The 72,089-nt window shown below is 42.6% G+C and overlaps 2 protein-coding genes across 5 annotated transcripts in view; both read right to left on the reverse strand.

Annotated features, from left to right (window-relative positions):
• Positions 1-13,869: 13,869 nt before the first annotated feature.
• Positions 13,870-35,904, reverse strand: TFAP2B (transcription factor AP-2 beta). Its single transcript, XM_031604899.2, has 7 exons — positions 35,878-35,904; positions 34,051-34,509; positions 28,809-28,869; positions 21,085-21,304; positions 18,998-19,116; positions 16,431-16,572; positions 13,870-14,176 (listed from the first exon to the last, which is right to left on the reverse strand). Exons 1-7 carry the CDS (start codon positions 35,902-35,904, stop codon positions 13,876-13,878), a joined length of 1,329 nt encoding a protein of 442 aa, XP_031460759.2. The 3' UTR covers positions 13,870-13,875.
• A 24,390-nt stretch (positions 35,905-60,294) lies between these two features.
• The window catches only part of TFAP2D (transcription factor AP-2 delta), a 50,185-nt gene continuing 38,390 nt past the window's right edge, over positions 60,295-72,089 (reverse strand). For 2 of the 4 annotated variants that reach the window (XM_090136744.1, XM_090136745.1), the window contains one exon: positions 60,295-60,576. In XM_090136744.1, the coding sequence (XP_089992870.1) occupies positions 60,357-60,576 (220 nt within the window). In that variant the 3' untranslated portion in view covers positions 60,295-60,356. The remainder of the gene's footprint in view (positions 60,577-72,089) is intronic. The other 2 variants (XM_031604956.2, XM_090136746.1) reach the window with 2 other exon arrangements.

Genomic DNA, 72,089 nt, shown 5'->3' on the forward strand with positions numbered 1-72,089 from the left:
ACCAATGGTTCTCGCTAAACCATATCCCTCAACAGAAACACCCAATTCCAGCAACACTAACCATTCTCATAATATTCAAGAAAGGTCAGAGAGAGAAGAGGGTCATCCGTACCAATCCATGTGCAGATACAGGTGTGGGCACCTTATTATTTTGTCCCATTATTTAAAACCCACGGTCAGTTTGAACCAAACTGAAGAGAAAATTGGTAATCTGAAATGAATTCTAAAGATTTTCCTTTAGAAAGATACAGAAAACTTCTGACTACACCAAATTTCCAATCACTTATTCCCGATTTGGATTTTTTAAATCAAGATATGATAACCCAGTGAAATTCCAGAACAACTGAAATAATAATAACAACAACAATAATAATAATAATAATAATAAAAAGAAAGAGGAAAAAAAGGAAAGAGCCCACCCTGCAGGATGAGATGGACTCTATGGCTAAGTGCCTGCTGCCACAATAAGATACACATGGCCTGTTCAAAGATGCTTTTGCAGGGAGCCAGGCCACAAATAAATAAAAAAACACATGTGATGTAGGGTTGAACTGACCACTTTTTATTAAAGAAACAATTGATCCAAATCAAGTAACCCTAAATCATTTAGGAGGCCTTTGTTGATCCTGACCAGAACTAATATGTGCAGATAATCTACATTTGGTCTTACGATTATCATTCCCTGAATGGCTTACCACACATCAGAAATTCCACTTCTGTGAGAAAAGATGAGGGGGAAGATAGGAAGGGACAGAAACAGGAGGGATGATCTATTTTCTCCAGCCACGCATCTTCTGTAGCACTAAGTAGACTCATGACAAAAGGGGGAGAATAGCCTGAACATTATGGGGCTGCTCCCCCAGGCTGTGACTACCACCAGGTGTTGCACTGAGGCTGCTCCTACCATAACAGTTTATAAAGTTGACAGAAGGGGAACAGAAAAGTCAGAAAGACAGAACTGATCCCACCATTTACTTAAGAAAGGTCAAAGACAGATCTTTCATAGGATCATGGAATCGTCAAGGTTGGTAAAGACCTTGAAGGTCATTCTGCAACCTGATGACATTTAATATGTTATTTCCAGTGGAAATGATAATGCAATGTGAGGAAATCACAACAGTATTTGTCAGGATCTACAGGACAGGGGGCTGGATCACCTCCTCTATGAAGACAGGCTGAGGGAGTTGGGCTTGGAGAAAAGAAGGCTGCAGGTGACCTCATTGCAGCCTTTCAGTACGTAAAGGGAGCCTACAAACAGGAGGGCAGTCAACTCTTTGAAAGGGTAGATAACTGCAGGACAAGGGGAAATGGTTTGAAGTTGAGAGAGGGAAGATTTAGGTTGGATGTCAGGGGGAAGTTCTTTACTGTGAGAGTGGTGAGGTGCTGGAACAGCTGCCCAGAGAGGCTGTGGATGCCCCGTCCATCCCTGCAGGTGTTCAAGGCCAGGTTGGATGGGGCCCTGGGCATCCTGGGCTGCTATGAAATGTGGAGGTTGGTGGTCCTGCCTTTGGTAAGGGAGCTGGAGCTTGATGATTCCTGCAACTTCTGCAGTTCTTGAACACGTCCAGGGATGGTGACCCCACCACCTCCCTGGGCAGCTGTGCCAGGTGAAGGTGATGTTAAAACATGGATAATGCTTTCAAAGGAATAGTTTCTTGGAGATGTGATCCTTAAGGATCTGATTTAGCCTGAAGGATCCTGCAGGATCTCAGCAGCATTCCCACGTCAACACTGGCATCCCAGTGCACCATTAAACTGCTTTCGTGAGAGTTATTGTGGGTTTATGCCGCAAACGATCCAGACACGATGCTCGTAGTGGTTTTATTCCTGTGGAGAAAAGGAAGTGAGATGTGGTGACGCACAAGAACAGGTTGCCCAAGGAGGCTGTGGATGCCCCATCCCTGCAGGCATTCAAGGCCAGGCTGGATGTGGCTCTGGGCAGCCTGGTCTGCTGGCTGGTGACCTGCACACAGCAGGGGGTTGGAACTGGATGAGCATTGCAGTCCTTTGCAACCCAGGCCATTCTATGATTCTATGATAATTCATATTTTAAAATCAACACGACAGCTGGGACAGAACAGAGAGAAACTTGGTGGTAAAAAAAGTTCACAGTTAAAAGTTTGGGTTTGCACCTCTCGAAGGGCTTGTGGGAAAACTAGTAATAACAGCAACGATAAACACGGGAGGGACAAAAAAATATGGGATCCCAGTGCCCGTGCCCACAGTGAGAATAAAAAATGCAAAGCCTGGGCCACCTCGCCTTTAATTTCCTAACTGCTGTTTTGTAAGGCTGTGTCATGCTTCTCAGTTCAAACACGCTTTGGCTCTTTATTATTCATGGGCCTTTTTCTCAGTCAGTGGTGTTGAATAATAAAACAGCCCAGGATCAAATGGGCCAATTCTCCACGCCTGACACCAACTGCTACTGTTCGCTGGGCTCTGCCAAGCGTTGCCTCTGATAATGAGTGGGATTTGGTTAAACAGTAAATTAATGAATAATGAAATATCCAGGTTGATCAGTTAGAGAGCACGCTTGCTTTGCCCCTGGCCAAACGCTCGGGGCAAAAATTACTCTCAAACGGCACTTGCCTGTGTGCTGGGCTGGATAACTATTTTACAGCCTATTGCTTGACAGGATGTTGGGATGGGGGTGTGGGGAAGGAGGGGGGAAAGGGGAGTGGGCAGTGGCTGCTCGTTATCAGCCCGCTCCGAGGGGACGGGGCAGGGAGAGGGATGCGCTCCTATCCAGATCTTCCCCTCCTAACTTTAGCAGGGAGTTTATATATATCCGTATGCGTATATATGTATATGTGTGTGTATATGCATATCCGTCTATAGATATAGAGAAGGGATTTCTATAGATATACCGCGGCTTTACTTTCCCTTTCAGCTCCCTGTCCCACCGTGGCCACCCCCCCTGGCAGCAGTCGCAGCTCAGATTGCAGAAGGAGCCCTTCAGCTGTTGGGGGTAAATAAAACGGGACGGCGAAAGCCTGCATGCGTGGGATGAGGCTGTTGAGTGTGAGCGGGCAGAGGAGAAAGAGGCAGAAAGGAGGAAACGACCCCGTCCTGTCGCCTTCGTTCTCTACGCGGGGAGAGATAAGTAGCTGTAAAATATTTCCCGCAGGTCAGTAACTCAAGTACATGTATGTACACACACACATACACGCAGAGTATCTACAGCCAGAGGGAAAAAAGAAAAGCCCTTCCTAACTTTCACACCCATCCTCCAGAATTGCACAACGCCCGACGGAGGGTGTGTATTTTGGGGCTCCTTTGGGGTGAGCAAACCTCTAATTATCACCTTTTATGCAGAGAGAAGGAACTCTGTGCAACTAACAGCCTTCTTTTTGTTTGTTGTTTGTTGGGGCTGGGAAGGGTGGGAGAAGAACTGCTTTCCAGGCTTTCCAAATAAGCCCCAGCTTCCCAAGGCGAGGTAGGGAAGGGGCAAGGAAAAAAAAAAAAAAAAAAAAAAAAAAAAAAAGATGATAATAATAAAAAGAAGAATGACAAAAGAGAAAATTAAACAAAAGCAGGAAATAAGAAGAAAGGGGAGGCGGGGGGGGGGATATTTCCAAAATGCGAGTTTACAGGTCAGGGCTGAGTTACTTTCCCTCGTCTCGTGTCGCTCCGAAGTTAAAGTTTAAAGAGCCCTTTCAAGCATAAGGAAGGAGGTCCCTGCTGCTCAACTTCCCCCCCCGCCCCCCCCCCCCAAGGCAGCTGCTCCGGGCTTTGCTGCAATGGCGATGTCCCAGAAAAGCAAAACGGGAGGGGTTCAAACGCTCTCTTCTGCCCTTTCCCAGCCCTCCTCCTCTTTCCGCGCAGGGTTTTGGGGGTTTAGGGGTGCGGGGAGTCAGCGGCTGAGTCTCTGGGACAGCTTAAAGACGGGCTTTGCTTTTCTCACCGAGCAAAACCCCCTCCTTCACTCAAATATTCCTCTCAAAATCCAAAACTTTTCGTTTCCGAACGTTTCGCTCCGTCCCACCCTTCAAACACCTTTTAAAATCCAGCTGATTTCCGCCGAAAGCGTTGATCCCAATATGCTCTCCGTCCTCAACTTACGGACCCCCAAACTCCCCCTCACCCCCCCCCCCCCCCTGTTATTATCGGTTATTGTGGTGTGATTTTCTGCACAGAGCTGGAAAATAGCCTTCTATTTTTATTCTTCCCCCCCTCTCCCCCCATCCTCCTCCCTCCCAGCCGAAATAGGATCTACTTTAGATTAAATAAAGCAGTGTCGGTTTGTGTGGAGGACTTGGGGGGTGCTGCTGTCCCGATCGCCGCTCTCAGTATTGGGGGAGAGCAGAGCCGAGGTGCACAGCGGCAGCTTCGGATGAGCTCCTTTCGAGTTCTGGAGGAACGAGAGCCGTCTGTGCACCCACAGCAAGATAAACATGTCCCAGAGATGCTTTCGTGAGCTAAAAGATACTTTTTTTTTTTTTCTTTGTATTTGAATGGGTTTTTACAATGGGAAAATAATGTCCCCCCACGCTTATTCACCCGGGTCACACTCTGAATGTCATTGCGTTTGTGCCATTTCGATGCCAACTCACCACCATGGAAGGATCAAAGGTTTTTTTTCTGTTTCTTTTTTTCTTTATTTTGTCTTTTTTTTTTTTCCTTTACTTTTTTTATTTTTATTTTATTATATTTTTCCTGTACCATGGGGGATTTTTCATTTTCCCCCCATCCGGCACAGATCCGGAGCGAAGGACGATAAGAATGATCGCCTTTGAATATTCGGGTGAAAAAAAAATGCACACACGCACTTTTCCATCCTATTGTCGCTGTATTTTTGAGCTGAACTCCAAAGTAATTCGCGGTGCGACTTTGGTTCTTCCACTTTAATGATAAGGACGGGACAGAGATGCTCTTAATTCGCAGCTTCCCAGAGATTTTCTTCCCTCGGAGGTATCGCAGAGGTTTCCCTTTGCTCCCGGGGATGCGAATCGGGAACGGGGACAGTGGGGATGCCTCGGGGTCCCAATGCCCCGCGTCCGTCCTTTTGCACTGCTTCGAATCTATATCGAAGGCGAAACCAAGGAGCATTTTTGCCCCCAGTAACTCATAGAAGTCGGTAGTGATGGGAGAGTGGAACTGTGAGGTTTTGTGCCGTGTAACACGGTGTCCCGGTACAGCTGTGCACACGCATATACACGTCCAACACATGGAAAAGAAAGAAAAAAAAAGAAAAAAAAAAAAAAACAAAACCAACCACAGATGCCTGTTTATGGGAGAGACAGAGAAAACAAAAGAATTCGGGAAATATGTTGACATTGGGGATTGTTGAAGACGTTTGACTAGTTCCATCGTAGGGATGCCAGATGTTATTTATGAGTACTCGTATAAATATGGGCAGTACTATTCAGGTGGGGAGGGGAAAAGGAGAAAAGCGAAAGGAAGAAAGAAGAGTTTGCCCCAAAGGGATGGAAGACAAAAAATGATGTTTATGACTACATAAATCAAGGTGAAGTTTTGTAATGGAAACTAGAAGTACTTCGAGTTGCAGAAAAAAAGAGACTGGGGCAAAGCAGGAGACAGAGATAAAGCCCCGCTGGTCATGGCTGGAAAAGCAGATTTTAACACCAGACCTGTGGGGAGGGGATGTTGTCATGAGATATAGGTGCTGCTGTTCGTTTGTTTGTTACTTTAGCTGAGGGAGAAGCTCAAAGAGGTGAAAGACCAGGAAATGGATGGGTGGACGGGTGGATGAAGGGAGGGTGGGAGAAAGGGATGGATGTGTGGACGGATGAGTGGATGGGTGGATGAAGGGAGGGTAGGAGAGAGGGATGGATGGATGGGTGGATGGATGGATGGATGGATGGATGAAAGGAAGGAGGGAAGAAGGAAGGGAGGGAGGGAGAGATGGATGGATGAATGGATGGATGGATGGATAGGTATATGCATAGGTAAGAAGTAAGTAGGTAGGTAGGTTGGTTGTAGGTAGGCAGGTAGGTAGGTAGGTGATAGAACAGATTCTTGAATTGCTGAAGATCTATGGGAAATACAGTAAAGCAGATATCAGCAGGCATATTTCTCCCTTCTTGACACCAGGTTCCAGACTTCAAGCAGTGCAGATGCTCTCAGAGCAGCCACCTGTATTTATTACAGACATGGACATGCATTGGATTTGCAATCTCAGAATCAGGGATTAAGAAACTGAGGGTGAAGCTTTCTTCTTTCCACAGGGTCTGCTTTTAAAAGGAGACTCCGATTTCTCCAAGCTGATGTTTTTGCTGAGTTATAAAACAATTTCCCTCGCTTTTTTATTTATATATTCATTTCAATCCCCTCCTCCTTCTCTTCTCTTCTCTTCTCTTCTCTTCTCTTCTCTTCTCTTCTCTTCTCTTCTCTTCTCTTCTCTTCTCTTCTCTTCTCTTCTCTTCTCTTCTCTTCTCTTCTCTTCTCTTCTCTTCTCTTCTCTTCTCTTCTCTTCTCTTCTCTTCTCTTCTCTTCTCTTCTCTTCTCTTCTCTTCTCTTCTCTTCTCTTCTCTTCTCTTCTCTTCTCTTCTCTTCTCTTCTCTTCTCTTCTCTTCTCTTCTCTTCTCTTCTCTTCTCTTCTCTTCTCTTCTCTTCTCTTTTTAATTTATTTTTTACATAACTGTTGCACAGCCCTTGGACAGCACAGAAACTTCCTGAAGCCCCCTCAACCCCCCCGCCTTGCTCTCCAAATGGCCCTTCAGACTTTACTGGGAGCTCCGCAGACTGTTGCGAAAGCTTTCATGCAAAACATATGCTGTCCTCAAAATAATATCGTCGGGACGATAAGCACAAAAGAAAACAAAACGAGCCGGAAAATAAAATAAAATAAATAATAATTAAAAAAAAAAAAAAAAAAAAAAAAGGAAAAGAAAAAAAAGAAAAAAAAGAAAAGCTCGCAGCTTTTGGAAACCGGCTCCGGTGTCGCTGCTCTTCACAGCGTTCCGTGCCCCCGGGGAACCTTCACCGCACACCTGCTAGCAGCTGGGGCGGCTCTGGGGGTGCTGGGAGGGGGTTTGATCCTCTCCCTGCCAAACCCAGGTAGGAAGAAGGAAAAGAGAGTGAGGGATTCTGATAACTTAATTTTTTTTTTTTCCTTCATTACCCTCCCCCCCCCCCCCTTCCCCCGCCTCGCTTTTCCCCCTGCTCCGACCCCTAGCACTGCTGTCTCGATGCTTCCCCCTCCAGTTCGACCCCCGGGCGCTTTCGCCATCGCACCATGGAGGGAATGTAGGTCACAGCCGGGTTCGAGCCGGGCTGCGGCTGGGATGGGAGAACCTCGAAAGCTTCCCCACCAAACAGACTTTGGGGTCGTGGTTTGCAATGCTTTTTCTTTTTATTATGATTAGCATAATTATTAGGATGATGATGATGATTTATTTTGGACACCTTGGGCGATCAGCTGAGCCGGCTCCTGTTGTCCAAGCTGGAAGGAGAGGGAGAAGGGAGGTAGTTTGGAATACGGAGGTGGGGATGGATTTATTTTCTGCTGTCCCCTCACCCCACACCCCTCCTCCGTGAGGAATATTAAGTTGCAAAACCCGATCCGCTGCACTTCTCCATCAGCCCTCCTAGCTACCTCTGCCCCTAGAAACCAACAGGCAATCCCGAACCCAGCCAGCAACTCAGCTACAACATTTCATTGCAGTGAGGGCGATGCTTTCAGCCCCGGGACCCCCGAGCACACGAGGAGGTTTGATTCTCATCTTGAGATTATATTGACAGTCCATTCCAGCACCGATTGCCGGGGGGAAGGGAGGGGTTGGAGAGGAATATTGCTTAATATTGCTTTCTATGACAGCACGGAAAAAAATAATAATAATAACTTAAAAAAAAAAAAAAAATCCAGAGGCGTTTGCCCCCCACTCTCCCCTTTGCTCAGCCTCGGGGTATCACGGAGTCACTTCGGAGTGGCTCCGGATTGGCCCCGGAGCTCTGCCCACAGCTGTTCTTTGTCAGTGCCGCTTACAAACCCAAATAAAGGCGATTTGGGAACACAGGGGGTCGGGGGGGGGGGGGGGGTGTTTTTTAATATTTCCTTTTAGTAGTGATTGGTGTTGCGACTGTAGACCTAGAAGTAGAAAATAATGCCGCCAACATCACTCCCGTTCTGTATAGAAGAGTATATATCTACATATATACACACACTCACATCCACATAGACATCAGTGAAACGTACAGTAACTGTAATACAGCAATGGGGGACCGCGGGAAAAAAAAAATAGTAATAATTAAAAAAACAAAGTTTCTTGATATCGAATGCTTGTAATGATACTTAACACTTTGATTCAATGGTTAACGCTCTGCAAATGAAAACATTTACTGTCAGCTCAGCCAGTAAAGGCAAATTGAAATAAAAGATCACATTAATATGACGTGAGGTTTATTATAGGTCTGCTTAGAATGAAGAGGTAAGAGTGGTAAAAATATGGACACTTCCGAGTCAGACAGAAATAAAATACCAACGTTTCTGAGAAGCAATATTTATTATCTTTTCTTTTTCTATTTTTTTCTGTTATTTGTTTTTTTTTTTTTTTTCTATTTTTTAATGTAGAGACACGTCCTGTATTTTCCCAAAGCCTCGACTGGGAAAATAAAGACTTCATGGCATTAGAAGTGAATCCGTCTGCAGAATCAAAGCAGCACCAACGTTCGAAAATAATAATAATAAAATCAAATTAAATTAAATTAAAAAGTTGTAAAATAAAATAAAAAAAAAAAACTGAAGAGGAAAATACAACAAAACACAACAATCTCTTTGTTTTTATTCTTATTATTTATGTAAATCAGGTCATCACGGGACAAGAAACCAATTTCTACCCATTACCATAACAGCTTGTCTATAAAGAACAGAAGAGATTCCGATAGGATACTATCTAGTCAAGCGTTTTTTTCTGCGTTTTCTTTTTTTCTCTTTTTTTTTCCTTTTTTTTTTTTCCTTTTAAATTCCCCCACCCATTCACAGAGGTATAGATTCACAGATAAATAACCCAAAAACTACTTGCTCGCCATATTTACACATTCCCGTTAAATTAAGCATAAATAAATATATACAAACTCAACACCGAATGCCTCTCCGCATTTCTTCTCAGGAAGAGTCGATAAACTGATATTTCTCACTTCGTGGTCAGATTTTTTTCAAGAAGAGGAGGTGAAAGGAATCATTGGGGGGCACAGAAAGGAGAGCGTATTTCTATCCTCTTTCATCTTTCTATTTCCTCCACCGTTTGCATTGGTTTGGTTTTCATTCCCTTTATTTCTCGCTGGCACACAACGTTTTGTCACTCTCGAAATGTTCCGGCGTTTGCCAGTGCGCTCAGGGATATTTCCTCTTATTTATTTATTACTTTTCATCTTTGTATAAGAAAATAGACTATTTGTAAAAAGCCTACGGTCTTTCACACAGGGAAGCCAGAGGGGAAGGGGCTTTTGCCCAGATCCATCTGGCAACGTTTAGGGCTGCCAAACCCAGCACCAAAATCTCCGTATTCAACCCGAACCAAATGGATCTGCGTTACACCAATAGGAAAAGTACGAGAGGGGGAACTGACTGAGCCCTGGGAGGCAGCGAAATGTCTTAACATCATCCTTCTCCCGTCCCACCCAGCCCACATGGAAACTTGGGGCTATGGGGAGAGGTTGGGACCAGGATGCGAAGGGACTCGGAGCAGCTTCTCACAGAGAATTTCCATTGGGTGGGACAAGATGCAACCACTTGGTTTTAGAGAAACCGCCGCATTGTGAAAGGTTCCCCGTAACATTGGCTTCGTGTTTCCTTCACACCTCGTGTGAATAGCAACCAGGAAAAGGAAGGAAAAGAAAAAAAAGAAAAAAAAAAAAAAGAAGTCGAGGAGAGGACGAAAACTGAGCTCTTTCTAACAGCGAACAGAATTGTAATTAAAGAAGAAAAGGAAAAGTGAGGCTAAGTATGAAATAAAACTTACAGCGACCCACCTGTTTGGTTTGAAAACAAACTTTTCACAGACTCTCCTCAAACTTATCCCTCGAGTTACAGAGCAAAGCTGCCAAGTTAATCCTTCTGTTTATTGATTTACCATCCCGAGAAAAAAGGAATCTTTTAATAACTCAATTATCAGATAAACGTCCGCGCCACCCCGCCAACAACCATGAGTGGTTGGGCTGGGAAAGAGTAGGGCAACAGGGAAAGAGTTTCTAGTGGGAAGCTGAAATCAACTCTGTGGGTAACCTCCATCCTCAGCACCCATAGCCATCAAGCATGGATGTGTCCTCTGGGGAGGAGATAGATGTGTCCTCTCATCAGAGATGGATGGGTACACTCCTACATCCTAATTTCTCCCTGCTTGCTTTTGAATCAGGAACCTCGTTGTTTGTTTCTTTGTTTTTCCTCTGGACTTTAGGAAGCACGAGAAAAAAAGAGAACAGGAGAACGGGGCAGTCCCTCTGAAAGCAGTGGGGATTTTATGTTGGCTTGAGCAAAGCACAGCCTGGCCTCTGAAGTCTGTCTCTTCCAGGTAGGAGGCACAAAGAGCAGATCCAAAGTTGCCACGAGTCGACTGAAACTCTCCCTTTGACTTTCCCAGGCTTTAGGTCCTGCTCCAGGAGACCAAACCTTCACCTAGGGAAGATGTCAGCAGCAGCAGGATCAGGCCCTCACACGTGTGTAGATCTTTCCCTGAGAAGATGCAAGCAGTTCCCTTTCCCCATTAAGCCACAGTGGTGGTGTGATGCCCTTTCACATTTAAAAGGAAGGAGCATCCCCAGCATCCCCTCCAACACTAAGGAGCACCCCAGTGTCCCCCCAGACCTTCAGCTGGAAGCTCCTGGGTGATGAGGAGTGGGTTTCCATGTCTCCCTGCCCCTGCTGCTGGAGAAATAGAGGGCTCAGCTCTAACCTGCATTCTCCCTGGTGTGTAGCATCCCCCCCCAGGTTGGGGATGTTAGAGAGTTTGGATCCATGTGTTCCTCACAAAGACAAAAATGGTGTTCAACACTGAGCTGGGTTTCAGAAAATAGTCTCAATGGGCAGATTTGCTTTCAGGTTGTGTCATTCATTCTTCTCCTTAGACATCCACGCACATCCCTTCTCCTCCTCATGCATTCTGCTGCATATCATGTGCTGGAACCCACTTTGTTGCTCTCCAGGGGGATGGAGGGCAGTGATGGGCAAGGAAAAGGCTTTGGAGAGCTAGGGCTGCTCTTCAGTCCAGGGGTCCCAAGCATCACAGTAGGGATTTTGTGGGATCTATATTGCCCAAGATTCTACATCTCCTCTGGAACATCTACAGGGATCTGCCAACTGCCAAACCCATTGCTTGCTGCGATAGCTGAAGGCTAATCCCAGCTCATCCTAGCAACCCACCTGCCTCTGTTTCCCAATCTCCTCACATGAGAATGCCCACAGCACTCTGCCCCACAGGGACCAAGGATGATGAGCATTTCACGAGGGCTGAGTGCTCCCTGGGCTTCTGTTGCCACATGTCCAACTCATGGGGGATGAAAGTTGATACTTTTGCTGTATTATCTAAGGTAGTTGGGGCATTATGGGTACAAATCAAGAGTTTCATCTGCTTTGCTTTAAGAACATTTTGTTGGAGGCCAAGGAGAAGTGTATTGCTAAATTATTTCTCTTCACTGTCTACTCTGGAAGATATTTAGGACTTAAACCAAGATTACGGCTTCTCTTGCCCACTCTTTGGGAATAAGTTGTGCCTACTCAGCTTGGTGGCACTGGGCACTGCAAACCTAAGAGAGATGCTAGAGGAGGCCATGGTCCCACTGAATCTTTGCCATCAACTCCAGGAGAGCCAGGCTTTACCCCATGCATACCCAGAAACTGTTCTGACATAGGCAAAAAGATGCATTAGCTCATGAATCCTGCCCCACTGAGAAATACATGCAATTACAATAGGGCAGAATCCAAACAGCAGTTCACATCCTTACACTTCAGTATTTTTTTTTTTTTTTTTTTTTTACCTTATAAGAAAAAGATATGCTAAAAAAAAAAAGAAGAAATCAGACTTCCCCCACCCCTCCCAAATCAGACGCATAAGACATCCTGTCACACACCAAACCACTGGGAAAAACACTGGAGTTCAGCAGATTTCCCCCTACTTCATCGACTCATACCAAAGCAAGAGTCACAAGACAGTTCTGAAAAGCTTTCTAAGAGAAGCAGATTTCATCAGACTGAGATGAGAAACCAGGATATTCCCTGACAAACCCTCCCCGCTCCCATCACGAGGAGCCAACTCACATGGCAGCCCTTTCCTCCCTGGTACAAAGCCCCGGTGCAAAGCAAGCGCGGTAACATTCAACACAGCTCTTATTTTCTTTGCAGTATCACACCTCGATTTCAACTCATAGTTTTATCTCCTTCCAATTATTCCCTTTGAGCTTCTTTAAAGAAGTGCACCTACGGAATTCGGAAACAACTGGCTTTGATTTGAAAAAAGAAAAAAAAAGTATCAGAATATCAGAATTGTGGATTTTTTTTCTCTGTACCTGATATATTGTGTAGGGATCTCTAGTCCTCTTTGAAGAAGCTCATAAGCCAAGCGGGCAAAGCTTTAGGAAACAGAAGAAAATAAAATAGTGCATACTCCTGAGAAAGAATTACATACTCATATCACTCATTTTTTTTGTTGTTGTTGCTGTTAACAATTCTTTAAAAATGGGGAAAGATATCTCTCACACACACTCTACTCGAGGAAATTAAGGACTGAAACATTGGCATAGTTAGGAATATAAAACTCCCTAGAGAAAGAGGAGACCTCAGAAATTAAGAAATCAGATAGCACTGACTTTATACCAGACCTTACTTCCAAATTTTGCAACCCATTATAGACAAGGCATTGTACTAAATCACAAAGGTATGTTTGCATGCATGAATATGTGTGGTCGATGCACACATATTAGATATATATATGTATATGTCCAGCTATATACATATATATGTACAAACATACATAGCACACACGCAAACCCCCACAGGGTTATGTGCCTGCATACGCATATGCACACACATACTCACACACGCACACACATACACACCTGTAAACGTTGGCAGTTTAAACAGAGAGTCTGTCTAGACCAGGAAAAAATACAATAATGGGATTCTTAAAAACTAGAGTGAGCTAATTGGGTTGAGCTACCATGAGTCAAAGTGTCCCATCTGATGCCATTAAGCGAAGACACAGCCATGAGTGGTTGATGGTGATGTCTTCAAGAGAGGTCTGGGTAGCCTGGGCATTGTTTGCCCTCCTTTCCTAGTCTAGACAGAGCTAAGGGGGTGAGATGAGATGGGAAGAGTGGGGGGATGAGGTGATGGGTTGCTCAGAACACTCTGGAAGATTGTTTTATCTAAGGTGGAGACAGGACGTCGTTAAAAAAAATAATAATAATAATCAAATCAGAGTAAGACAGACCGTGCAGCTCAAGAAATCAAAGCACTGACACCAAAAATGTTTCTCCGATTTCTTCCAATAAGTTATTCATTTCTTTCTTTTATTATTATTATTAATTATTATTAGATTCCTCCCCTTCCCCAAATCATTATTTTAAAAAAATGTGAAAGAACAGAAGTGGGAAAAAAAAAAAAAAAATCCTGGTGGTTGTCTTCACATGTTCCTGGCAAGAGACTCTGAACCACTGGTCTTGCGCCATTGTGCTCCTCTGATCTTAAATTATCGTCTTTCTTTTATTATTATTATTTTTATTATTATTATTATTTTGTTCTACCTAATAGAATTCTTCCAAAGCCCAATCCGATATTTTTAAAGCTAAAATTAAGACGGTTTTGTTTTAAAAGATTATCTCTTTCTCTCTCTTTTCTCCTTTTATTTAACTTTTTTTTTTTTTCCTCTTTTCCTTTCCTTTTCTTTTTTTTTTTTTTCTTTTTTTTTTTTTTTCCTCCTCTCATTTTCTGTGTTTCTCTTCCTTGTCTCCAGTTTTACTACCTGGTCCTTCGCCAGATGTGTGCCTGTTAGCAGTGTTGTTGTTCAAGAACATCTTGTCCATGCCTTTGAGAGCTTCAGTCAGGTAGTTTTGGAGGGCCGTGAGGGCGGCGCAGATAGCGGGAGCCCCAAAGCCGTGAGTGATGAGGCTGAAGTGAGTCAAGCAGCTCTGAATGCCTGGTTCCAAAATAGGGGTGGGTCGGCTGTTTCCAATGGGTGTCCTGTCCTGGGCCAAGAGATCTGTAAATTCTTTACAAAGTTGCCTGAATAGAAGAGAGAAAGGCAAAGAAAGAGGGGGAAAAAAAAAAAGGAGAGAAAGGGGGAGAAAAGCAGTTGTTAGACTCATCTCACACTTAACACAGTTCTCTGAGACAGCCAAGGTGGAAGGAAGGAGCATGTTCAACCGAAAGCTGATCCCAGACCATAGGATGGAATATTTTTGCCCTTTAGGATTTCCATAGAACCCGTGATTCTGTAATTGGGGTGGTGAGGCACTGGCACCAGGTTGTCCAGACTAGTGGTAGATGCCCCGTCCCTGCAGACAGCCAAGGTCAGGCTGGATGGGTTCCGAGCACTGATGGAGCTGTGGGTGTCCCTTCTCACTGCAGGGAAATGGGACAGATAGCCTTTAAGGGTCCCTTCCAAGTCAAACCATTCTATGATTCTCCCACCAGTGCTTGAGGATCATCCTAGGATGATCATAGAATCATAGAATTGCTCAGATTGGAATAAACCTTCAAGATCATCAAGTCCAACTGATGCTTAGGATCCACAACTAGAGTGATGCTCTTCAGGAAACAGGTTTCCGCAATTGCAGGACTTCAAGGAGGTCCAGAGATACAAATCTATCCTGCAATCACAGGGTCATCCCCAAAGCACTGTAAAAACCCAGCTCTGCTTTGTGCACCCAAAAATGACCAAGCTGAGTGGGAGATACACTCTGCCAACCATCCGTCTGGATCATGGCCTAAAGCAACTCTCAACAGTGTCGTTTCTGGAAAAAAAATAAATCACATCCATGTGCTGCACAGGGATGGGCGAAAGGACTAAATGGAATCTTTCTTGAGACAGTTTGGGCTACGCAACCTTGTTGAGAAAGTTCTGGATTCTAGAGCTCCATTCTGGCTTATCAAAACCAGCACTTCCTATTTTGTTCTGGGGAGAGAAAGACCAATCGAAGCATTAGAGGAAATGTGTGGCCCTTGTTTATTTTTTTTCCACACTTTTGAAAATCAGATTTGATTATTATTATTATTTATACGATTTCCCCTTTCTTTCTTCCTTTTTCATTGTTCTAGTCCAGAAGGCCTTCATGTCAACAGGTGCCAAGGCTATGTAGGAACATGGGAGCTGGGGGGGGGGTTCCCAATGGGATAATTTCTTTGAGCAGATGCCTACCCAGGGACTGAGGGGGAAAAAAAATGTATGGGGGAAAAAAAAGACATAAAAGGAAAAAAAAATGAAAAAGAAACACTTAAAAAAGGCGTTCAGCTCTCATCGCCTGAAATTCCCAGTGGGTTGAAGGTTTCAGAGGGTGGAGAAAGATAAAGGTCTACTTCTATGTGTATTATCCATTAAGAAAGTGCAAGAGAGGAAACTTTGAATTTGGAGAACAAACAGTAATGAGTGCAACATTTTACATCTTCAAAGAGTAAAGCAGGGTCTGTGAGCAATTAAAGTTCTGGGACATTAATATCTTCTGACCCTGCGGAAAAGGGCAATCAAATTCCAATCACGTCTAAAAAACATCTGGACAAATTTGAGCAAATGATTTTTCAACCCTCCATATATTTCTTTAAATTACGCTGTCATCGGAGGCAAGCCATGTCCCAGAGCATGAAATCAATGAGAGCTCCTTTGGCTGCTCTCTTACCTTATTTTGCCTATTCTTCACCCCAACAAAAGAGACAGAAACACAGCACAACCACTGAGGACCCGAGCACTCAGTTAGGAGATGCAGCTGGGTGCAAGTCATCCCATACAACAAAGCCACCAACAGAGTCCCCATAGAGAAAAATGGGTTGAGGGAACAAAGTGAGGGTGATTATCAGTTCACAATGTTTTTGTTGGATTTTCTAACCTCGCTTTCTTCTTTTTTTCCCTTTTTTTTTTTCTTAATTAAACCATCTGGATTAGACACTGCAATTTAGTAGCTGGCAGACAGGTGTGCATGAGCAGCAGGAGAAACAGACCGACCATGGTATAGAAGCAACCCACTGTTTGGTTGTTGCCTTCTCATGGTGGTTTCTGGATTGAGGATGGCTCAGAAAAGACACACGGTAGCCAAGGATCAGGCCCATGCATCTTCCATAGGGCCAACACTATCCCACTGCAGGGTGACACACGGACAGTAAGAGCTACTCTACCTACAGGATGATGTGGGCACCCCTTCCTCCACCCCGAGGCTACCATAATTTTGGGACTGGAGAATCTGTCTGCCTTTAAATTGACTTCAGACATAGGGTTTAAGGTAATGGAAGATTTTTCCAGGGGAGGGATGGATAAGTTGGCACTCACTTTGTAGCAAGCAGCATGTTTTTCCTGGAGTGGAGGTCGCTGGGGTCTGTGTGCTGTCTGTTCAGGTATTCAGAAACAGCCTTGGCTGGGAACTCCGTTTCGCAGATGTACCCAAAATCCCGGGCTAAATGAACGGCCTCACCTGGATGGAAGGAGAGGGGCATGAACACATCTGGGCTGGGGCCGAGCTGCCAAGCTTTCATGTAATGCTTTGCTGCTGCACACTGCTTCTCTGGGAGAGAGCAGCTCTTAGAGTCACATTTAGAAACCCAACTGCACCTTAAGGCCAAGCTGCAGACATCAGTTTTCTCTCTATAAATCTTACGTCAGGGGAAATAGGAAGTTTTGGGTACAGGTTTACAGCTGTCTTTGCAGCAATGCACTGATGATGGCTTATAGACACACATACAACTGATCCCATGGAATTGTGGCAAAGAACACATACACACACACACACACACACACACACACACCAATTTAAGTGAACTGGGCCAAAAAAGGGGGAAACTAAGCAAGTCCCAAAAGACAGAAAGGCTCAACCCTCCCTTAGAGCACTAAAAATATTCCTATTTCAATACAGCAGAAGAACATTCTCCAACATTTTATGGATGTGGACACAATGCTAATTTTGATGTCAGTTTTGTATAGGACTACACGGCACTTATATCATTACCACAGTTGTTGCCACATCAGTAAAATGATGGAAATAAGTCTATTATGTTTGATGGAATTCATTACTCTGCTCTCTTAACTGATCACCAGCAATGGTGATCAGTTGACCTATGGAAGGATACAAACTGATGGCAATTTTTTCTGTGAACAGCACTAATTCTTCTAATTATAACTGTCATTTCCACTGCCTGCTTTCTAATTCCTTGCCTACAGAGAGGTTCATGTCATCAGACCCTTTCTGATGCACTCTGTGCTACGAGAAGAAGACAGGAGTTGAAGAAAAGTGGAAAAGAAGAGGGGGAAAAGTAATTAAAAAGAAATAGCACCCTCAGACTCTAAGGGGATTCCACCAGATTACAGCTCAACTCCTCCAGAATAAAGCATTAAACCCTTTAAAGCACTGCCTGAGGGAGCAGAGGGGAAGATTTCCAACACGCAAAACAGATAGGTCTAATAACTCCAGGACCACGTTATTTTTAACGACCATGATTTGCCTTCCAACGTCATCTCTGCTTCCCAGAGCTTCTCCCTAATCAACAAAGCTCTTAATTGAACGTGAGGGCAGCCGACGTGTCCCCACAATGGCCACTCCATCCCCCTGGCAACACTCAATTGATGCCACCTGGAGCACAGTGATGGCATCACCATAGCCTGGCTGCTCTCACCAAGCAAACTTCACCCTATATGAGGTGCAGCTTATTCCAAAAGGAGGAAGCTCTCACGAGGGAAACTGCTGTTGATTTGTAAGGAAACCAGGAGAGGGATGCATGCACCTTCCTACTCTCTTAACATGGGGTTTAACATCGCTGCGTATCCTAGTGGGCTTCAAGCCAGCTTTGCTTTTGCTGTGAGTACAGTTTCTTGCACACAGCTGCATTCACACCTATGGTTCAGCACCCTGAGTGCAACCATAATGCTGCACATCCCCTATAGCGGGCAGCCCTGTGCCTATATCTGAGTCCTGCACTACCACGAGGAGCTGCTATCAGCCCCAGCTCTGCATGCGGTGAGGGCTTATCGCTGCCACAACTCCACCAAGAAGAGCTGGAAAGTTGATATCTAGCACAAATGTTTATGCATGCTCCTATGTGGAGGAGATAAGTGGATTATTCCTACGCCTCTTGGTGTGTATGTGTAACGTAGATACATATAATTCATAATTGCATCTGTACTATTCTGGTTATGGGTTTTTTTTTTTTTTTTTGGAGAAGGTCCAACTTCCCTTAGCATAAACTTACACATATCCTAAACATACTAGGGGCCTTAAGAATGGCTCTTTCATGCAGTAACAATAAATCAAAGAAAACACACCAAACACCAAAACGACATTGGCTGAATGAAGACTTGGATTCTATGATCCTTATAGTCCCTTCCAACTCGGGGTATCCTATGACTTGAGATGAAACTTCAGCCCTCCCTTCCTTCTTTGCTTCCTTGGGAATAGCTTGAGATCCTCATTCTGTTTCACCCACCATTGGGCAAACTATGCTCCCAAAGTCTTCGATTGATTATTTCTTTCACCAAATATACTTTTTGCCCTCATTGAGGGTCAACAAATAATGAGCATCAACCACAAATAAACTCGGGATGAGCGAATTAACAGGAGGATGGAGCAGACGTGGAATCAGGGAGCACAGCCCGGTAATTGATAGCAATAAGGAACAGGACTGCCCAGCTCAAGCACACACACACATACAAACACAAACACACCCCATTCTTGCCACCAAACCCAACCAATTCCCCCTCCAGGAATCCTTGACAAGTGTTCCTCCAACCCGCCCTGCGTTTCACCTCCTCGAGGCTCTCCCACCTGATCCCCCAAAGCCTTTTGTGGTTCGCAAAATATCAGCCCCGAGGTAGGAGGGGGTGTGAAGGGAGCTGCGAGCCTCGCTTACCTTCCACCAGGGAGGTGAGTAAAGTGACATTTGCAGCCTTACGCCTGCCGGCTGGTAAATTCAAACCGATTTTTTCTAGCCTTTCTCGCAAAGATCTCCCCCCGTTTTTCGATTTGGCTCTAGAATTGCAAAGAAATCGAGATCGTCGTTAAGCCCCGCGGTGCTCCTGGAAGAAACGTTCAGTCTGTGCAGTCAGTGGAGCCCTGAAAAGGTTTTCAGCCGCTGTTCGGCACTCTGGGTGTGCTGATCTGTGCCCGAATTTGCTGCTATTTGCTTAATTTCTCCCAGGGGTGGGAGTGGGGATGAGCCCACTTTTCTCCCGTTTTTACCCAGGGAAATCAAATAATGCCAGTTAGCAATAATTACCGCAGAGGATTCCGAGCTAGAGAACAAATGAGTTCCTACTGTATGGCATTCTGTTAGGATGGAGCGTGGGGATGGACAGAAAGATAGAAGAGAAATAAATAATCGTTTAGTCCGGATATAATAAGAAGAAAAGGTGAGGAAAAAAAAAAAATGGTCGAAGGGAGAACTGCGGGCAGAAAGAATGGGAGGAAAGCACTTAGGAAACTTCAGGATCGGTTTCGTGCCCGTGTGAACGCGTGCGGAGAGGCAACGCTCACCCGGAGGCACCGCGTTCTACACGGGGATTTGGGTGCCTGAAGGAAGACGTGAATATTTGTCGGAGGTTACTGATAAGGACACTGAAAGGATAAACGAGCCGTAGGTGGGAAATACGGAGCTATTGTTCACGCACCCCTAGGTATGTACAGCTCGAGGGGTGGAATCCTTCCACCTGTGATATCAGTGAGAATTTTGGCACTGAGGTCACGGACCATCCCAAGCACTTCTTGGTTCTTATTTAACAGACGTTTAAGACTTGGCTTACAAAAGGGAAGCCGGTAATGATAGAGAAAGCAGGCTGACTTCTCAATATTTGCTCTCAGAGTAAATAGGGGTACACGGCAGAACAGCTTCCTATATTTCATCTGCCCTGAACCAAAGCTTGTCTAAAATTCAGATTCAAGATAGGAACTGAAGTCAGCAGTAGCCAATGATTACGGCTTGGGCCATCTCCGGTAATCCACTGAAGCTCTATAATGAGGTTTCTTTACCTTGATAATTACATTTTCTACACTGTATCTCTCCGATGTCCTCCTGCTCCATTTGCAGGAGGGTTGCCGTCTCTAAGCAAACCTCTGCTCCTCTCCCTGGCACAGAACGCAGCTGAGCATTGATTACAGACATTCATGTGGAACAGCAGCTATTTTAGGAGCTCCTCATTCCCACGTGTGTTATAGGGTGACTGCACGGAGCGGAGCATCATAACTTTCTCCAAACACAGAGCACCTGACCTCAACACAATTAATAATAATATAATAATGATATAAATAATAATAATTGTGTTGTAATAATTGCAAGGAAACAAACAAACACGGTGTGTTTGCCTACTAGTTGGCAACATCCTTCCTACTCTAAGACTTGAAGCTTCCATGCGTAAATTGAACTTTGTTCTGGGCCAATACATCAGTGAACTGCCTGAAGTCGCTCTTTATTTCCCAGTCTGCCATATTTGGGAGAACCTCCATCGTAACGTCTTTTCTGTTCTCATCGATGTATGTTCTTAGCTCAGCTTTCCTACGGGAAAATCACGCTGACAATTAAGTCTTTCATAAGATAAAGCCCCTTCTCCGCGTTCATCCAATTGATGACTTCGGAGCTTGAATTCTTGTTAGTGAATGAGCAATCTCTCACTCTCCGGATTGGTACCCAGGCCTGGAGGTCGCTCCCTACTTCTCACTTAACAAGGACCAATAATGTTAACTACTTAGAGGTATTCAGCAGCACTGACCGGGCCATCAGGAGGTGATTTGCACCAATAGCGAAGGATTCCGATAGCAACCCTCTCCAGATGGAAATCCAAATTACTGCTTTTCCGAACTACTGGCTGTCTGTATTTCGAGAAACTCTGATTAAAGCTTCATCGGGCTTGATTTGGCTGCACTCCCCATACATTCATCTCAGAGCCCGAATACAGAATATTTCCATCTTACCCTCACTGTAACACAGCCTCCCCAACCCCTTACCTTCTCAGCACTCCTCCTAGCAGGGATGCGTTCAGACACTCGGGGGGAGAAAGGCGCCTTTGAACTTCTCCCACTGTTACTTTGTACTTGGAAGTTGAACTAAGCAATGACAAACGGCCGGGGACAGAGCAGAACACCTCTCCGGTGTTGACCGAAATTCCACCCAGGAAGCCATCTTTATTCATCATCAAAGAAGTAACGGATTTTGGAGGGACAGGAACTGGAGAAAGAAAAAGGAAGGGAGGGGAAGAAACCGTCATGGCACGAATAGCATAGCGTAAACACACTCTAACCATGCACAGCAGAGCAAAATGAAAGGGAACTTCTCAGCTCTACAGCAAACTAAAAGGGGCCGTGTCCTCCCCCCCCGAGTGAGGATGACAAGGAATGTGATAATAACAAGGATGGTGATGCAGCACAGCCTCTGTGAAGGCTTGAGAAATACAACACGTCTGAAGTATTTGGCAACTTTGGGTTCTTCGTCCCTCGCTCCCCCTCCCGTTCCCCCTTCCCCTTGTTTTTGTACAGCTGACAGCACCTGACGTTTCGCAGGGAAAGAAAAAGAATTACTTCTTTCGCTCATGTTTCCCATTACTTCTAAGCTGAGCCAGGAATAAATTCACTACACTGAGGGAGTTGCTGCCTTAAATAAGCGTGGAGGCTGGAGGATACAGCAACTAGAAGACAGCTCTGTTATTGCTTTGTGTTTTTATTAAGTCTGGTTTATGAAACAAAGTGAGCCTTTTCCTTCTGATAAAAAAAAAAAAAAAATAGGAAAAGATGAACAGCAGAAAAATAAAATCTCGGTTTTAATCATGACGTGCACCAACTGAACCGTGTTGTGCTGTCCTCAAAGCAGTGGGAACTCATCTGTTGATGCAAAAAGGAAGCCTGGATACGCTGTTATGTATAATCATAGAATAGGTTGGGAAAGGGACCTCAAGGATCATCAAATTCCAGCCGCCCCTAAAGGGAGGGCTGCAAGTTATGGAAAGAAAGTTACGAAAGATTAAAATAATAATAACAATAAAGAAAAAAGGCGAACTGAAACAAAATAGAAACTTTTTATCCTACCCACAACCAACGTACCCCATCGCTCTGGGAAACGAGGGCTGCATTAAGAGTAAAGGAGGAGATCAGATCGAGCAAAATCCCGTAATAGCATCCAGAGCCACTCAGAAACAAACAACAACAAGAAATGAGCCGCGGGTTTTTGTTTGCCAATGAACTTCAACCGCTCGCTCGTAATTGCGCGCAACCGCTCTGATTTACGGCAGGTGCGCTGATCAATCAACCAATCGCTTTAATTTATTGGGAGCCTCGCCTTGACTTTTCCCAGTTGTTTCATTTCGGCGGGTAATTGATAACAAACCGTACTTAAGGTATGTTTTATGCAGGAGTTAATAAGAGCTGACAGCTGCTACCGCTGCTTCCTCGCGGATCGCCGCAACGCGATGTGCGGAGAGAACTCCGCGACCGCGGAGGAGAACGCTTAATTGATTACAGACCCTCACGCAGCGCTGATACCGCTTCGCCCTCTTGCCGTTTTCCCACTCAAATCAATTGCAAAACCCATCCGGCAAATCAGAGGGCTCTGATTTGTGCGCATATGCCGGCTATTAGCCATAAAAACCCTGTTTATTTGCGACATATCTGGAGAATCAAACCATTAGGGTTGAGGGGATATTTAAGTCGTCTGGAGTTGCTAAACAATAAGATCGGGTATCCTAATATATTACCAAGTGCTAACTACTGGGCAATTGCCAATTTTATAACCTCAGCGTATGGAATAGACACAACCGTATTGCACTGTTTTTATTACAGATCATTTCCTACCGCCAGACCAGACCCCCACAATAAAAACCCTATAACAGCTAAAAACCAAAAGGCATGTCGATTTCAGATATACGCATTGCTTCTATATAGTCCCCAGTATAAACAAATTATTCGGAGTGGCTTTACTTCTGGGAATCGGAAGGTGAAACGGATTCCTATTTATTATTTTTAGTTGGGCACATTATGCAGCTCGTAAAGGCGTTTGCAAAGAGTCGGAGATCGGCACAGTAACAGTTACAAAAGACTTAGAGGCCTTTCCTTGCTCTTAATGGGATTTTTGCCGTTGATTCTATAGGAAGAGACTCTTCGAGGTAGTAAAAATAAGAGAGACTCTGCCTTGCCCCCCCCGTTATACGTAGATATATCGTATGTGCCGCATACAGTGCTGCGCAGCATCATGCGAGCGCACATTCAAGACAAAGTGAAAAAAGAGTTGGATTCACGCATTGCCACACCAAATGGATTTTCATCACTGGTTTTGGTTGGTTGGTTGTCGGTTTGTTTTGTTTTGTTGGGTTTTTTTTCTCTCCTCCTCCGGACAAACGCACGGACTCAGTGGTTCGGGCGAACCTCTCTCTACCGTGGCTATATTTAGTGACCGCTTTATCAGGTCACTGTCCAGTGAACTGAGAAATTAAACAAGAGGTAACAATTCCGCGGCCATCTGATCTTAGTCTAAACTCACTAAAGAGAGATTTACCCCTGCGACGCTTTCAGGAGACCCCACACCGCCCGTCGTGCCTCTTCTCACATTTGTTAACCTCTGAAATATGGGTTTTCACGTGCTCGGGGGGTTGGTTTTCCCCTGCGAATTGCTGTCGTTGAGCAGACAGGCTCCTTCCCTGCTCTGCTGAGCCCCTTTGCTCCCAGCGGTGCCACCCCCTCCCCTAAAAGTACTGCACGAACACAGTTGGGAGCCTTAATAACACCCATCCCATTCTACAGGCTTTTCCAGGCGGTTTAAGCATATCTATCGCGATTTCATAGCTTCAGAGAGATGTGTTCTATCTACGCTCTGTATCTTCTGTAAATTACCTAATGCTCCCTCCAAAAAAAAAAAAAAAAGCCAAAAAAAAAAAGCCCGTGTTTGCCATGGAGTGAATTATCGCTATCTACATCGTATCTGTATGTTTATGGTGGGCTGTCGCTTTCCGGCTATAGGCAGAGAGAACAGAACGGCCACACGCGTCCGCGTGTGCACTGCGCGTGTCACAGCCCCGCGGGCGTGCAAACCGATGCGCACCGTAACGGGAGGTGATTTTCAGCCTCCCCGTAGCTTAGGGATTGCTTTGGCTGCTGACAGAACAACACACAACTCCTGCACAGCGTCCCCACCACCTCCGCTTCAACTTTTTTTTTTTTTCTTTTTTCCCCCACCGATTTACTTCTTCTTGTCCCTGCGCTTCAAAACTCTGTTTAATTACGGGCGTGACAGCTCTCATATCATTCCTCCTTCTCAAATCATCTCTTTTTCTCCCCATTCCCCCATTTCTTCCCTCCCTCTTCCACTCCCCGTGATGACTTCCACCCTCTTTGTCATCCCTTCCCCTTCCATTTCTCTTCAGCTTATCAATAAAGCGGGAGAGCAACAGTAGCCGCTTGATTTGTTAGTAATTATAAGCATACTGTTCCTGCAAACGGGATCTCTAGATGAGCGAGATCGCTTTAAAACGACAGCAGGAAATGGTGGGGAAATGGAGCATGGCGAAACTCAGCGTGAAGCTTTCAGTTCTTTACATGTTTACAATTTTCTGTGCATACATTAAGTCTTAGGGGTTGGTTCTTTTTTTTTTCCCCTTTTCTTTTTAATTATTATTTTTCTTTTTTTTTTCTTGTTTTCTTTTTTTTTTTTTTTTTTCTGTGGTGGTGGTGATTCCCTGTGGGGTTGCGCTCCGCACACGCGCGAAATTGCGCACGCAGGAAAGCAAATGGCACTAAAAGGGCATTTTAACACCACTCAAACTGAAGGGATGAATAGAATCGTGGCCTGAAAATAGCTGAAAAAAGAAAGAAGCAGCAGCAGGAGCTCTGAGCTGCGGACATCGCCGCAGTAACGCTGCAAAATAATATGATCGCCGATGCATCAATCAATCAATTAATGGAACAATCCGTGGCGATTAGTATGTCTTATTAGCTAACAGCGCGGGCGAACTAATTACTGAAGAGGTGTCAAACAGCCCTCAGCCCCTTTAATCTGCCTACTGGGTGTGAAGTGAGCAAGAAGTCCATCAGAGCAGCAAGGCTGTGTTGTTCCTGGTGATTGGATCCGCCTTTGTCGCCAAATAGAGGGACAATGACTGCCCGCTGCCACTAAAGACCCAATCATTACTTAAGACTTAATGAGCAAATACAGAAAGTGTAAATGTCCCCTTCCCTCTAATTCCTATCTTCTCTTCATCTCTCCCCTTCCCCCTGGAAGCCAGAGTACGTTTCAAAGTGAAACATATTCCCTCCGAAATTGCTGTGCGTTAAATTAAAAAGGAATCTCAAGGCTCAATGGGCAGCCCGAGAAAAGGCGCACATTCCCAGATCTATCATCTGGAAGGCTGTGTCCGGAGTGGTTTTCAGTTAATCATTTATTGCTGGATACTTCAAGAGGGGGGTGGGGAAGAGCTCTACTCGACTCAGAGTTATTTGGGAAAAAAACAAAGTTAAGAGAGCTCCTTTCATATGTTTCCTTAAAACAATGTCATTAAGAGAGCGTGTCTGCAAAGAGACATCGAAAGAAGTGTTTGGGTTAAAACGGCCCTTCGTGCTAAATCTGATGTGAAGGTAAGGCCAGGCTTCAGAAATAGCTGAAAGTAAATAAATACATCGGGATAACGTTAAGGTCACTGACTGTGCCCCAGAGTCACTAAAAATTAACTTCTCGCTCGGGCCACGCAGGGATTTGAGAGACGACGACTGATTTTGCCATAGAGAGTGCCAAGCGAATTTCAGATGAGCAGATGACGAAGGGAGCCGACACTTGGAAAACCTGCCCTTCATTGCAATGGGAACGGAGGGAAAGGCCTCCAAACCTGCAGCCAGTAAGTTCTTCGGGCTGAGTTAAATCTGGTATTCATTCCCTTGATGATTATTATCATCTCGATGATTTATCCGGCTCCCTCCTTCCCACTCCCACCACCCAAATCTTAATGGGACTAGGAGTGAACGATGATTTTTTAATGTCTTGTTGGAGTTTTAGACTGTTAATGTACCGAATCCTTCTCATTATTAGTTTATTGATTGTTCATTGACCAGCCCCCTTCAAATCGTATTAACCACCCTCTGCCAGCTTAGATTAGGAGAGTTTTAAAAGCACCTTTCATTATTTCACCACCACCGCAGCAGAGCTCAGGCTTGGGAGCTTAATGCTCGCTCTAATGGGGCAGCTAAGAGATGAGGGGCCACGGTCCCTGCCTATTGCATTAATAGCTCAAAGGGGGCTAATACAGAAAATTAGCCTTAAACGAGCTCTGGAGATCTCCAAATGAAAGAGCCATTTATCACGCTGGCTACCTTCACTCCACTCGTTTGCTCTCTCTACTGGGAACAACTCATTTCCTCTTAACTAAATTACTTCAGAAATGTCAAGTAAGCTCAGATAGCAAACATAACAAGAGGCTGCGTATGCGGGATCCGTTGTGCGGGATCGATCCGTGAGATAAATCGATAGCTGCCTATGAATCCCTTTATGATTTCCTTAATATTTTTGGCAATCCCTTTGCATTGATGGATAGATAATTCCCTCTGCAGGCCTCAAAGTCCATAAAGAAGGAGGCACCCGCAGCCTGGATGATATAATTAACTTGATGCTTCGAGTTCACGTTGTATTCTTCTCACCACAGTTTAATTAAAGCATTTTAGGAGCTAAGCAACGTTTGGGCGAAATAGATCTCTTCTGCTGCTTATTTAGCAAATACTTATCACGGGGAGTGCTCGAACCCATAACTCTTTGCATCCTCCTCCTGCAATAACCACTCGCAGTTTAAATAACTTATTGTTGTTCCAAAGTACTCTCATAGCATAGGGAACCAAGTGAAATTCAGATGGAAGCCTCTCTGTGCCACTCCTCTGGCCCCAATCCAGGCTCTGGGCAACCTGGTCTGATGGTTGGTGACCTTGCACATAGCAGGGGGTTGGAACTAGATGATCACTGTGGTCCTTTTCAACCCTGGCCATTCTATGGTTCTATGATTCCATTCCTCACTGCCTGCCCCAAACGTTACCCCTCACTTCGCAGCACCCAGAAAAGAAATCAAACCCACACCGTCCCCTTCTGCTAGCGAGATTCATTAGGAAGAAAACGCAACTACAGTGACTTTAGCACAGCAGGAGATGGATCTCGGTGCCTTTGAGTAATCTGATTTCCAAAGCGCACGTGTAACGCCGGTAGAACTCAGCGTATCTCTCCCTATGGCACCGCGCAGTGCCCATCTTCGCTGCTCGAGGCATAGCGGGCACATCTCATCCTGTCCTTAATCCGTGCCGGATCTGAATGGCAGAGAGGTATGGAGGTGGAGGGGGGGGAGGCTGGGAGAGGTTTAAAGGCTGAGAAACGAAAATGCGAGCGCGGCCCAGCGTTATAAAGGAGGCTCCCGACCGCAAATCAACCACCAATTAATCAAACAACGCCCACGAGGAAACATCGCGCATGAGGCAGCAAAGCGGGGTGGGGAGGGGAGGATGGAGAATAGAGAGGGGAGAAGGGGAAAAAACACCACCAGGAGCGTTCAGGTTGAAGATCCTGACCGCAACACCCACTCAAAGCACAAAAGCCGAACTGACGCCTTTCCCTTTAAGCAAGGAATTCTTTGTCTCTCCCTCTTCGTACGTTTCCAACCGGTGGCCGCAAACGATCTTGGAGTTTTCATCCCTCAACCAACTGCAAGCTCGTGGTAAAGGCGCACGAGGGTTGAAACAAGAAACAATAAACACACGGAAGGACCTCACGCTGCCCTGAACGCGTTTTAAATAAACACTCCGATTATTTTGCTTTGGGTTCTACGAGATCCTAAGTGTTTGTAGCTGCACTGAGGGTTTGACAAATCATAAAGGTCCCGGAGATAAGCTCTGCTGATCGTAAGCATAAGGGCCAGCATTTCTAAGCCTCATCTCTGGTACTTAAAATTGATTCTAGAAATAGAAACTCCTTAGATAATTAAAGATAGCTTCCCCTACATTTGCAGTGTGGGATCTGTTTAATGTCTATCAGCATAACACAACACTAATCGCCAAGCATCTTCCAGTGACTGTCAGAGAAATGTAAAAAAAATTAAGCAGCTGCATTACGCCCGAAATGAGTTATTGTAATTACATTTAATTAGTTTAATTAGTTAATTATTTTGCTTACAGCTGTACGAGAGACTGCAAACATTTGTTAATATCACATTCCCTTTAACAGTATGGGGTGATTCTGCAGTTACACTAAATCATGTGCGCATATGTAGGGAGATTTAAAAAATAGGCAGGGGGAAGGGGAGGTGGGGGAAAGGAAGGCAGAGCTGCTTTCCATAGCATTGCTTTCTCTCCCTTCCACCTCCCACCCGCCTGGGAGATGCATTGAAGCCCAAAAGTGGAGTCAGCACCACCCACCCCCCTTTACTACCAGGTATAAAGCCACGAGATCCCCCATGGAGGGGCTGTTGGGGATGGGGGACAGCATGGGGTGCCCCATTTGAGGGCGTTGGTGTGATTGGAGGAAGGGGGGACGGTCAACTTTTCCCTTCCTTTCCCTTCCCTCTATCTAAAGACCCAATCAGCGATTCATCTTGCTGCCTCCTCCTTCCCGGATCCATTCATTGTCCCGAAGTAAAATATATATACATATATACACAGACATATATATATCACGAGGGTATTGCCACACTGTAAAAGTTTGTCTAGCTCGTTGGAATAATCCATACCTTTTTTAATGACAGACTGGTCCAATAAGTTCATACCGCTGTTATTGGCATCTTCAACTGACTGTGGATATAAAAACATCACTATTCAAATTGACTGGATATTAAAGAACCGCGTACATAAATCATGTCATTCCAAACTGGGGTTGCTGTTATTTCCATTTATATTAATTCACTAGGGGAGGAGGGAGTTTTAGTCTTATTATTGTTATTATTATTCCCCCCAAACGACAAGGAAATGAAATTCTTACAAATTATACAGTCGCCTAATAAAAAAAAAAAGAAGAAGAAGAAGAAAAGAAAAAAAAAAAAAAAAAAAAAAGGGAGGTGTGAAGCATATGGGGCGCAATATTGGTTTTGTTATCTTATAAAACCGTGGCTATCTCGTGGACTTCTTTGCATTCGAGAAAGCTTTACATTTCTCCCTTTGAAAATCCGGCAATTTAGCAACATCTGCAAGATCTATTGCATGGCATAAATGAACACGATTAAGGACAACTTCAATTCTCCCTCCCCTTTCCTCCCCTCCCCCTCCTCCTCCTCCTCCACCTCTCCTATTTTTGTGTTGTTTGTTTGCTTAACCCCGCTACATCTTAATAATTCAAGGGCCATTTACTTCTTACATAGAATAGTTTGCGTTATGGACTTTTAATTAAAGCCTGGGCGATTTGAAGCGCAGCGCAACGCCCACTTCGTGTAGGGTGTAAAGAGAAAGAGATTTACAGCCCCCGGGGTCCCCAATTTGTGGGCCGGGAGGGCCGAGCGGGGTTATGCCTTATCAAAAGTATCAGCTATGAAATTGATTGCCTAGAAAAAAGTCCCCCGATCCTCCTTCAAAAAATCTCTTTTTTAACGATTTGTTGTTCTTTTGGGTCCCTGTCGGAGCAGAGCACACCTGTTATTACGGCACTCGTGAAGGGGAAAGAACAAAGAGGGGCAGAGCCCGCATTGGGTCGCTTATCTCAGCTTGATGGTATGGTCCACGACTGCAAACCAACGCAAATCAGAGTTCGGTGCAGCGAAACCACCTCTGTAAGAGCAGCGGAGCTGCCACAGGTTCCGCTTTAGGGTGAACTCCGGGTTTCAGGTGGAAGGAGGACCTGTTTGTGCTTTCTATACTTCTTGGCTTTTTCTTTCTTTTTTTCTCCTTCATTTGTTTATTTGTTGTTTTTATTTCTACCCAGAATTCGGCTTTTTTTTTTCTTTTCCTTTTTATTTTTTCCTCTCTCTCTCTTTTTTATTTCTCCTTTTAATTTTCAAGGTATGCCGTATAAAGAACTTCTCCCACACACACAGATATATTTTTTTTCCACAAGGAAAACACCTTTTCAACAAATCAACGATTCCCTTCCCTATTATTTCGACTGTATATCGGCTTCTCCGAGAAGCTGAGCTCAACCAACCCCAGCCCTTATCTCCAACTTTTCAACCCTGATACGATTTAGAAGAAAATCACATCTCCCCCATCCAAAAAAAAAAAAAAAAAAAAGGTGATGGAGCAATTTTTCCCGTGGACTTTTCCACTTCTATCGTTGCACTGCGCACTCCAAAGCGCACTCACAAGGCTGTTCCTTACACTGTTCGTGGCTCAGCCTCTCCCCTAATCAATAGCCCGCATACCTAAAGGGCACAACACACAATTACAAACTCTTCCCTCCTTTCCCTCAGCAGCTGCCGAGGAGGGAATGATGAGCAAATCCTGCAGCCTGCCGGAATGCTGCGCCTTGCAACTCGATGGCGCAGAGCTGGAGGTAAATACGAAACGCCATCTTCTCTCCCTATTCTTCCCCCCCTCTCCTCTCTTTTCTCACCTTATCTCTGGGGTATAGGTCTGTGCACACGCTTTATGTGCGTGCGTGCACTCCGCTCGCTCCATCAGCAACGTGGGTTAGTTGTTGTAGTTAATGAGAAGACTCCTGTCTGATTTTCTATCTAATTACGCCCTCCTGCTGGGTTTTTGTACAGGATATTCGCTCAGCATGCTGGCAGTTAATAGTCACAGAGAGGATCGTAAAGATTTAATTAGGACTGCATGCGGAAACGTGGAAAAACAACTCAGACTTTTAATTACTAGACTTCTTTAGTTAAAAGTGATACCAGGGGTTACTTTATAAGAGAGTTGGGTGTTTTTTGGTGTGCAACTTAACTTTCCGTGCCTCTTGCTGGCACACAGGAGGGGAGGGTCGTGAGCATGGGGAGGAGAAGTGGAGATTTGTGGTTGAGGGGTGTGTGTGTGTGGGGGGGGGGGTTCCTGATATACTTATAACTGAGAGAGGAAGACTGCCCTCCCTCCCCTCTGCCAATAATCCCATAGCATGGAGCTTCCTTTATACCACATGTATAGATATATGTACACATATATATGTAGACAAGCCATATGAATACACACATCATATATATACACATACCACATATATATATGCCATATAAATATACCGTACATATACATGCCACACAGATACATAAATACCCCCTATAAATATATATATACACATGTCGCATGTATATACACCTACACCTTATCCAGCAGCAAGGGAAATATCTGAGAGGAAATCCTAAAGAATCCTGTTTTCCTTTAAGCCTGGATTTTCCCCTCTGCACAACGTTGCCCTGTGTCCTTCTAGTAGAGCCCTGTTTTGGTCTATATGGTGAAAAGAAATAAGAATCATCTGGAGTTGCAATGGTATTTTCCAGCATTCGCTGTGAAATAATGCAAATTTGTTTTCCAAAAGTAGGTCTTGGCTCTCCCCTCCCTTCGGCCGTCAGTGGCAGATTGAGAATTCCTCTCGAAAGGGGCAGCAATAGCAATACAATACGTCCTGTTTACAATAACAGAGAGCTATCGCGTTGCAGTCACTTAATTCTAGCCCTGGACAATGGCTTACACATGGCCTGGATTTGGTGTTTATATAATAACCACTGTTTCTCTCTGTCACGCACTCCCCTCCTCTCTCTTTTCTCCCCTTGACAGCCCAACCCTTTCTCATGGCATCTATTTAATCAGAGGCGCGTAAGCTAAAGCACGTCTTCATCTGTCTGACCTTAAAGCAGTTCAACTTTTAGAACTTCATTAAAAATAAAAATAAAAAAAAAAAAAAGGTTTGGGACCATTTCTGGAAACACTTTCTTGGATAATAATGGGAATCCTCATAGCCTGAGCGGAACCTGATCCATATGAAAATTCTCAGTGGAAAATTGCCCGGTTTCATCTGTCATTGGTGGTGTGGGGGGGACAAGAATAGAAAATGCTGAACAGTAGGAGAGGACTGGGCTGTTTTCCCCGCTGCCTGCTCTAACTTGCAGTTGGACACCTCTCCCTTCACGTGTTTCTCCTTGGGATACCCTCTCCCTCTTCCCCTCCTCCTTCAGTTTGCCACCAAACTTTTACGAAGAAGGGACCGCTTCCATTCCCGTGCCTTCAGCATCCCGAGCAAACAGCTCAACCCGCAGCCACAGCTGCCTCTCCCCTTTCCCATCCCTACCCCAGCTGGGGAAGCAGCCCGTGTGCGACAGCAGCAGGCTGAGCTCAGAGCTGCGGGGATGTTTCATTGGGAAAGAGGGGGAAAGCTGCTGATTTGAGCTTTTCAAGGCTTCTCTCTCTCTTCCCCCCCTCCTCTGAAGTTTTTTGCTCTTTCTCTCTTTCTTCCTTCTTTCTTTCCTGTCTTCCTTCCTTTTTCTTCCTCCTTTCCTTCCTGTCTTCCTTCCTTTTTCTTCCCTCTTCCCTTCATCCCTCTTCTTTCTTCCTTCTCTCACTCTCTCTCTCTCCCCTTCTCCTTCTCTTTCTTTTACCTCTCCATCCCCTCCTTTCCCCCTCTCTTTCCCTCTCTCTCCCGTCTCCTCTCTCTCATAAGAGCCAACAATTACCGGCTTTTATTTGGAGAAGGTATAAATATCAAAGCACAAACAGTACTTAACGCCTCTCGCTTGCTGAGCGAGAGAAGGGCAGAGGGAGCAGAGCCTCTTGCTGCATTCGTAGAGGAATGCGAGCCGAGACCTGCACACCGCTCCCGTGGGGCTCAAGACTACCCCCAGGTCTCCCAAACCAGCTTAGAAACCCGCAGAAACCAATGACCCGTCGGTCATGGAGCTCGGAGGCAGAAGCACAACCGGGCATAAAACCTTCTTGTTCCCGAAATCCTCATTCCCAGTCAAGCACGGGAGTTTTTACAGCGCTAAGACAGTCCTCAGGTTGATGCCATATATCCATTCTGCTTCTCTGCCACTGATTCACACGATGTTCACCAGGATCCTTTTCTACTATTCTTCCTCTCTTCTCTTTCCTTTCCCCTTGCCTATAACTTTGCAATCTACGCCTCGTTCCCTCATCCCTTTGCGTATTCCAAGTTTTAATATGTATCTTCTTCATAAGTCTGATAGCTAAACTTAGAAGAAGGAAAGAAAGAAAGAAAGGCAACCCCCCAAATCCTGACTTTCTGAAGCCCGATGCCGGAGGCTGCAGCCCCCCACCCCCTCTTTCCCCCCCCTCTCTGGGGGCCGTGCCCTGTTCCAGCAAGGTGCCAACCGCCCCAGCACCGAAGCTGTTAAGGGTCACTTTGTTTTTAGGAAACAACACGTGACGATGAGTTTCGCGTGGGATGGGGGAAGTCTGGGAAATGCTGCGCTTTCGTCCCCGTGAAACTCCTTTGTCATCCAAAGGAGCGAACGGAACTATGTAAAAAATCAGTGTTACTCTAATAGTTGTGCTTAAAAAGGGAAGGATGGGGCCGGTTCGGTCCCGATAACCCCTCTCGATTTGGGTTCTGTTGATATTCACGAATGGAAGGGAAAAAAACAACAACAACAAAACGGTAATTTGACAGTTTCATCAAAGTCCCTGGAGTGCAGGAAATTAGCGTGTGTGTGTGGGGAGGGGGGGGGGGGGGGAAAGGGAGGGCTGGAGGGGGAGTTGAGATTGCATGGGAAATAGCTGGGATTTGAAAAGCCAGGCTTCAACCCTGCCAGCTTTGGGAGCACGTGGAGAGCGCAGAGCCTGCCTGCCCCAACGCACTCTGCTCTTTGCAGCAGACAGTTGGCAAAGCAGAGCCCGCGCGTGACAGCTATGAAATAAACTCGCCTCGAACACACAAATTAAAAGGGAAAAAACAACAACAACAACAAAAATTGGGGGAGGGAAGGGGCAGTATCATTAAAAAAAAAAAAAAAGAAAAAAAAGCGTTTTAACGCACACCAAAACCATTCCCAAGTGGAAATCATCGCCCATAGAGAAAAAAGCGAGTTGCCTTACCTGGACCTCCTCCATTCCCGGGTGCCCGATGCCGTGCAGGGAAAGGCTGTCACCCATGCCGGAGTCAAGGCCATGGTGAGCTGAGTGCAGCAGGACATCTGGTCGCCGTACCGAGTGGTAGTCCCGCCTGGGGTCCAGTCCCGAGAGCTGGGGCAGGGCGGCCCGAGGCTGTGGCAGCAGTGACCCGGTGTCTGATCCAACCTCTTGCCTCTGCCTCTGTCCCCAGGGGTGCTGCTGGGGTTGATGCAAGGGGTTTAGGGAGTAGGGGTCATTGACATGGGAGTAAGGGTCCTGGCTTTGGTGGTAAGGAAGAGGCTGGTAGGGGGGTGGGAAATAAGGCGGCTGGAAATCCGAGGACGGGGTGTGAGAGAGCGGAGGAGCGCTGGAGTAGGGTCCCTGGGAGACGGATCCCAGCTGGGACAGCCTGGAACTGTGGCTGGGCACTCCATCATGCCGGTCCTATAGGCGGGATGAAAGAAAAACGACAACAACAACAACAACAAAAGAGGAGCTTTGTTTTTTCTTTCTTTCTCTCTCTTTTTTTTCTTTTTTCTTTTTGATATAAAGAACGCAAACCCAGCAGTAAATCACCCACCCCGAAATAAAACAAAATAAAGGAAAAGTGAAACCGTGGTGAACCAGTGTTGGTTGATGTCCCCCTTCCCCTGCGTCCCAACGCTTCGTACCCAAAACTATGACCAGGAATAATTCGGGAAGGGCAAAGAGGGGGGGCAGGGAGAGACGCATCATGTCCTAATTAAACATGTAGGACTGATGCTCCGTACACGATGTGTGACTCTGCTCTACTAACACGCTTCTCCCTCCACCGGTCCCCGACATAAAACTAAAAGTTTAAAAAAGAGAGAAAGCCCTCAATTCTATCCCCCCCTTCACCACCCACCCCTCGTCCTGCCCGAAGTTTCTCTTTATTTCCTCCGCTGAAGCCCTGCAATTCGACAACTCGACATCAGCGACTCATCTTCATGTGGGGAAAAAAAAAAAAAAAGACCCGAAGGGGAAAGTTTGCACTTCTCGGAGGAGCCCGAGGTAAAGATTTGTCCGAGAAAAGAGTTGGGAAATAATAATAATAATAATAATAATAATAATAATAATAATAATAATAATAATAATAATAATATCACATGGGCCCTTTGGATAAAAGAGTCTAATAGTAATAATATTAATGATAACCGAACAGAATAAAAATGAAACATCTGTACTGAACGAATCCAACCGCTCTGATTTCTGCAGGAACTCCCAGTGTCTTTTTGTCTCTTTTTTTTTTTGCAATATTGTATTCCGGAGAAAGGGGTGGGAGGGGATGGGGGGGTGGGGTGGGGGGGTAATTGTAATGTAAAGTCTTTTGGGGTGTGGAGGGGTTGGGGGAGAGAAGTGTGTGAAGGCTTCAGAGGAAAGGTGGGAGCGGACTTTTGTCCCACTCCGTCGCTTGGAAGCTGCGAGGTGAAAGTGCCGAAGAAAAGGAGATATTCCAAGTGCAGCTCGTACCCCCACAAGCGATGGCACACAGGGTTTAAAAAGAAAAAAAGAAAACAAAGAAAAAAAAAAGGGGGGGGGGGGGAAATAAAGTTTTTTCCCCTGCTCTCCCCCCCCCCCCTTAACCCCCCCCAGCGCCCCCCACCCCCAATCTCAAATGGAGAACACACAATGCAAAAAGGGAGAAGCAGCTGCAAAGCCTCCTCCAATTATTGTGCTAAATTACCAAGCCAAAGGCGTTTAAAAGAGAGAGAGGGAGAGAGAGAGAGACAACAGATCGAGAGAGAGAGAGAGAGAACATGCAATTCTAGTACAACATGGATCCAAACTCACCATGGCGGAATAGGTGTGGACTAACATCTGGAAATAAAAAAAGTCTTGTAATAGCTAAAAATCAAAGAATGTGGCGATAACACTAATATTTGGAAGGGAAAAAATAAAAATATATAGATATATATCAAGGAGATCTGCAAAGGGCCGTGTTGGACACAGGAGAACAGCTTGAGGTATTTCGGAGACTATCCATCAAAAAAAAAAAAAAAAGAAAAAAAAAAAGAAAAAAAAAAAAAAAAAAGAACCAATGCCCCCAAAACCGAGCCTGGAAACCTCTATCTACATATATGATTCACCCCTCCCTCTCTGTTGGTTTTTTTTTTTTTTCTTTTTTTTTTCCTTTTTTTTTTTTCTTTTTTTTTTTTTCTTTTTTTCCCCTTTGAGCTCCCAAACGCAATCCTCTTCAACCCAAGGCTGGGCTCAGACTGCTCCGCTACCCCTTCCTCCCTTTCCTTCCCTACGCCGCCTCATAATAATTGATATTCATGACTATTAATATTACACGACTACTTTAAAGGGAGAATGCAGGACCAAATGGAGCGTGAAGCTGGCAGCCAGCTCGAGAGCTCCCCTACTATTGTAAATGACGTTCATTCAGTGGAGAATTACTCGATGTAATCAGACGAGGGGGGCTGGCAGGGGCAGAGTTTGGGGAGAGGGAGAGGGGGGAAAAAGTTTAGCAGGGAAGAGGCAGAACTTCAATTAACTCGAGCGGGGGAAGACGTGGAAAGCAGAGACTGAGCAGGGAAGGGAGATGGAGCAGTGCTGGAGGCGAAGAAGAAGAAAAAAACGTATTTCTTTTTTCTTTCTTTTTTTTTTTTTTTTTCCCTTTCTTTTTTTTTTCTTCCCCCGTTTACGTTTAATTATACATTCCCAATACGGTGAATTGATTGCCTTTGGTGCTTTTGTTCTTGTAGATTTTTTTTTTTTTTTTTAACAAATAACGAGGAAAATAAGAGGCTTTCCTAATCCTTTCGCTTCTTTTTTATTCTCCCCCCCCCCCCTTTTTTTATTTTTCTCTCCCTCAAAAAAAAAAAAAAAAAAAAAAAAAAGCTCACTGACTCCAATCTATCTATTTACAGCTGAGATTAAGCCCTTCTGGTGCGTGTTACAGACCGTGCTCATTCGGAACAGCCCAATAAACGCTGCAGCGTTTGGGCTCCCTTCAATTCCGAATCCTCCTCCAGCCCTATACGCAGAAAGAACCCAACCCGCCGTATAGATATGCACATATCTATCCCGATTTTCACCCAAATGTAAAATGTATGCGGTGATTTTTAAGGGATAGTAAATTTCTAGTTTCGAGGCAAAGCCGGGGGCGATGTAAAACCTTTTTGATGTTGCAGGAACTCGTTCAACTGGACTGTCTGCCATTTCTGTTAAAGTTCAACTTACGTTCCTTCCTAAATAGACTCACACTTCCCAGAGCAGCCCCCCCAGTCCCCATTACACGCACACACACACTTTTGTTTTAAGAACAGATTGCATTTAAGCGCCTGAGACGCCCCTGTAATCGCGTTCTCAGTTAGAAATCGGAAAGAAAAAGGAGGAGAAGGAGGAGAAACAGTTTTTTTTTTTTTCTTTTCTTTTCTTTTTTTCTTTTAAGAATCCTTCTTTCTCTTTCAAACCAACCCACAAAAAATATTCTTTTGAAAGCTTCCCCCTACGGAATGACCCGGAGCGCATCGGCGGGTTAGGATCGCTCTGCCTCACCCCACCTCTCCCACGGCCGTGGAGGGACGCACGACGCTTCCATCTCCCCTTCCAAAAACCAGAGAGGGGGAAAAAAAAACCCGACATTCCCCCACCTCGCAGAACGGGAAGGGAGACGTTTTGTCGCCCGCTGCTGCGGCACAGACAATGGCCGGGCTGTGCTGGGGACGGGGAAAGCTCGGCGGGTCTGGGGGCTGCCGGGGGACCCGCACGCCCACCGGGCTGCGATGCCGGTTGATAACGAGCCTGAACGCAGCTCGGAAAGCCGGAGACATTGCGGCTCTTTGCCATCCTTACTCCGGCTGCGAAAAGTCGGAGCAGTGCCCTCCCTCTGCGCGTTTTTCTTTCTCTCTCTCTCTCTCTTTTTTTTTTTTTCCCCCTCTTTTCTTTTTAACTCTGACTGCTTTCCCGATGGAAGTCCGAAGCGATGCGGGACCGCTTTGGGGCTGTTGCAGCTGTGCGGCCCCGACGGCGCTTTTCCGGGCCGGACGGTATCGCCCAGAGCCCTTCCAACACCCCCAACCAACAGCTGTAAGAATCCCTTCCCCAATCCTACGAACACCAGCATCACCAAATCCAAATTAAAAACAAAACAGCAACAACAACAACAAATCATTGACGAAGCGGCAAACCTTTCCCTCCACTTAATCATAATCATTATTATTATTATTATTATTATTATTATTATTGTTTGTTCCCATTTCGGAGCCGATCCAGCGCGCTGCTTTACTTACAAGGAACGCATTCGCGGAGTCGCTTTGGGAAAGATCCGGGCAAAATTAAGAACCGTTTGGCTCTGCTGTGATCCTCCTCCCCCCCAACACACACACCGTCCCCTCCCGCCTCGCTCTGCTTTTGGATCTCAAAAAAAATCCCGAGGAGGTCTCTAAAATCGAGCCCAGAACTTTCCGTGCCCGCTTTGGATGGATCGGTTCGGCTGTGTGTACCCAAAGACGTGAGAGAATGTGTGTGTGCTTCGTCATTAGTGCTGGAGGATGAGGACGCGCACATCTTATCTAACGGTGTATGCGTGTAAAAAGAGTCGTAAAAAAACGCCATCCGGTCGTGAAAACGAGAAAAAGACAATATATCTATATATCCAAATTCAGGTAGAGCTTAGGTTGGGATCGGAAATTAAGAAACTAGGACAAAAAGAAAAGAAAGAGATGCATCCCGTCCCCGAATAACAGATCGCGTTTCTCTTCTAATTTCATCTTTTTTCCCTCTTTCTCGACATTTGCCCGTATTTAATCGAATTACATTTAATTCGGGCTCTAAACAACCCAACTCTTGCCTTTAAGTTGCCTCATTCCAACCCTCAGATCGTTTCTTTGATGTTTTAAATCGCATCAAACAGCTTTTCCACGAAAGAAAAAAAAAGAGAGAAAAGGAAAAAAAAAAAAAAGTTTAGGACTTGGCATGCCGGCTACAAATTTGCAAATAAATAAGCATTTAAGCATTTACTCTCTGTTTCCCATCTCTATTAGTGCGTGCGGGTGTCTGCGTCTCTATATCTGCATGTAAGCAGATGTAGAGCTATATATGTATTATATAGTGTGCCTCTATGCAGCTAGATGTATATTTAAATATACATATACTCTCTTACTCATATGCATATTATATACTCACCTCATAGATATCTTCGTACTTGACATTTTCAACCAGTTTCCAGAGCATGATGGCAGGCTGTTCTCTAGGAGGTGAGTGCATTCATGTGAAGAGCAGATGTCTGGATTCTCAGTACTTCTCTGTCTGTAATGATCCATCTATAATTGGAAATGGGGGACAGACACCAAATCCGACGTTCCTCTTCCATCGCAACTTATATCTGTTGTCTGAAACAATAGGCTGCAGAAGTAAACCTCAATCGGATAGTAAAAACATTATCTGTTACATAGTTACATATATCTACAGACATAGATGTGACTATATATCTGCATATACACACATATATAGACTTCTGTGCAGGCAGATAAAGACATAAATGCAGTTTCACACACGTATACAGGCACACATACACACTTATATCTCCAAACATATAACTTTTCCCATGTGCAGACATATATAAAGTGACCCATTTAAGTATGTAAATTATATATATTCTCTCTTATATATGGATTTACATAGGCACATGTATACTACACGTTACATATGCATATATGGATGCAAACCTGATCCATTTATATTGGACTATATAGAAAAGCATATGTATGTATTTCTTTATACACCTACCCTTATATACATGAACATACAGTGATCAAAGATGAATATTATGTAGTGCATTTACCCGCTATTTTTATAGAGGGCAGGATGGACAGATAGATAGACACATAGATAGATAGACAGATAGATGGATAGACAGACAGACAGACAGATAGATAGATAGATAGATAGATAGATAGATAGATAGAAAGATAGATGGATAGATACATGGATAGATGGATAGATGGATAGATGGATAGATGGATAGATGGATAGATAGATAGATAGATTTACAGATAGATAGATAGATAGATTTACAGATAGATAGACAGACACACAGAATGGAGAAATTAATGCATATTTTTTCAACCCTATTTAAACTAAAATAAAGGACGGGTTGTCTCTGCACCAGGCGGTTCATCATTTGCAATGAGATATTACTCTTTCTCCCGCATGCAAGATGCTTTTATTTACATGTCCAGAAATTATCCTCTCCCATGCAGGAAAGCACCAAAGCAGCGTCTCCCCAACACATCCGAGCCAAACTAAGAGGAAGACATTTAGATCAATGGTTTTCCACTGAAAGACTTATACTTTGGACTCGGACTGTCTATTTTAGAACTTGGAAACACTTTCCCTGCGAAAAAACGGAGAAGAAAAAGAGTTTCGCAAGCCCTCCTCTGCACGCATTTCAATAGCGATTAACTACTTTTTGCTGAACGGTGAAAGCAGAGTTGGGTCTGTGCGGTTCCAGGGCAACCCTCGGTTTGGAAGGGGAAAGGAGGAGTTGGACCGTTTGTAACCTTTATTTTTTCTTTTTTTTTTCTTTTTTTTCTTTTTTTTTTTTTTTTTTTTCCACCCCCAGGCAAACCTTCGCTCGCATTGTCCCTTTTTAACACGTCGTACCGCATAGAGGCGACTTATTCTGCAGGCGATCAGAGCCCATCTCTGTCTCGGAAAGGGAACAATTGGGCTTTGCGGTGGGCTGGTGCATCAGGATGGGGGGGGGAGAGGGAGGGAAGAAGGAGTGAATCAGCATAAGAGACACATGCAAAGACAGAGAGAAAGGTGTTTCTAAATTCAAGGTCCTGATTCCTACCAATCTTCGTTATTCTGCACGGGATCCTATGGGGGTAGTGCAGTGTCCTTTGCACTTTCAGAGATCCTACTGGTAAAGAATGCTTTTATAGGTGGGTAATCTCGAAAAAGAGGAGAACTTCATCAGGAGACACTTGTGGTGCCGTTTGGTTGGCTGGTGGGAAGGGTGGGCTTGTCTCTTTGTGCTCCCTTTGGCCTCCAAGCAGGATGAATACATTCACCCCTCTTTTCTCCACACTTTGCATCCTCCCTCACTGTTCCTAAGCTCACATCTTCCCCAAACTCAACCCGCAAAAGGCAGGAGACAAACAACAGCCAGATATTGCAGCAGGAGCTGGGCAGCGCTCTCGCTGAAAGTTATTAAAACAGATGCGAGTAGGTTTTCTTTCTTCCTATTTTTTTTTTCTCCCTTAGCACAGCTACCGCACAGAGGAGGAGGAGAAAAGAGCACATCCCTGAGTGGGTTGGACAGTGCAGCTGAAGCAATAGTGCTAAAAAATGCTGGGAAGGAGAAAAGAGCTACGATGTGTTGAGATCCCCACACAGCCACCCCACAGCGCTCTCTTTGCTCCTACAGATCCGAATGGCCCTCTTAGAAAAATATCAGGCTCATAAAGGGACAGTGTGCCATCACTTCTGTTAAAGTCTTTGAGTCATGTCCTGGGAGGCTGGCACAGGGCAGAGGGAACGTGCTGAGTGACAGCGAATGCTTCACCATTTCATGGCACCCTGAATTAAAATACGCTCTCCGTGCAGGGGGAGGGGTGAAAGAGAAGAAGCTCAAATGGATATGACGGCCTCTGCTTCTCTGCAAACAAAACTGTGTAGGCTTGAAATCCTTATTTCCGTGTCCCACAGTCATTACATTCACTTGTAGTTGCAAAACGTGGCATGCGTGCGTCCGGTGTTCATTAAGAATAATTTAAAGAAATGAGGGTTCTACACAGTTTTGGGGCTTGTTTTACAGCTTTTTTAATTTTTCTTTTTTTAATTTTATTTTTTTTATTTCTATGACAGTGCATTAGTTTCAGTTAGGAAGTGTTGCTCCCGAAGCTCTGCTTCAGAAATGCGAGCCAGGCCTTCCAAAGTGACCACTGAAAGCTATTTAAGAAAAGGGATAGGAGGGAGGGGGAAAGAGAAACAAGCAAGAAAAGAGGAAAAGAGACATTTCTCGGTCCATTTTGGGAAACACTGTAAGGAGTGAAAACCTTCACTTCTCCAGCACGGAGCGTGGAGCTCCAATCGATAAGACGAATCTTCGAGCCGTCTAGTTCTATATTTCACTTGGTTCTGTCACTCTTTCTGCCATCCCTGCGAACAAAAGGCCGCCTTCAAGCCGAGCCCCGCACGCGGTCCTGGAGCCCTCCCCGCCCCGGCTGCGGGCAGCGCGCACTGAGCCGCGTTGCGCGGAGCTGCGGCGCCCTCTGATGGGCGCTCCCGACCCGGGGCTGAGATTTCCAAACGGCCGAAGCCTTTTTTCGGCTGGGAACCGTGATGCTCGTAGTGAAAAAAAAAAAAAAATAATAATAATAATAAAAAAATCCCTTTTAATTCCAGAAGTTATCCATATTGCGTATTTCATTCCAGTACTTCAAGGGAGGTTATAAACAGGAGGAGGACTGACTTTTCACGCGGTCTGGTAGTGATAGGACAAGGGGGAACGGCTTTGAACTGAAAGAGGAGAGATTTAGGTTAGATTTGAAGAGGAAACTCTTTACTTAGAGGGCTGTGAGGCGCTGGCACTGCTGCCCAGAGCTGTGGCTGCCCCATCCATGGAGGTGCCCAAGGCCATGGATGGGTCCTGGGCAGTCTGAACTGCTGGCGAGCACTCAGCCCACAGCAGGGGTTGGGGCTGGTCGGGCTTTAATGTCCCCTTTGACCCAAACCATTCTGTGATTCTTTGATTCTAATATATGATTTCTCCAGGATTTTTCCTTATAAACTCTACCTGACTCTCCTCAAGATCCTACCTCACAGCTTTCAGTCATATTCAGCCTTCTAAAGTCAGTGTGTGCCTTTCTATCACAGTATATGCCCCCCTTTATGCAACCCCATAGAAAATCCCTATTATCGGTGGAGTTACAAATAAATCAATTTATCTCAGCGCCCTCTGCTGCTCATTGTGGGCTCTCCGGTAAAAAGCAGTTGCTGTCATTTCTAACTGAAACTTCAGTCCTTTCTGTACCTTTTCTTGTAAAGTAGATTTCCTTTTTTTTTTTTTTTTTTTTTTCCCCTTGTCTCTTAATTTTCTGTATATTCCCATATTTCAGAATCTGCTATTTTTCGTTAAACAATCACTATGGAATCTTACTTTGGAAGCGAGAAAGATATATGACAACCAATATCTCAACATGTCTCTTAAAACTCAGTGCCTGCTCATTCATGGGTGCACCTTAACCCTTTTCTTCGTGAATAATAGCAAGTCTCATCTCTAAAATTAAGCCCAACTTCCCATTATTTTTGCTGATGAATCAGTTTTTCTCCACGACATTCGCAGGCATAATAAGGACTTTCCTCCTTTCCTTCTGGCTTTCTAAAAACCACAGTGCTTGATTGTTTTGGAGACATATCCCAGCTGCTGCCTGTTCTCTGACAGGCAAGAGCAGCACACTGGGAAAATGCAGCCACAAGTGCTGAGCCCATTTGAATGGATCCCAGAAATTTGCAGTGTTTAACAACCCTGTGGGTAAGAGATTGGGTTTTTTTTTTCCCATCAGTAGTGAACTCCCTGGAATCCCCTTTGCTACAAAGTGTTCCCAACCTTAAGTTCAGGAGGAAGATGTCACCGTGGGGCACCAGGTTGTGCTTCCTGCTCTCTTGGGGCTGCCAGTTCCCCATACTTCTGCTTACAACCAGGGAGGTCAGGGAGGAGACAGTAATACATTTGGAGATGTAGTCAGTGTACAGGAGGACATTTCTGCTGCCATCCCATCTTTGGGATTTTCCCTCTGCCTTTCTTCTCTGGATATGGGATGAGGATGCGTTGCAAGGGATGAACAATAGCAAGAAGCATAACAACCTAATGGCAATCCCAGTCCAACACCACAGATGGACATTGTGGATGTTCTCAGTATTTCCAGCTGAGAGATATGACACTTTTCTATTTACTTTTGACACCAATTACTAAATCTTCAAATAGACGGAGAAATGGAGAGAAGAAGGAACTTGAGAGAGTAGATGCGTAGAGAAGAATTTGAAACCAGAATCTCAACAATTTTGTATTTTATTATTTTTTGGGATGAATCCTCTGGATCATTCTGTAATCATGGTGAAAGACAGTGCAGACGTCGCTTGTCTATCTGTGGTGCTCACTTGGCTTCTGATGTAGTCTGTGAATTAGAGATCTTTATAAACAAGAAATGAGTTATACAGAATAAATGTCTCATTTCACAGTGGTGTTCAGAGATTTCATTGTATCTGAATCCAAATTTCTATTTTTCCATGCCAACCTATCCTTTTCTCCTCCTCAGTGAATGAGCTTTAAACACCTACGTACCTCTAATGCATATTTTTCTTACACAGAGCACTTTGTGGTACCATGGAGCAAGATGCTGCTTAAGTTCTGGTGGATATTTCCACCTGCTTCAGAGGGGATTATTTTGCCCATGTTACGAAATTATTTCTTAGAGTTGATTTAATTTAGACAATGGGAGATGAAAGATGAAGACTTGGTTCTTCCCTTATCTACCTTGAAGCCAAACCTAGTTCTCCTAGATCAAGTCTTGCACAGTGTGTGGGCTATTTGGAAGAATGAGCCATTCCGAGTGATGCCTCTATTACTAGAACAAAAAAAATGTTGATACTCAAATTTAACTGCCCTACTCACGTGCTGATGGCTGTAGTAACTACATTTTTGTGCTGGTTTTTAAAAAGAAACATGGGTACATGGTGTTATCAAGGATCTAGACCATAGGGCAACTTGATGGGATGTCTCAACAAACACTTAGATGAAACTTTGGTGCTTCCTCTTGTGGAACATTCTAAGTACAGCAAACTCTTCGGAGCAGGAATGGCAGAGATCTCCCAGATTAAGAATTTAGAGTTTTTTTCAGGCTTTGCTTCTCAAGCCACTTTCTCTTCACCTTTATAGTGATCTGATGTGAGCCCTTAACTCAAAAAAAGGGTAACAAACTTTGAATAAGTATTTGGCTTACTAAGACAGAGAAGCAAAGGCTTGCTCATCTCTATTGTCCTTTCCCACATGCTTGGATTGCTTCACCTCACTGACAAGTGTATTTATCAGTCCCAAAAATTCCTTTGAATTAGTATCTTGACTGCTATCTTTAGGGATTTCCATGACTGAAAGGAAAAGTAGGAGTTAGATGATGCAATGTTAAGACTTTATGCACAGTGCACTACTGAATGATTTATTCTTCACAACACAAGAGTCTGGGGAGTCCCAGGAACTTCTGTTTCAGCTGCAGGGTCATCCTTCCTCTGTACTCTCACTTCTTGAATGGGACTTAATCCTTTCTAAACCCACTTCCTCTTAGAAGCCAAAGAAAACAAATACAAAAGTTGCCAAACTTATTTCCTTAAAAAAAAATTAAACTAGAATTTTAAGCATATCTTTAGTTTCCTCAGATTTGGATATTTAAATCCAGAATTGATTTGTTCATCTGAATACACCACATAGTTTTTAGTTCTTCAATTCTTTATTTCTTTTATTTGTTTAATTGAATTCAACTATTGAATTCAATTATGTTTATGTGGTTTCAGAGAGTTTGCATGTGACTCAGTCAAAAAAAACAAGGTTTAAGCTGTATTTATACCAGGAAATACACCCACCACACTTCAGGACATAGAAATGTAGAGTGAGTTATCTAGGCTCAAAATAGAGTATATAAAATTCCTATCAGAAGAGAATTTTAATAATAAAGAGTGTTTTAAGGAAAGAGAATAAAAGTTAAGATGTCCTATTATCTGAATTTTGTTCGGTACTTCGTTTTCCCACTTTCTTTTTTTCTCTTTCCACTCTCAAAACTTGCTTTCTGGAAGTAGGCACTCAGAAAGTATGACCATAGGCAATGCTTCAGGGAGTTAAAAACTTTCTGGGTACATGAAAGGAGGCATAGCAAAGCCAGGAAATTCTATCTTAAGGGGAAACATATTTCAGGCTCCCAAAATTGCTTATAATATATCAAGAGTCAAATCATTCCCCAGATATTGTGTTCAGCTCAGTCCTGCATTGCACTGTGGCAAATGTATCCCATCAGGGACTTCACCCCAAGCAACAGTAGAGACTTAAGTTACAATTCACCTTCCCTTCCCTTCCCTTCCCTTCCCTTCCCTTCCCTTCCCTTCCCTTCCCTTCCCTTCCCTTCCCTTCCCTTCCCTTCCCTTCCCTTCCCTTCCCTTCCCTTCCCTTCCCTTCCCTTCCCTTCCCTTCCCTTCCCTTCCCTTCCCTTCCCTTCCCTTCCCTTCCCTTCCCTTCCCTTCCCTTCCCTTCCCTTCCCTTCCCTTCCCTTCCCTTCCCTTCCCTTCCCTTCCCTTCCCTTCCCTTCCCTCCCCTCCCCTCCCCTTCCCTCCCCTCCCCTCCCCTCCCCTCCCCTCCCCTCCCCTCCCCTCCCCTCCCCTCCCCTCCCCTCCCCTCCCCTCCCCTCCCCTCCCCTCCCCTCCCCTCCCCTCCCCTCCCCTCCCCTCCCCTCCCCTCCCCTCCCCTCCCCTCCCCTCCCCTTTTTGGATTCATGGCACAAAATTCAGATGTAGTCTTAAAAATTTAGGCACAAACTTGTTGTCTGAATTAAGTTAACTGCTTCCTCATTGCTTTCCATGCAGTATTAATTCTAGTGATAGAATGTGATATTAATATTAATATAAATATGTCATTTGGAATTGTAATCCTAAGGTAATTGTATATCATTGCTTTCATTATTATAAACGCACAAGCACAGTACAAATCAATATTTCCTACCTAAAAGGCATAGGAATGAGCAAGTATAAATTAATCATTTTTACAGTTTTGAAATTAAACATTTTGTTTGTTCAGTTTCAAAATAAGGGAGGTGAAATGTAAACTTTTAAACTCCCCTCTCCACCCCCCATAAAAGAGAGATGTGGAATATAAAAGAAGGGACTAAGTCAGGGTGGTGGAGAGCGGGCTGGAATTTGGGAGTAGGGTTCCATCTCCCAGCCCTCCCAACATTACTGCACTCCCCTCTGGCTCTCGTGCCCTCGGCCTTTTGTCTGAATCTGCTTCTCTATTGAAGCTCCTTGCTAGCCTTCATCAGTTCTCATCACATTATTAATTAAAAGGAACCCGATCACATCAGAATGATATCAGAAAGACATTCATCAGAATGCCCTCTAACATCAAAACCCCTTTTCACAAGTTGTAGAATCACAGTATGGTTGTTTGGAAGAGACTTCTGAAGATCAGCTGATCCAATGTTCCTGATAAAACAGGGCTATCAAAGCAGGTTGCCAAAGATCAGACCTTCTGAATATCTCCATGGATGGAGATTTCACAGTCTCTCTGGGAAACACATTTCAGTTCTTGGTCACCTCTATGGAAAATAAATTATTTCTGATACACAGAGGGACCCTCTTGTGCTCCAGTTTGTGCCTGTTGCCTCTTACCTTGTCACTGGGCACCACTGAAAAGACTGTGGCTCCATTTTCTTTCCATCCTCCCTCCAGAGACAGTGATAAGATTCCTTTGAGCCTCCTCTTCTCTATACTGAGCAGCACCAACTCTCTCAGCCTCTCCTTGTAGGAGAGGTGTTCAGTTCCTTCATCACCTTTATGACCTCTTGTTGGACTGTCTCCAGTATGTCCATGTCCTGCAAGGAGGAGCCCAGAGACAGAGCCAGCACCACAAGTGTGATCTCAGCAGTATTGAGCAGCAGAGCAGGGTCACCTCCCTCTACCTGATGGTGACACTTTGCCTGGTGCAGCCAAGGATACCATTGGTCTTTTTTGCAGCAAGGATACATTGCTGGCTCGTGTTCAACATAGCGATAGGACAAGGGGGAATGGTTTTAAACTGAGACAGGGGAGGTTTAGGTTGGATATGAGGAGGAAGTTTTTCACCCAGAGGGTGGTGAGGCACTGGAACAGGTTGCTCAAGGAGGTTGTGAATGCCTCATCCATCCCTGCAGGCATTCAAGGCCAGGCTGGATGTGGCTCTGGGCAGCCTGGGCTGCTGGTTGGCGACCTGCACATAGCAGGGGGTTCTAACTGGATGAGCATTGTGATCCTTTTCAACCTAGGCCATACTATCATTCTATGATTCTATGATACTATAACCCCAGGTCCTTGTTTGCAAATTCAAGTCAGTGCTATAGGACTGTATCAGTGGTGCTACTTCATCTATCCTCAATTCATCAAAAGATTTTTTTGAAAGGAGGATATCAGAAAGGAGCACAATATTTCAACTACAAGTTAACAACAGCTGCAAGGTGGCCTTTATACATAATTACATTATACACTGTCGTTAATTTAGTCACAAGACACACTTGATCTTCTGTCCTCGAGTTCAAACTTAAACATAGTGAAGTGTCATAACTAACAATCCCCTTTCAGAGTCAGTGCTTTCTGGTGCAGAATGTAACTTCTCCAAGGGAAGAGAGACGTGTTTTCTTTTCAGATTTACAAGTTCATTTTCTCTGTATCAACACATTTTTGCTGACATCCAGCTTATCCAGTACATAGTATTTTTTTCCCCTTTATCAGTTTTCCCACAATCTTTCACACGCACAAATATTATCATCAGTGATGTTATATGTCCCCATTGGTAAGAAAGCAAAGTAGTGTCATGACAGGAATTGGAATTTGAATTTCAATTAAGAATTTATGTGCTCAGCCATAATTCTCCCTTTGTCATCCATTTCAGGTTCAAATATCTTTAGATCCATCTGATACATGGAGTATTTTGTCTAATTGTTGGAATTATAGCCAATATCCCTGTGATTCCAGGTTAAATGTGCACTCAGAGTCAATCAAAATTGTAATCTCATTAAACAGAAGAAAAACAAGTTCATTTGACAGCATCTACTTTCTGTAAACTCATATTGATTAGTATTAATTATATTATCCCTCTTTAATTTTTCATTAACTGAGTCCTCAGTTGTATAATGCATTAGTGGGCACAGAACTGATACTATGTTTTTAAGCATCTAATTATGTAGACATTTCTGTTTGTTTTTTTTTTTTAGAATTTTGTCAACAAATTTGCCTCTATGCTTCAGCCATCACATCTAAAATGTGCAAGCAATACAAGCAGAAATCTGTAGCTCACTAATTACATATCCATTCATGCAAAACATGGTATTCCTCTTGGAGCAGGCTGAACCATGCTCAATGCAACACACATGCAGTGTGGTTGCATCTTGGAAAGAACATCTTTGGGAGGGTCACTTGGGTTTCCAGGCACTGAAGAGAACTGAGTTTTGTCGTCCCAAAGGCTGTCACTGTCTGGTCCATTCGTGGGTTTTGTTTATTTTTCAGTTTTCAGTGTACTTGTCCTTCAGATTTCACTCTCGTGTGGAGTTCAAGAAGTAGCCCTATAGAGAAAGGGCCAAAAAATACTGCTAATAAATGGAGCTGTCTGAAATTAACCCCCATTCTACCAAAATCCGTAAGTATTTTTTTATTGACTCAAATGACTAAATAGGTTCATTAAGATAGCCCAAAGGCTCTTTGTACTAGACATTCAAGGATGTAGTATGACATTCTCTCTCTTTTCAGGTGTTCTGTAACTTGTTGAAAGCAAGAAACATGTGGGTTCTGTTTGACCTGACATAAATGTTTTGGTTGTCTATGAGATGGAGTTCTTTTACCTCAGGCTTGAGGTTAGTCAGCAGATACAGCAGAAGCAGATCTTCACATGAACACTTTACATCTTGTGTATGTCCACATCAAAGTGCCTTGAGCCCTGGCCAGACGCCCTGAAGTATGGGACTGAAAGACGTGACATTGGACCTACAAGAATTCCACCTTCTTCCCTTCCCTTCCCTTCCCTTCCCTTCCCTTCCCTTCCCTTCCCTTCCCTTCCCTTCCCTTCCCTTCCCTTCCCTTCCCTTCCCTTCCCTTCCCTTCCCTTCCCTTCCCTTCCCTTCCCTTCCCTTCCCTTCCCTTCCCTTCCCTTCCCTTCCCTTCCCTTCCCTTCCCTTCCCTTCCCTTCCCTTCCCTTCCCTTCCCTTCCCTTCCCTTCCCTTCCCTTCCCTTCCCTTCCCTTCCCCTTTCCTCCTGTCCCATTCCATTCCAAATCCTATTCCAAATCCTATTCCAAATTCGATTCCATTCCGTTCTATTCCAAATTATATTCTATTATACTTTATATAGTATTATATATTATATACTATTATGCATTATATTATTTATTATAAATAAAATAGAAAGATACATGATCTCTCTTCAAAAGCTAATGAGTCAGGAACCTTTCCCTCTTAATACATAACCTTTGTTGATAGTCACAGTAGCACATTAGTCTGATTTAAATTGTGTATGGATATTATTATCTGAATTTTACAGAAAGTTTTAATGATCTTCTTCAGAGACTCAAGTATCTTTACTGCACTTTTACACAGTTTCAGATTATCTATATGTCAGAGGTGATAAATGTCAACATTTTATGTAATGAAGCATAATCAATTCCTTTAAATGAACAAACAGTTGAGAAGGAGAAACCTTTGAAATTTGAGATATTAATGGCAGCTGAGACTGGACAGTCAAAATCCATCCCCTACCATTCTAACTGAATGAGTATTGAATAGAATCCAGCTAAAATTTTGACATGCCATTAGTAAAACAAAATTGCATAGATCTGCAAATTTGTGTACCAACAAACATCGACTGAAACATTCACTGCCCCAAATATGTTTTTCTGCTGCTTGAAATAGAGGGAGAAATTCACAGACCCTGCGTCCTGCTGCCTATGTGCCATGCAGTAAGGCATCCAGCATTGCTATGAAGGTAACAAATGATAGGGAATCCATCACTTCCTTGGCTATTTCATGAAAACAAATTTTCAACACAAGTTAGTGACTTCTCTCTGTTTGGTTCATATGTACTGGTTTGAATACAGAATCTTCAATTTTGGAATCTTTGAAAGTTTAATTGTATGGATATGGCCAGACTGTGACAGTTGTCCTGAAGACAATGATTTTGAATCTACCTAAGCAGATTAATAAAACTCAACAATCTGGAGCCAAAGCTGTAATACCAGCTAACTAAACTTTAAATCATCATCCAGACTGTTGGATGTACCGAACCTGTATAACTGAAGGACTGTGTGGGTTATAGAGAAGACCATTGCTCCCTTTTCACCAATTCAATTCTGAAACGACTAAAAATTAATAAAAGTTTCTCTCATTTATTTTTTAACTGAAGACGTGATTAATATTTTTCCTTTTCTATCCAAAATTTAAGCACTTAGTCAAGCTAGGCTTCCTCCACATTCAGTGGAGATAGGTTAAGCAAACAGTTTAAATATATGCCTGAGCTCTCAATATCAAAAATCAGAGAGCTATGCAAAGGTGTCCTTTCCTTGAGGGGATGAGTGAAAGGCGGATTAAAGACAGGTGCAAAAATGCTGTGATAACAATAAAAAGTAAGCAAAGGTCAACCAGCAAAGGTCCCTCTCTTCAGTACACCTTTCCCTAGACCACTGTGCAGTGTTTTACTTTTTCTGGTGAATGAAGGATTGTTTGCTGATTTTGTTTTGTTTTTATTTTCGAATCGTAGGAAATTTTAGATGAGAGTTTTGGCCACTCATTTCTCAGACCCGATTATCTTGGCATACTTCCAGCAGTTTATTTATCAAGAATCTAATTCCACTAATATGCTCTCTACTGACCATTCCTAATTTTCTCTGCAGTTTTATTACTTGCTTTACGCTGTATATGAATTGTTAAAGGCTCAATGCTTTGATAACTGCTTAATTTAGCTGACTGTAAAGATGCCCCAGGATAGTTCATTAATATATGTGGAAAATGTGTGTTAACAAAAATGTGTGAAAAATGGATGGCTTTGGACAGGGACAGTAATGGAACTCATCTTCTTGCCCTTTCATGTCCAGTCCAAGACTTTAGATGCAGAAATTGAGTTTCACAGGGTGTGGAAATCACTTGTGTATGCCACCATACACAATGTATGCCTTGTGTTGGCACAGGTACCAAGACATAACTCATAACTACTGCCAGGCAGCTGCTCTTTTCACAGTTTCATGCATTTATGGACAAGAATTAAGGAATTTGGAGATGGAAGACAGGACATATGCTCTGTCTGGAATAGTGAGCAGAGCCTAGGCAGGATAACTTATTTATTTCAAAAGAGGATAGAACTTGTGTGGAAGAAACTGAATTCAGCCCAGAGGTTCACAGAATCACAGAATGGTTAAAGTTGGAAGGGATATCTCAATATCACCACCCTTCTCAGAGCAGCACCATCTTGGATATTTTGCTAGAGACATATTCTGTCAAATTTAAAGAATTTAAGAATATTTAAGGATTTCCACAACTTTTCTGGGGAACCTGGCCCAGAGTTCCAACATACTTACAGGAAAAAAAAAAAAAAAGATTTTGTTTGCTTTTTAATAGAATTTCCTGCACTTCAGTTTTTGCTCATCATCTCTTTTCCTGTCGCTGGACACAAATGAACTGTCTGGTTTTGTCTTGTTTATTCCCCCTCACTCCGTGGTGTTCATATACATTGCTATGATAGATCCATAGGACCTATGGGAAGCCTGTGCTCTCCTCTCCAGAAGCTGAGATGGACACCAACCAGAGTCCTCTTGGGCAGCTGAAGTGGCAGCTGCCGACTGTTTCACTGAACCAAAACAGTACTTCATGTGCCACTATACTACTCTTTATATAGACTGTACTGCACCTGTATGCTCACTGAAAAAACATGTTTAGTACTGTTTCAAGTAGCTTTGAGTATCCAAGATACATACAAGAAAAGGATGGATCTGGTGAAGGAGCTGTGAGAGACCACTGTCCCTCAGTAGAAACGATGGGAAGGCAAGAAGGATAGGCAAGTATGTATAAAATGTTACTAGATGGTTACATGTGGGTGAATGAATGATGCCACCTGTGTGTTTGTTAGAATGAAATGACCATCATCTCTGTCCTGATTTGTGCAGGTCTGTCTGAGTGAGAGAGATCCTGAATGATCAGAACTTTGTCCCACAGTTCAGTGCAATCCTAGTCATAGTTTCTCCAAAAGCAGGCTGCTCTGAGATACTTCAGAAGCTGCATTTATGTACCACTAATTCAAATGAATTTCCAATAAAACCATCAACAGAAAACCCAAATCATAAACCTTTGGCCACGGAACCAACAATTTATGGCTTGAAATCCAGTAAGGCCTGAAGTTACTTCTTGTTTCTTGGCCACGTCTTTCCAACAGCAAGGTGAATGCAAATACCAGTTAAGAAACCAGACACTGTTAGATTTGGCTTCTAGTGCCTATGTAAAAACAGAACTGTATTTTTTTAGCAAGATATAAACGAATGCAACCCCTCTAACAGAAGTGGGAGTTGTGTTGCTGAACATGTCCAAATGTTATCTTATATCCTTCATCAATTCTTCTATTTCAGTAAACTCAGAATTTTTCGGATTGGGTCCCTGATTTCACACTGTCAGTTAGAACGCAAATTCATACAAGCTCTCCATATGTAGTTTACACATAGAATCTGGTAGAGGTGGGTTATTTTTTCTTATTGTTCTTTTTGCTTTTCATCTTCTTTGATGTTGCAGTGTCTACAAATTAGAGGCTATTGTTGCACACTGACATGTACTTTGGCACAGTACTTCTGTAAATCTCAGTGGGATTTTCTTTTTCTTTTTTTAAATGGAACGAATGGAAAAATTTACACACCAAAGTGAAGAAAGGTGGCCGACCCAACCTTTCATGTGATTATATTTAAAATACTGATGAAATTGCCACCGTTGTATTTCCTCTGAATTTGGATAAGAGTGTATACAGAATGATCAGAAGAATTCAGTAAGACACCAGGGAAGTTGTATTTCCCAGAAGATTAAGTGGTAATATTAATTAGTGAGAGTTCATTTGACAGGGAACAGAGGTGGAGGTTGGATAAATTGAGTTCTAACACGTAGGAGTTGCCTTCCAAATAATTTCCTTTTCCACCTGAAATCTTTCTGAAGTCTCTACCACTGCAGCTTTGCCCTTGGTGCGTCATTGTCTAGAATGACTCACAAAGTCATTTCAACATGTACTGAAACAACACAGAAAGAAGGGTTGTCTTCAGGTTCTTAAACAGTTTTGAAACATTTTGTCTAGGAAACTGCTTTAAAAAAATCTCTTTTAAATTCTTTTTTTCAGCAAAACTTTTAAGATCCACTTATTTTGGAAAACTCGGATGACCATCTAAGCTAGAGTTCCTTCACATCAAACCTACAGAAGGATGTTAATTACACCTAAAAACATATTTTTTTGATTCTCATTGTTTCTTCCTGGGAAAAGTCAAGCCCTGTACATTTGAACCAAAATCTAGAGTGATAGTGCTGACCATTAACTCAGACCATTGGCTGAAGTAGGACTTGGAATTAACTGCTATAAACTTGCAGGAAGAAGGCTAAATAACTACTTTGAGGCTGTAGGCACATGGATTTGATTGCCAGCAATGTAATATGCAGTCATGGGGAAGGCACTTCTGAGAGTGTTCATCTCTAAGTATCCAGGTTTTGTAGATTTGGTTCAGTGTAGATGGAGAAGGACAACGATTTCTGCCACTTTTCTACTGTGGGTAATTGAGAAAGATTAACCTAATGTAAATCAGCCAATCGAGTTTGGATTCCTGTATTACGATAGAACAAACTGCCTTTTGTTACATCTTTCTTTCATATACCAAGAATAAAATTTGGTTAACAGGTTCTAGATGAGATAAATATTTAAGAGTCAAAATTGTATGTATAGTTTTAGTCTCTGTATAAGATGGTTTCTTCTCTGTAGTACAGGAATAGTGTCAATGGTGTTCCTTTACTTTTACATCTTACGTAGGTAGACCTTAATTTAGGCCTTTTAATGCAGAAGTGAAGACTATCCAGAGATGGAAATTACTTTCAAGCAGAAGACAAATTAGAGTTAAATCAACATAGATTTTATTGCCGTGAAATGTTCAATCAAATGTGGTCGTTATTTTCATAAACTCATGTAAAATGGGTAGCCTGTATTGGAAATAGAAATATAAAAGGTCATGTTTTTCACCACTCAATTGTAAATTAAGTCAGATTAAGTGGAAAGAAAGGAAAACAAATAATAAAACAAAAAAGTGAAACCGTAAACCAATAAATAGGACATTGTTGGTGACCAAGTATGTACTCACATTTAAATACAATCACAACAGCTGCTGTACAGAACACAATTAATAATACAAAATAAAGAAAACTAAAGAGTAGGAATAATTAAAAAAAAAGACTAGACATCTCAGATGACCTTCACCTGGCAAAGGAAAATGACAGTTTTCCTCTCTCCCTCCCCACACAGTTATACTTGAAGTCCTGTTGAACATGTAACATGGGCAGAGGCAGATGATATTTTTACAGTTACAGTTCCTATATAGTTATGTTTGCAGATTTTTGCCTTGTGTGGCAGTCTTATGTCTTCTGTTACCACTGTGTTTTTTTTTTTATTGTCCATAAAAATGAAGATTAGAGCAGCAGAACATTGTCTCCGAAAGTTAAAGGAAAGTCAAATGGCAGTGGAAGTCATCAGCAGCTCTTTTGGATACCTAAGATGGATAAGACAAAAACTGCTTTCTGGTATTAGGAAACAAACAAACAAACAAATAAAAAGGCAGTTAGAGAAATTAGCTCTTAGGACACTAAAGCAGCCCCCCTTCAGCCTTGCTGTAAAATAGTGAGTAGCAGATGTGCCACTGAGTCACATTCGAAGGAAGAGATGAGCTGAGGAAATATTTACACAGAGATTTGGAAGGACTGTACATTGCACCTTCTTAGTAGCAGATTTTTTGTTGTTTTTAGGAACAGTTAAAGAGAAGCTTCAAAGGGCAGGTTCCTTCTTGATTTGGAGAGGTGAAGTCTTTTCTCAGTGATTATTGGAGATTATCTTTTAAAAAAAGGTAACTGAAAGGTCTGAATTCACCCCCTGTGCTAGTTCTCCAAGGCAACAGAATGACACCTGGAAAGAATTAAGGTTTAGGATGGCAGCACGAAGGGTAGAACCCTTGGCAGTTTTCAGTTGTCAGTTGTAGTTTGCTGCTTGTCTTCCCTTCACAAGACACATAAATACTGTACCATACCATCATCTGAGTAAACTATCCCTTTGCTACAAATCTCTGTCATTTCATAGTATTAGTGGAAGTCTTTGTGAACAGAAATCCAGTTCTTAGGGTAGAAGCTGGAGGTGAGAACATCACTCGCTCTGCCAGAGACTTACCTTCTAAACTTAGTCAATGCACGAGCTCTCTGTGCCCACCTTACAATAAATAACATCTTACTCTATAAAAAGTGGTTAATCAGCATGTTTACTTCATGTTTAAGTTGCTAATAAATCCAAGTAGCAGTGGCTGATCTTCGTCACTCAGTGGTAGTACTCAATGTGTTTTGCTAATCATGGTGGGAAAAATGCAATGGATACAAAGCTGGGAAATAGCCTGAAGTACCACGGGACCCAAATACCTGGACAGCTCTTGAGATATGAACCTAATCATTTCAAGGTTTCCAAAATTGTAATGACTCATGGGTTTGGGCACTTTTTTGTATTTAGATGTTTTTGACCAGTGTGGAATAAACAATTCCATCATCTCACAAAGGGAGAACTTTTTGTCAGATAAGGTTTATTTCAAAGTCAAAGAGGTACAAATACACTTGAATTTGTTACCAGTGAGCACTCAGTAACTTCAAACCATGCCTGTCCTTCAGGCTGATCTAATTCACGAGTGTGTTTTGAAATGAGGATATTTCCACAGAGACGAAGTCTTAGAAATGGGGAAAAAAGAGCAAAACCAAAAACAAAAATAAGAACAAAACCATGAGAACAATGTTCATGTATGTGTGGAAAATGGATGAGAACTTAGGCTGAGATTTTAACCAAAACCTCAGTGAATTAATCTGTTAAAACCACACTGGAAGGTCCAATTTTGAAAACCAAAGGCTTTCTGACGTCAAACTATTCCAATAAATAATTCAACAGAAAAAGGAGTAGCGAATATTTTTTCTTTCAATAAAATTAAGTACTGAGAAAAATAAATAACAAAGCCTGTGAATGACAATAAATATTGCAGTTAACTTTTTAAAAGGATTTTTTTTTTTTTTAATATGGTAAGATTCCAAAGGAAAAATAGGAAAAATGGAGATGAAGATGCAAACAGATTCTTAATGGTAAGAATTTCAATTTGAACCAGATCTGTACTGAAACCTTCCCAAAAATCCACAGAGGTCATTAAGGCTAAAACTGGAAGTTCTGGGTCTTTAAGAATATTCAGATTTGTTAATAGATCAAGTGATCACCAAGATGAAAAAAAAATTGTTGCCAGAGGAACAAAGGCTCATAGGGATTTTGCAATAACAGTAGGTGCAACTCTTTAAATAAATTATTGTTGGAACCTTGGATCATACCGCAAATAGGTGGATATTTCAAATAATTCTGCATACATGTTCTTTCAAATATCAGGCATGGTTGTAATAAGTCATTGCTTTCTCAACAGTTTTACAGAATAATCTACACAGTCAATTCCCCACCTTCAGAAGACTGACACTTTACTGAGAAATGTGAAAATGGTTTTCAAACATTTTTACTTCTCCCTCCACTAAAACAATTTGAATTTATTCACATTTTGAAGTAGAGAACCGCAATTAAATTTCTTCACAGTACATTTTCATGAGACAAATCTGCATAAGTGACACAGTCAAATATTTATTTTTTTCCCCTTTTTCTTTCTACCCTTTAGTTTGGACAATAGAAAACGAATTTCCTTTTCACTTTTAATCCGTGGATGCCTATGTCCACACTCAAGTATTTCACGTTCTGGAGTGGTTCCACAGTGAAGAAGATGGTGTTGAAGAACATCACTGAAGAACATTCACCTGATTTTAGCACAGAGGTGCTGGAGTGACAAATTAATTCACCAAAGTTTAGTTTCTGTTATGCACTTAGCTGATATTAGTGAGTTAAGGAGTTCGAATCCCATGGAGATGCATGTATTTCCCTCATTTCCCTGCAAAGAGGGAGCCTAGATTGATGGTATTAAAGTAGATACCTAAGTTACATACTTGAGCAAAGACAAATCTGAGCAAAGTCATAGGAATTTTTTGTTTTGTTTCAGATTTCCTCACACAAGGAAATAGGGACTCAGCTAGATTTAGCATGCTTTCTCACCTTGATGACAGTGTCCTTATTGATCTCAAAAGGGACAGTATCATGCCATAAATGTTTTGTTTTCTTCCATACGTTTGAAGAGTGAGACTGATCAAGTTAATCACCTGGTTCCCTACATCATAGATGTAAATGCCTTTGGAGAGTTTTTACAGTCTCTGAGTTGATAAATCTAAAGCAGGTCATGAAGAATGTTGTGTGTCTTAACTAGCACTAGAAAGTTACAAAGAATATGAATGCTTTTACTCTTGTCTTCCTTTATATCTAGTTAAAAAAAAGACACACTTTCAGGGCATGATTATTTTGAGATGGGATGAACTGTACACTGTTAAGTACCTTTCCCTCTTTTCTGATTATGGGGAGCAGAGGGTGACTAGTCCAGTAGTAACCATATGCAGTATGAAACACCACCATTAAATACCAGTTATTATTGGTGGAGAAAGGCGTTGAACTTCCAGACCCTTCACATCTGTCTTAGAAACTTGGTGTGCATGTCAAGTGGCCACTCATACATTTGTAGTCCTGTCCTAAGGGGTCCTCCAGCTCCTCAGGAATACCAATCTCCTTGTGTCATTTCTACCAAAATTGTGGCTTTCTTAGATACCCTAAAGCATCTCAAATGACTCTAAACACTTACATGTGGACAATTATATTTCTTTTCCTGCTGTAGAAAGAGACAAATTATCTTTTTATCTTTGGGAAGAAATAAACTGATTCTGTTGATTTTAGAAAGTGTTTACTTGGTCAGCATAACCCCACCTTATGGCATCAATCCTTCCTAATTTTCTCAATAAAATAATAACAGAGAAACAAGAAAAGGAATTGAAGGAATGTTTCATTGAAGAATCCAGAATATGGCTGCAAAATGCCTCCGGACTCAAAGAGGCTTGAGTTCAAACTACATCTCCAATGTTTCCTTTGTGAGGATGTGTGCTGAGTGATAAATAAATATTTCAGGAATATATTAGTAAGATTGTTAGCCACTTAACTGATGTGGACCATGCCAATCTGACATATATGTCATTTTGGTATTATTTTATAGAATTTTTTTTGTGTAAGTGAGTGGGTTCTCTGCACCTCAGCTGGATTTCCAAAGACAGTAAAGCTGCAGAACAAAGCTGCTGGAGAAAAGAAAGTACCATAAAATGAAGGCAACACAAAAGAAGACTCCGATTGCCTGCATTGATCCTGTTGAATAGAGACCTGGGTATGGCAGACTGCGACGTTGTGGGGCCAGGGACTGAGAAGACAGAGAACAGAAGCCCATACAGTCTTTTAATCTGAAGTTCACAGGGAGATCAGGGCTCTTAATGAAACTATTGAGGCGTGTTGTTTTTCATTTAGTCTGCCATATTCTGCTCACAGGAGACGCTTCAGTTGCTGCTTGAATAGCCAGGACAGATTCCTAACAGGTTCTGGCCTCATTTCAGTGCAGCTTTGTCATACATTCCCATGTGGGGAGATGCAGCCCCCAGCACCAAACAGTTCATCTGTCCCACGACCTGTGGATTCCTCTCTTGCCAGGTTTCCATATTGTCTTCCCAGCGATGAGTGGGTCAGGCATTTCTGATGGACCAGAGGAAGCCCTTCTTCCAATCTATCCAGCATGCAAGCAAAGCCAGTATGTTGGAACTGCATGTCCCACAACTGATGTGCTGGCCCTAACTGTGCTGCCGGAGAAGAAAGTGCTTCACATTAGCCTGCAACAAACGCCATGTGTCACCTCAGCCAAGTCCAGAAGTGCTTATAAAAAACAGTGTTAGTGTATCATTCAGAACAATCAAATACTACATGCACGAAAAGTAGTTTTAGAGCAACATAAATTTTAAAAAAAGTGACAATTTCATCACACAATTACTGTACACTGCTGTTCTTAGGGTTGAATACTTTCCTCTCTCGCGCTCTCTCTTTCTCTCTGTTTTAATCTTTCTCTTTTTTCTTTTCCTTTATTTTTTTTCTTTTTTCTTTTTCTTTTTTTCTTCTCCCCCCCCTTCCCAGTTTTTTGTTTGTTTGTTTGTTTTGTTCTTTGTTTTGTTTTTTGTTTTTTGTTTTTTGCTTTTTTTTTATTTGGTCCACTGGAGATAAATCGCCCTCAATGATATATATATTTAAAAAAAATATCAGCAGCAAGACTCTCTTGAAATAGATTCTGTTTGATGTAGCTAGTCTGTCTTTTCTGTTTTGCCCTCTTTCACAGCAGCCTCTGAAGTTTTCCGTAGGGGGGCTTTCTCCGAGTTGGCGTGTCCTTGGCCGGATTCCGCCGCTCCTCCGTTTTTGTGCGATGTGTGCTTTTCCAAGTAGTTCAGCATTTCACTGAGAACAGTTTGGAAAGTGCTTAGGGCAGCACATATTGCAGGAGTTCCAAAACCGTGAGTGATCAAACTGCAGATGGGAAAGAGAAAGAAAAAGAAATGCACGCACGCGCGTAAATATATATAGACTGACATATGTGGAAGTGTTTACAGTACACATATTTTAGACCGAAAATCGAGACTTACTCCCTAAACTATTTATTACCTGTGAGAGAAACAGAAAATAAAAGAGCAGAGCAGTGAGAGCAGACTGCATACAGCTTCAAAGGTTGCTTTTGGTAGGAGCATCACTTCTGAAGCACTGTGGGACAGATCTGTGGATTGCAGATTGACACGGTATTGTTGACTTCAGAGCCAAGAGGGGATCCATGCCCTAGGCTGCCCAGCACTGCTACTTTTCCAGTCCCAGAAGGTCTGGCTCCCCTTTCCTTAGGTGAACGAAGCCAAGTCTGTGTGGTTTATTCACAGGTCAGACTTGCAAGCAAGCTCTGATTATTCCAATTATTCACTGGATATGGCTCTGGGCAGCCTGGTCTAGTGATTGGTGACCCTGCATATATCAGGGGGGTTGAAACTAGATGATCATTGTGGTCCTTTTCAACCCATGCCATTCTATGATTCTATGATGATTCTATGATTCCATGTGGAGGCATGTACGGTTGGAAATTAAACAGTGCCAGAGCAATTGGCATAGTTTGGTCATGATTGTGATTGCTAAGCTCCCTGAGCATCCAACAGTGTGAAGTCCAAACTGTCCTTTGGGAATAACTCTTGGCCCAAACAATGCCCAGGAAATCATCGTAAAATCATAGAATAGCTTGGAAGGGACCTCAAGGATCATCAAGCTCCAAGCCCTCTGCCCCATGCATGGCCACCAACTTCTATATCTAATACTGGACCAGGATCAATGAGTTGTAAAAATAACCAGTTTCCAACACTCTTGCCTTGGTGGTGTTGAATTTCCTAGGGTGGATTTACCTTATTGCACCTTTAGTCCATATAAGCCATTTTCTCAAGATAGCAGTTTGTTCTTCATGTTTTTTGCACTGTAAGGTGTCTGAATTTCAGTAGTGCTTTTCACATAACAGTTACTGAACTGAAGCCTTAATGGAGTCGCCAAGCAATCTTATAGGGGGTAAATCTCATTTAAATTTAAAGATGCATTTCAGTGCACATATAGGTACATACTGCATTTAGGCACCCAGCTTGGCTTCTATTTGCAGATCCTGAAATGCTCCTATTTTCCACAGTTTTCTGTGCCAGTCATCAGCTCTGCAAGGATTTCAGGATGTCAGAAATAGCATCAGAGGTCAGGTTTTAAGCAAGTGACTCCAGTTCTGTCTGTCCAAATTATGTGTGTGCAGTGTCAGGTGGTACTAGACACCTTCAGATGGGTAACTACATTCTTTTCATTCTTATAATGAATAATTTTGATAAGTTCTGGGTGGAAGAATGTGAACAAAAACAGAAGTAAAGAAACCCAAAGCAAACAAACATAATCCTTCCAAATGCTTTTCTTCCATTTAAAAACGTTAAGTGGAAAACTACTTCAAATGTTGAAATATCATTGCAGTTTTAAAAATACTTATTTCAGTAATAAAAACTATTTCATCCTGTGCTAGTTAAGGTCTTCTCCCCCGTGTAACTGCAGGTGTCTGAAGCACGACATCAGTAAACTCCAATTTAATGCACAGAGCCATGCGTAGGTCAGAAATAGGAACACTTCAATGGGAATTCCTCTGCTCCACATTTTGGCTTCTCAGTCTTTAAAACTGTTTTAGAAAATAGTGGAAAAAATAGTGGTCTGGGGAAAAGAGTTTATACAAGACATGGATGACTGCCAAGATGTTGGACATATCAAAAACAAGCATGGGAAAGACTCCAAGATGTCTTTCAGGGCTATCTTCCTGTCTCTGCTGGATGTGGGAACCTTGTTTGTTGGGAATGCTAAGAAAGACACCATGCTTAAGGAAGTCCTAACTAAAAGGAGGGCTCAGTGTGGAACTCCGTCTCTGTTTCAGACTGGGAACTGCCCAGTCATTTATGAAGGATGTTCTGAAAGCAATTAAAAAAATAGCTCACTTTTGGAATGTTTGTCCACCAGTTTTCCAGTTGCTTTTCAACGCAGGAAGCAATGTTTATTCCTGGTTAGTAGTGAGAGGAACATGATAATGAAATATTTACGAGGACTGTTTTACAGACATCAAGTAATGATACCCCATGACTTTTGAAGTTTGGACTTACAGTAATATCTGAACCTTTTAAAGAAAATGTATTTAATTTTGGGATAATTTTTAAAATTTTGTTGTTATTATATACTTTTTTGAGAACTGTCTGGCATACTAAAAAAAGAAATCATCATAATTGTCTTCTCTGTTTAATGTTTGCAAAACCAATAGCAGCTCAAGCATAAATATAAGAGTATTTTTAGCCCTGCTAAAAGTCTTGTTGTATGTCCAAGTTGTAAAAGGCCAGTATTAATGGGTCAGGTGATTTAAAGATTTTGTGTTGGAATTTATCTTCATTTTTATCCTTTGCAAGTCTGGAGAAATGAAAATGTGAAGGAGCTAACATTATCAGAAAGCAAGACAAATAAAGTCCAAATACATCAGTACCAGCTATAATATCTCATGGTTTTTACATTGCTTGTGTGGTCTTCTGAGCCATGTTTTGGGGAACTGACTGAACCAAGAAATACATAAAATATTTATGAACTTATGTGCGAAAGAAACCAGTTATCTGTTTAAGAAGTACCTACAATCATTCATTTCCAGTAGATAGGAATAGTAAGTTTAACAAAGGATTGACTAGAAAAGAATCCTCTTGGCCTTTTTGTCTTTGAACATTTCCACTCTTGAGCAAAAGGAATAGTGCCGTGTTCATATAATAGCTCAATATGCCCTGAAGAGTGAAGTGGGAATACTACAGTGAAAACTTGGAGAGAAAAAATAGGGCTAAGAATGAGTGTAGAAAACGTTCTCAAATGCTGAACAAGACTGCAGTAAGCACCAGAATGGGACAAAATATGATATTTAGGTGTGTAAGCAAAGGTGACAACTTGTAGCTGTATCCAACGATAGTGCCTAAACTCCCTTTACAATCAAATTGACTTAATTCAGTTTCCTACATGGAAGAGTCTTCATTGATTTGAGATGCCCTATGGCACCTGAGTCATTCATGTGGAATTGGTAGACAAGATACAGAATTTCTTTATGTTCACATTGCTTCTAGGTGTTCAGAGGCCAGATGCTTTTATGGTTTCTTTTATGCATCTTTACATGTTCATAGCAGATGCCAATGTTTAGGCAACTGAACTGAGTCCTGGGGCTTTACTCAATACAGTCAGAGATGTCTGGAGTCTGGCACTTGAAAAAGAGACGTCTCCTTTATGAGAAGCTACTCCATTGATTCTGGCTGCAACTGTGAAGCTGAGTAAGAATGTGTCTTTGGTGCCACGTCAGATGCCTTATGGTAACAAGATATTTGTGCCAAGTGTGTGTACAGGAGAATAGCGACATTTAAAAGAAGCAATGAGCTGATGGTACACCTCATAGCATCTGAAAAGAAGTTGCATGCTATTGTTTCCTGAGCGGTATCTTTTCACAGACAGTCAAGTCTCTTGTCTACCTGGGAATCTTCAGCACACAGCTGATAAGGAGATGCCTTGATGTCGGTATTCCAGTCTGAGCAGAATCCTGAATGTGTCTGAAAACTAATGCTTATAAGAAAAGGATTTTCTGGGATAAGCTATGGGTTTATCTCCTTTATAGATCTGCTTTATGGTATCTTACATACCAAAAATAGTAATAAAAAACCAGATTTTTAAAAAAGATTACTTTGTATTTCTTATTAAAATTAAACGAAACAAGAAAAACTCAACAACCTTGAAATAGCACTGAAGTCTAATGATAACACAAGTTTTGATTCCCGTTGCATGTGTTCTTCTCCATAGATGGAGTTATGCAAAACTTATTAAATTTCCCATGATGCTTCTTGAAAGAAACTATTTTATGGAAAATTTCTGACCAGCTCTCCATGTTATACTCCTATGAGGGTATATATTTTTTGGCCCCACTTTATGTAATGAGCATAGGAAGGCAAAGAGATACTATCTGCTATTTTATCTTACATTTTTATCAGTAATTCCCACTACTCTAATTTTGGCAAGCTTTGTTTATCTGCAAGTCTTTGAAAAATCTAAGAAAGTTGGATAATATCCCTTTGCTGATGAAAGTAAGTTTCAATCTAGGGAGAAAATCTGATTTTACATTTAAATCCCAGGCAAAACAGACAGAAGACTAATAGCAAAGTATTAAAATGTTTCCTGAAAGTCATATTTAATTGCATGATTTTTAGACTGACTGAGCTCCCACTAAAGTCAGTTCATTTTTGGTGTGCTTCACACCTACAAAGAGAATTGCTTTCATTATAAGACTTTCATTTGTGTTTAAGATCCTAAAATTAAACACAAAGGTTTTATAATGGAATCATCTGGGTATTCACAGCTTTCTAGTACGCTTCATTGCAACTCCTGTAAGCAAGAAACTTTATTGTTCTAAAAGGTAAGGCTAAAATGTCTGATTTGGGTACTATTCACAGAGAGATTCATACAGAAAGCTGTGAATAGCAGGCCAACATATTATAAATCCTTATGCTTAAGGACATCCAGATCTCCCTGCAATCCTGCCTGGTGCTACGATGCAATTATGTCTGCTCATGTTTTAAAGATGGCCTTACTTAAAAATGAAAAGATCCAGCTCTGCCTGAAGGCTTGGGTTCTCATTTGGCACCTACCTCAAGGACTCCTCCATACCCTAGGCTGGTGAGACTTCGACTTGTGGCAAAAGAAACAGATTCTCTCTCTGTGGGGGGCAAGAGGCCATCTGCACTGAATGTTTACAGCCTCATTTAAAATAAATAAATACTTCAAAACAACAAAGAAAAAAGCAAGCTCGAACTCATTGTTTGAAATTTCCCACAATTTTTAAATGTGAAGAACCAAATTTAACAATGCACGGCAGATAACAAGTAGTGAAATCTGATAAGATTTTGGATGGCTGTAAATGAGATGGAAAAAGATTCAAGTCTTACTGATACAAATAATTTCCTAAGTTAGAGGTGCCTCCACTGATTTCTGTTTATTGCAAGGTCTCCCTTATGAGGGTTGTTATGAGGGTAGAGAGCTAAACTGAGATGACCTCACTTCAGAAGGTCAGTGTTCCTAATTGTGACAGAAGTCAGACTGATAATTGTGATGAACATTAGAATATGACCAGCATGTGCTACAGGGATGAACAGTCTATAGGATCAGAGTGGACAATATCATATAAAAAGCTGCCTTGCAGTGTAGGCTCTCATGCTTATTTTCCATTAATAACCAAACAAGTATATTAAGGACAAGCTCTCCTAACCACATTGTTAAATCCTTTAAATGCATAGAAATGCATCCTTTAAATCCATTAAATGCATAGAAATGCAAAGAAAAAGTGAGAGGGTAGCACTAAAACCGATGCTCTCTGTTCCCAAAGTATTCTATTTCAGCTCTGTGGATTTTGGATCTCAGGGATGATTTTCCAGGATTTTAGAAGAATTACCTAGGGTATGTCTCAGAAATACCCAGGACTGTGTCCATAAAATGTTTTCAAGCAACAAACCAAAGATTAAGCCATTGAACTACAGTGCACATGGCACTTGTAGAAGCTCTTGGATGTTTGTCAATAAATGTTTCCAGCACAGCATATCTTATCTCCCCAATAAAACACTGGATAACCCCATGATTTGCTAGTTTTCACTAAGAAAAAAAAAAAAAAAAAAAAAACAGGCTTCTGCCTTGTGGATGAAAAGTGGCCTTGCTGCCCATTACTTCTTGAAGAGCCAAATAGACCAGTGAAAACATAGAGAGATTCAAGATGACTAGTTAACTTGAGAAAGCATAAGCACCTCCCTCCCACAGACAACAGCTCCTTTAACTTCTGCTTTCACTTAGCCAGTGATCATATCTTTGCCTCACAACAAAGCAAAGAAGCAAATGGGTTTCAGCCAACTTTCTGTGATGTATAGACTTCTACAGTGGAGCAGACAACATACTGCTCTCCTCAGATGAGAAAGACTGAAGAGCTAAGCATTACAAACACAGTTATGTCAAAGCAACATTATATCCCAGTGATTTAGGAATGTGGAGATATCAATTCTTTTCCTGGGAATCAGAAGGAAGTGTTGAATTGAAAAAATATCTAGTCTCCACAGTTTTTGATCTTTGATGAATGCACATTTGCCCCTTCCTCGGTAAGCAAGGCACTTATATGTTAATGAAGAGAAAGAAAGCAGATTCTCATCAGACCTCTTAATTCCATAAATGATGTCCTTAAAGGAATCATGGAATCATTTAGGTTGGAAAAGACCTTCAAGATAATCTAGTCCAACTGTCAACCTACCCTAGCAAATCCCACCACTAAACCAAGTTCCTTAGTGCCACATGTACATCTCTTAAACCTCCAAGGATGGAGACTTCACTCTTCCCTGGGCAGCCCGTTCCAATGCTTCACCCTTTGTGAAGAAATACTATAAGAAGATTCATTATATAAAAAAAATAAATCTCAACCCTTTCAAAAGGATTTTGGTTATGAACAGAGCAGGAGGAGATGACAGAATTCCTTCTAAGCAAAGGAATGAGATGATCTTAAAGGTACCTTCCAACCCAAATCATTCTATAATTCTATGGTTTTGATTCTAAGATTGAAGACAGAATCTCTGGAAAGACATTACTGGAAAAATACAAAAGGAATGAACTCTAATGCCTTCAGCAAACATAAAAACAAGTAAAAAAAGGAATAAAATGAAAAATAAAGGAATAGGGTAAGGGTTAGGATTAGGATTAGGCTTAGAGGTTTGATTGCAAACACCTCTAGGAGGGTGTGGTCCTCCTCAACCAGCTGAATCAAGAGCCAGTTTGAGAAATCATGGCAGTCAGGGAACTCTAGAGGGCACCAGAGCTATTTCACCACACAGTCACACACCAAGCTTCCTCCAATCCGTGCATCCAAACAGAAACCCGCTACCCCTGATTAAGATGACTGGAATTATGACAGTATATGCTCTATCTCTTGATAGGAAAGTAAATGTAAGAAAAAGAGAAAAAAACAAAAGGTTGTGCATGTGTATCTGTAGTTGCAACCCAGCAGAAAGAATTTGGTCTTAGCTTTTTGCTACAATTTATAAAAATGCTCCAAGATTCAAAACCTATTTCATTGCTCTCGTTTACCCTTCAGAAAGAATGACGCTGCTTCCTCGCTGCTCCCAGTGTCTGAGCCTCTGCTTTTTTTCCTGTCGCTTTCTGTGTCACCTTGTCAGTGTGATGCTAGGCACTCACAGGAGGCTGACAGCTTCAGGCTCAGAGACTAACTAAACGACAAAACTCTTGTCTCAAACAGTTTCACGGGAAAGGTGTTTCATATCAGCTGGATGGCTAGGCAAAATGCAGAATAATTTGTGAGGGTGATGATTGCTTTCATTCTCTTGCTTTAGTATTCTGAGCCTATTATTTTTGTCTGTTTGTATAAGGTTTCTGCAGTGAAAGAAGTGTCACTTGCAAGGAAATTGTTTTCCCTTTGCTATTTTGCTGTTTTAATCTTTTATATATAAAACAGATGATGTGGATGTGATATTGCACCTTGATGAAATGTAACCTTATAGGATCCAACTTCTGTAATCAGTAGATATTCATCTTTCCCTATGTAATGGATAACATTATCCTACTAGGATAGCTGAGCTTTCTGTCCACTGCAAATTCTTGCAATACAAGTGACCCAAAAGCAGGCAAAGAAGGTATGTTTAAACCTAATTTTACAAGTGGAGAATGCAAGACTAAGAGACTGACTAATGAGATCAGAGTCTGTATTTGTGGAAGCCAAGAAACGTGCACAGTTCTCTTGAGTACAATCTCAGCAAATATTCCCTTCATAAGGTTTTGTGTCACATTTTTTGCCTTCTCACAGAACCATAGAATCACAGAAACACCAAGGTTGGAAAAGACCTACAGGATCATCCAGTCCAACCATCCACCTATCACCAATAGTTCTCACTAAACCATATCCCTCAACACAAAATCCAAACATTCCTTGATCACCTCCAAGGTTGGTGGCTCCATCACCTCCCTGGGCAGCCCATTCCAACACAGAATGTGGCTCATTGTTGGTGGATTTTCTGGCAATTTTGTTTTCATGAGATTTTTAGGAGCTGAAAAAGACATCAGAAGCCCTGATAGCCATTTCTCAGTAAAACATTAATTCTTCTAGTATTGTCTAGATGAGGCTACTCGTTTCTAAGAATGTGCATCTGCTCACGCAGTTAATAGAAGTACGCCTTAATTTAATAAAGCATACCCTTTCACAAACCCAATCTTTTACTTTCACCGTAGGATTAAGCAGTCATAGGCAGACAGGAGAGCTGTTTTGAAGCAAGGGCAGGTTACAAATGCAAGTACAAGAAGGCACATGTCAGTGTGACTCCCAGATCTCTGAATGAATCTGTGGGAAGCTCAGCTATTGCAGTGGGATGGACAAGAGAAGTGGATACAAGCTCTTTCCACTAAGAAAGCCAATAGCTCTTACTAAACTATGTCCCTCAACACAATGCCTAAATATTCCTTGAACACCTCCAGGGTTGGTGACTCCACCACCTCCCTGGGCATTGCTACCAATCAATACATAACAGCTGTTCTCCACTATTCACAACATGAACATTTTACAACTTAAGGGTTGTCCACTCAAGCTCACCCACTCAATTAGAGATGCTATAGGACATCCAGAATAATGGCAAGGCTGGTAGATGTGATGTGGGGCTCACAAAAATCTCTTGAACTGAGGGAATGGCAGATGCACGTGAGACAGGATGTTCTTTCACAGCTAAAGTGACCCTAGATCCCCAGATCTGTGAGACAAGTGAATGATTTTGAAGTACTTAAACTGGAGCTAGGACATGCCTTTAGTCACATATACTGTTGCTGGTGATGTGAAGAGTGCCTAGGCTCCTACTCTGGCTGTGAGAGACCACATCTTCCTTATTCAAGTATTTTAACCTGTAATGTGATACAACTTCTCTGATTCCAATTGGGAACATCCCTTTGACAGAGTTAAAGCTAGCTTGTGCTTGGGAATTGTTTGGGATGGGAAGAGTTGGTCAAGGCCAAATGCATGCAGGAAACCACAATAGCAATCAAGCATTATAGACAGCTGTGTCTAAGGATCCAGGACCGTGTCAGTACTGTCTAAAAGATTAGCTTGTATGTGTATTTGGGAGGGGTCTTAATTTCTACATTCCATTCCTGAAATACAACAGAAGCATATTCTTTCTTCACAGTAGGGATCTATGCAACAGAAAGCAATCAGTTAATCTGGCCTAGATCTCTGCTCTGGAGGTGGCAGGATGAGATAAACATCAGAGAGGTGTCAAAGAGACAGGTGACTTGTGAGTTAACCCCAACCATTTCCCATACTGAGGTGCTTCTGTGCCATCAAAACACCAATACCGTATTAGCTGATTGTGCTGGTTAGCAACCACTCAGATTCAGCAGAATTAACTGTTGGTCTGCAATGCCAGCACTCAGCTCTGCTGAACTAGTGGCAGGATTGTGGGTGTTGGAGAGTTAGACAAAGCTTCACCATCTCACATGACGACCAACCTGCACCATATGATCTCTGGGTGCGTATCTCAGAGCTCTTGTGCATCCAGGTAGGCTTGTCTTCTTCTGCTGTAGTTCCCAATTGCCCTGGTTCAACATTTCCAAGCTTTTCCAATCTGACTTGCTGTCAAAGCTCTACATGTGTATTTCGTTTACATTCATCTTTCTGCTTTCTCTAACCATTCCAACCTCTATTTTTCCTCTCATCACCCTGGATAATTGAGAGCTGTCTCTCAGTTTCACTGAGTGTGAAACTAGGCTCTTTTACCTGTTCTGAATCCAAAGACAACCAATTTACAATGCTAGAGAGATTTGTATAACCTTGCTGTCTTGAAAAAATAAAGAAAGATGAAATCTCAGCCTTGCTGACATCAGTGGGATTTGAAAACAGTTTTAGTTCCAGGATAAATTAAAATCTCAGCTTTTCCCTCTTGCACATACAGACATATGCATATGTACACAAATGTTTTACTTGATTCTGTGGGGCTTTTGGAAGAAGAAGCTCTGAATTATAAGTAATAGGCAGCACTTTAAAAGAAACAGGTTTATCTGAATATTTTTTTTTCCTTTCTTCCCCCCCACATATTTTTGCTCTCACTTACATTCTCTCTCTAGTACCTTCCTCTCCCTTTCCTCATGCTCACTCCATTTTGAAAGCGAAGGGCTGGAGAAATAGGTTTCTCTCTTTAATGTTGTAGGAACATCTGGGTTCTTTTCTAGTGCTGTGCTGACTCAGCCCTCTGATGTTTGGACTCATAAATGCATTTACACAGATCAGCCTTTAGAGGACAACAAAGAGACAGTCATGAGTCTGGATAAAAAGTCTCAGTATAGAACTGGATTTTTCTGGGTTTTCTTGTTTGCCCCATGGCTTAATGCTAATTTTGTCTTTAGTCGTGGCTTTCAGGCTAGACAACCCACAGGATTATACCACTTGCTCCGCTGCATTTATCACAATGGAATCAAAGAAGAGTTGAAGGATTGCATGAACAGCCCTACAGCACATCACCTCTTCATGAGTCCACGTTTATGTACCTGGTTAGAAATCTGAGCTGCCTCAACACTTTGCCCATGAGGTAAAATGATCCAGTCCTGACAAGGTTGGACTTCTCTATCCTTAGTATGTTATTACAGTGCAGGTAAGGCACCTAGCTGAGCTCTAGGAAGGGCTAATGCTTTCCTGAATTCTTAGACTGTATGTATATTTATAATATATATAGTATGTCTGTTATTATAATATATATATTAGTAATAACTGTACATATTAGAAATATATGTGTGCCACTGTGATGAGGAATCCTTTGGTACAATGCTTCTTAGATTAGGCAACAAAAAACAAAGGATCTTGCTAACAAACAGCACAAGCAGGCAACACATGCCTATACCTTGGCACCTTTTATTTGTTAATATCAATTCAGCATCTCTGCAATAAGATACCTTAAGATGCGTTGAAAAGGAAGACATCTTTAATAAAGCATAACTATCATAACCCTGGTACAGGTAAGGCTAAATAATTGCTGGTATGAATGTGAGGCTCTACAGAATTGTTTCTTCATGGTCATACAACACTGAGAAATTATTCTTCTTGCAGCCTTGAGTTTTCTGTATTCAGGTCAGACGGGAATCTCAGAGCAACTGCACAAACATGGTTGCACCAGGGGTGTAGATGAGCCTCTGTTTTTTTGTGTATTTGGTAAAGTTGTGCAAAACTCAGCAGTTTTAAGCCTCACTGGCAGCTTCTTTGAAGATTTCCCCTGTTCTAAGCTTTGTATGAAGTTGAGTTTGGAGTTTGAGCAAACCCAGCATTTCTGAGCCCTTCATGGGGACTGTCCTGTGCTTCAGATGAGACACATGCTTAAAGATCTTGAAGAACTGGGACTTGGTGGAAAAATATCAGAGAGAAC

Source organism: Phasianus colchicus, chromosome 2, assembly GCF_987193195.1.
Source record: "Phasianus colchicus chromosome 2, bPhaCol1.hap1.1, whole genome shotgun sequence".
In the NCBI taxonomy this organism is placed as follows: Eukaryota; Metazoa; Chordata; class Aves; order Galliformes; family Phasianidae; genus Phasianus; species Phasianus colchicus.

Bases quoted from the DNA above. Each gene is read 5' to 3' on its own strand.
- TFAP2B (XM_031604899.2), bottom strand. From the start codon at position 35,904: ATGTTAGTCCACACCTATTCCGCCATG. The intron at 19,117-21,084 runs GTAAGGGGTTGG...TTGCAATTCTAG, and splicing joins CTAGGAGGAGTGCTGAGAAG to AGCCAAATCGAAAAACGGGG. The intron at 16,573-18,997 runs GTAAGCGAGGCT...CCTTCCATCCAG, and splicing joins ACTCACCTCCCTGGTGGAAG to GTGAGGCCGTTCATTTAGCC.